This window comes from Pinus tabuliformis, chromosome Q, assembly GCF_031772625.1.
Source record: "Pinus tabuliformis cultivar Carrire ecotype Pingquan chromosome Q, CPIR1, whole genome shotgun sequence".
NCBI classification, from domain to species: Eukaryota; Viridiplantae; Streptophyta; class Pinopsida; order Pinales; family Pinaceae; genus Pinus; species Pinus tabuliformis.
In genome coordinates, this window is record NC_142296.1 from 443,916,710 (window position 1) to 443,988,798 (window position 72,089).

A 72,089-nucleotide genomic window follows, 5' to 3' on the forward strand; every position below is an offset into this window, starting at 1 on the left:
TAACTTTATCCATCAAAGAGTCACCGAAGTAGTGCATTGTTTTGTCAGAGCAGTCTCTAATTTCCAGGTCCAGATTACTAATGGGGGGACAATGAAATGTGACGACCGTTGTGAAAATGTCAAACTTCAGATGGGGGATTATCACCTAAAGGCCCACATGTTTGCCATCAACATGGGTGGGTGTGACATTGTCTTGGGTGTTGAATGGCTCGACACACTCAACCCAATCACAATGGATTTCTAGAAGTTATATATGAGATTTAAGCAGAATGACCACACGCATACCCTCTACGGACTCCAGGCAGGTGCTCCTTCTGTCATCAGCTCAAATAGGATGGAAAAATTGTTAAAAAGGGCCACCTTCGAGCCCACTTCTCTTCATATTGATCCTGAGATGCAATAGGTCTTAAACAACCATCTGCAGGCCTTTGACAAGCCTCATGAGCTTCCACCCTCGAGAGGGAAACGTGATCATAGCATTACTTTGGTCCCAGGGGCACAACCACCAAATGTGCGCCCATATAGATATCCTTTCGCTCAAAAGAATGAAATCAAAAAAATCATCAAGGAACTTCTGGAATTCGGTGTCATTCGTCCTAGCATTATTTCTTATTCATCACTTGTGGTCATGGTGCTCAAGAAAGATGGTGAATGGTGTATGTGTCTAGACTTCAGGGCCCTCAACAAGCTAATGGTCAAAGATAAATTTTCCATCCCAGTTATTGATGATTTTCTGGATGAACTAAATGGGGCTCAATTCTTTATTAAGCTCGACCTTCGCTCGCACTATCACCAAATTCGCATGAAAGAAGTAGACATTCAAAATACTGCTTTCCAAACTCATGAAGGCCATTATGAATTCCCGGTCATGCCATTTGGTATTGGTAATGCCCCATCCACTTTTTAGAGCCACATGAATCACCTGATCAAACCATATCTCAGAAAATTTGTCCTTGTTTTCTTTGATGACATCCTCATCTACAGTCTCACCTGGGAAAAACATCTTCAGCATGTAGACCTGCTCTTGCAACTGCTCGGGAAGCATAAATTATTTGTCAAATTGTCAAAGTGCTCTTTTGGCATGAAAGAAGTCGAGCATTTGGGCCACATTATGGGGCGTGAAGGTGTCAGGGTGGATCCCAAAAAGATCCAGGAAATGCGGGATTAACCTCAACCAAAGACCTTGAAGAGTGTGAGAGGATTTTTAGGTCTCACTGGCTACTATCACAAATTTGTCCACAATTATGGTCATATTGCTAGACCCCTCACTCACCTTCTCAAGAAAAATTCATTCCTCTAGAATGATGAAGCGTAACAAGCATTTATAGCTCTCAAACATGCCAAGTGTTCCACTCCCGTATTGTCACTACCCAACTTCACCAAATCTTTTGTGATTGAATGTGATGCTTCAAGTACAGGGATTGGAGCTGTCTTAATGTAGGAAAGTCGACCCTTGGCCTTCACTAGCCAACAACTAAGTGGAACGAATTTGAGACAATCTACCTATGAGATGGAGATGATGGTCGTCTTACATGCAGTGGACACCTAGTGACCATACTTATTGGGGCGGCATTTCCAAATCTGCACAGACCATCAAAGCCTTAAATATTTTTTGGAGCAATGCCTATCCTCGCCACAACAAAATAAATGGCTAGCCAAAATGTTTGGATATGATTATGAGATAATTTACAAGAAAGGGTGCGAAAATGTCGTAGCAGATGCTTTATCATGCCAATTTGAGGAGGAAAGCACCCTGCTAGCAATCTCTCTTCCCATTCCAGAGTGGATTGAAGAGGCTCGCAAGGAATGGTTTTCACATCCTTCGCTCTCCCAACTCATTAATAAATTGCAGGCAGATCCAAATTCCATAGTGGGCTACTCTTGGCGGGATGAGATTCTTCGCTACAAGGGTTGTCAGAAATTATCTCCAAAATTCTACGGACCGTATCAAATACTTCAGCGCATCGGAGAAGTAGCCTACAAACTAGCCTTGCCACCCACTGCAAAAATCCATCTCGTCTTCCATGTCTCATGCCTCACGACATTGTTGGGGAACAATTGTAGAATTCAAACCAGTCTACCAGAATTGGATGAAGAAGGTTCTTCATCCAACCTGAAAAGGTTCTTGACACGCGAGAATGGCACCTGCATGGCTGCATGATCAAGGAAGTCCTCATCAAGTGGAAATACACCTCTCCAGAAGATGCGACCTGGGAACCATCCACTATTCTTCAGTAGTTTCGGCAGATTCAGCCTTGAGGACAAGGCTATTTTAATGGGTGAGGGCATGTTAGGGTCCAACCCTAACCCCCTTATTTATGTAATAGGGTCGAGTCATAGTTGTAGTTAGTTAAAGAGTCAATAAAGCCCATATTAATAATTGTAAGTGGTTGACCCGCATTTAAAGAAGGGACCACAGCTAGTTACAAATGGGCCATGGTATTAGATAGATGGTATTAATAAGAACCATGGTACTGACCCATGGTATTGCATGTATGAATCCTATATATAGGATAGAGACTCCCCATTGAGGAGCATCGTGTCTTATTTTGTAATCGAGCACTGCTCTATTGGAGGTTGCCCCCTCGAAGAGGAAAGTGAACATTGCTTTCCTTTCTAAATAATAAAATACATGCTGTTATTTCTCATTGTTCTGTGTTCTGGGTTATATTTCTTCACATATTTGGTATTCTAGTATCTTCTTGCAGGTCAAGAGCATAACATAATCTATCATCATTGCTTCCAAATATACCTCGATAATTGTTAGGTTATCTTGATCCAATTTCACATAGAGATTATTGTCAGTGCTTCCTTTCTTAAATCCTTGTTGATGTAGATACCTATCAAGATGAGCATACCAAGCCCTAGAAGCTTGCTTGAGACCATATAGTGCCTTCTTTAATCTACAAGTGCAATTTTCTTTGTCAGTAAGAAAAAGCATTCGGGCTGTCCAATGTAAACTTCTCCTTCCAATTCACCATTTAGAAAGGCTGACTTAACATCCATTTGGTAGACCTTGATTTTTCTCGAGCATGCATATGCAAGAAAAATCCTAAGAGCTTCCATTCTGGAAACGAGAGCAAATGTTTCTTCAAAATAGATTCCTTCAACTTGTGCATATCCTTTGCAGACTAATCTTGCTTTATACCTGGTAACATATCCGTCCTCATTAAATTTGTTTCTGAAGACCCATTTAGTTCCAATAACATTTTTATCCTTTGGTCATGGAACCAATTCCCAAGTGTTTTTCTTCTCAATTTGATCCATTTCTTCATTCATAGCTGCTACCCAGTGTTCATTTTGACTAGCTTCCTCAAAATTGCTAGGCTCAAAAGTCACTAATAGAGAAATATGGGCTTGTTTTGATGAATGAAGTTGTCGACTTCTTCTGGTTCTAATTCCTTCATTTATGTTGCCGATGATTTGATTTAACGGATAATTCTTTTGACACCAATATTTTAAAACTTTTGGAGAAGTTCCTTGTACATCCTATTGATCATTTCTTATTTCCTCTTGGTTGATGGATGTTTCCTTATTTGATTAGTCTTGTTCTAGAGCTTCTTCTTCATCCTTCATAGATTCTACCTCAAGCCCCTCAGATTTTCTTGGAGAGATGATCTCATTGTTATCCTTTAGAACACCATTTTCATCAAAAGTAAAATTTATGCTTTCAACTATTTGTTTTCACCTCAGATTGTAGCATCTATAAGGCTTTATTTTACACGAATAACCAAAGAAAATACCTTTGTCAACAGGGGAATCAAACTTGCCCAGTTTTTGGTCTTCTCTTTTGATGTAGTATTTACTTCCAAATATTTTGAAGTATTTGACATTAGCTGGTCTTCCTTTCCATAGTTCGTACGGAGTCATGTTACAATTGTTCCTCAGCAGGCCTCTGTTTATAATGAATATGGCAGTATTAATTGCTTGAACCGAAAATTTATCATCTAAGTTTGATTCTTTGAACATGGTTCTATCCATTTCCTATACGGTTCTATTTTTTCTTTCAGCTACTCCATTATACTGTGATGTTCTGGTTGTTGATAATTGCCTTTTTATTCCATGTCCATCACAGTATCGTTGAAATGATTTGGACGCGAATTCTCTGCCATTATCAAATCTTAGACATTTGATCTTCAAATCGGTTTCATCTTGGACCAATTCCTTGTAGATTTTGAAACATTTGAATGCCTCAGACTTTTTCTTCAGGAAACTAACAGTTGTCATTCTGGTGTAATCATCTATCCTTAACGTAAAGTATAATTCACCGTCTAAACCTTTTGTTCTCATAGGACCACATAGATAAGTATGTATTAATTCCAATGGACGTGACGCAAAATTTCCCTTTGTCTTGAACTCAAATTTTGTCTGTTTTTCATGCCGACAAGATTCACATATCGTATCGGTAGGTTTGGAGATTTTCAGCATTTCTCTAACTGCTTCCTTTTTGCTAATCTTGACCAAATTGTCAAAATTTTATGTCCCATTCATTTGTGCCATAACCAGCTCTCATCTTCTTTTTCCAAGAAACATCCTTTAGGTGTTTTATCCAAAATATATATGTTGTTTGGAGCTCTACTTGTTGTAGCCACAATTTTACCAAACTTGCCTTTCATGATTTCACATTTCTTCGAGTTGAATAACATCATGTGTCCTTGATCGCACATTTGTCCAACACTGAGCAAATTGTGATTCATATTTTCAACGAGCAACACATCCTTTGCTAATGCATCCTTACTTCCAAGAGTGACCGTACTTTCTCCTATGATGTTTGAAGACTCGTCATTTCCAAAAGACATTATTCCACCCTTGTTTTCTTTCAAGGATATGAACTTATTTCTATTTCCAGTCATATGCATTGAGAAACCATTGTCAACATACCATACGTTTATGTTTCTTTGAGCCTTGAGAGTGAGAGCACACCTTTCAGTCTTCCTTTTCCATACTTTTTCATTCTAATTTTGTGAGAATTCCTTTGAAGATCTTCCAAGTCTACAATATTTGGCCAGGCGTACAAAATTGTTACATTTGTAACATTCAACATCATCTCTCAAATGACCATATCTGTTAATATTCTGTTGAGTTCTGGAATATCCATTTCTGAGAGATCTCCTGGAATTATATTCATTCCAAACATACATGCGACATTCTGCAGCTCTATGTCCAAACTTTCCACATGAATAACTGATCCAAAATGAAACTTGAACCTCTAAGTCTTCAAAAATCAGAAACAGAGTATCAAATAAAAAATACTAAAAGAATGGCGGAAAACAAAGATTGCAGAGAAAAACACTAAGGAATGGCGGAAACCCAAGTGAAGCGGAAAATGATGTATCATTGAATCAGAGCCGTTGGATCTGCCAGATCAACAATCAGGAATTGAATTGGTGATATCACATCGAAGGTAGCCAGCGAAGCATATCGGAGGCAACCTATTGAGAAGTGCGATCAACGATCCAGTGACAACGTGAGCCATCGGATCGAGCACGCAGATCCAACAATGGAGATCACATTATTGCATCTCAATATTTCTGAAGGAAGGACTTAACCACAGGCCCAAAAACTATGCGGTATGCCGAACTCGAAAGAAGTTATAGATTCAGGTGTAAATCATTTGAGTTCTGACTTAAAGATTTTTCATCGTGTTTTTCAATATATTTCTTTGTAAATGGTATTTCGAACGGGCTTCAGGCGGTAAGCAGTTTTGGAGGAGCTTCGCCCAAATCCATACACTGGCCGACATGTAGCACAGTGCAGGAGAGAGAAAACCGCTCATTTCGAGTGGGTTTTCCCCGTGCAAGTGGGCCGCCCAAAATGGTCGTCAACCGTTGGATTAACGAAGCATAGATCAATGGTGGAAAAAGCATGAGCTAGTTGGATGATCTGGTTGGATGCGAATCGTCAGATTGAAGGCAGATCAATGGTCAAAGGGGTTGTTGGCAGACAAGGTATGGTAGCCGTTCGATTCATCTGTTTCGAGATTAGTGCCAGAGAAAGGCCAGACGATCGGGACCACTCGCACCTGTTGATCCTTTTGTTCAAACTGTTTCTAATATAAACAAATCAGTTTCCATGCTTTAAGCATTTTTGTAACAAAAACGTGTTATAAAACACGATGAACATAGAAAAGTAAAATAGGCAAGGAAAATAGAGAGGTTGACAGAGCCCGAGAGCCAGAGAGCCAGAGGGAGTTGATAGTACAGAGGTGGAGAAAGTAGAGTAGAGCAAAACTAGAAGGGTTTGGAGAACCATCCAGGGGGTCTGGTGGTCGTGTAACTCTGTGTAATTTCCACTGACTATTGTGTTGAGACTCAGTGTTTGAGCTCACAATTGTAATCTCTATTTTGAAGACATAATATAGAGGTCGCACTGAAAGCTTGGACTAGGAGACGTAGCCAGGAAGTCTGGTGAACTCCTTTATCATTTGGCTGTGTTTATATGTGTTATATTGTGTCTTTTAACTGTTGATTGTTTATATTATTCGAAATCTTATCGATCCATTGCACTAAGTAATATGGGAATTCCTACACACGAGTCTGTAATACCTTAGTCTTGATTTAAGATCGCATTTTAGATCAAGTGGTATTAGAGCTTAAGTTATTTGTTAAGGTTAGACAAGCTTGTGTAGGAATTTGAATGCTAACTAGATTAAAGCTCTGAAGAGGAGAAGGAGTACTTGTTGAGGCTAATCCAGAGATTGGAAGAGTCTTTTCTCAGAGGAGAATGGCAGAAGAAACTCCATTGGGATCAGAATCTCAGTTTCTAGACAGTTTTATGACCATAAGAGCTATGGTGGAAGAGATGTATCTGGAGTTCAAAAAGGGTCGAGGTGAAGGCACTTCAACACCAACACCAGACAAAGGAGAAGAGGAACCTTTTCTATTTGCACCTCCAGAAGACAAAGGAAAAGGAGGAATGCCTCCTCCACCATCTCCTCCATCATCATCATCGTCCTCAGAGTCATCCTCTTCGCATAAAACTAGCTCTTGTAAGAAGAAGAAGAAAACTTCTTTAATCAAATTAGATGTAAAGTTTGATTTGCCAATTTATGATGGAGAAATTAATGCAGAGAAGCTAGATAATTGGATAAGGCAAATTGATGTATATTATAGGGTGCAGAACGTTGAATCAGAAAGGAAGAAGATCTAGCTGGCTAGCCTTCGACTAGGAGGAACTGCACTGGTATGGTGGGAAGGCAAGACACAAGCTGATCTTCAAAAACATGGTAAAATCATTTCTACCTGGAATGAATTTGTTTCTGCTATCAAAAAGCAATTCTATCCTTTGGCTTACATGCAGCAGGCAATGATGAGTTGGCAAACTCTTCGGCAATTGAAGGGACAAAGTGTACAGAGTTATACTCAGGAATTCAGGAAAAGAGCTTTAACTCTAGGTATTTCATTGGACTCACCTGAGACTTTATTGAAGTATATAGGTGGTCTTCATAGTTATTTAAAGCATACTATACTTATGTTTAATCCCACTAGCTTAGATGATGTATCAGTTCAAGCAACACATCTAGAGGCTAGAGGTAAGAATGTAAACCCAGAGGTTGGGAAATCATCTAAATATTCTGTAAACAAGAACAAGGAAAAGAAGAAACTGAAATGGAAGGAGAGGAAAGCAAACACTGTAAAGAAGGATAAACCTTCATGCACTCATTGTAAGAAAGAAGGACATGATGAGGCACACTGCTGGTCTTTGCATCCAGAACTAAAGCCTAAGAAGTTTGGGGGTAAGGAGAGAAAGAATGTTGCTGCTATTCAGAAGGACTTGGGGTCAGACTCAGGTGATGAAACAACAGTTATAGCCACAGGTATTAAAGGTAAAGATTCTGAAGCATCCACAAGTAATTCTTCACAATCTGTTGATAATGAAAGTAATGAGAGGAAAAGAAATGAGCTATTTCATATTAGAGTAATTTCCAAGCATAATAAGATTGATACTTTATTTGATAGTGGATCACAAGTAAACTTGATTTCTGAAACAATTGTAAAGAAGTTGGGATTAGAAACAAAGCCTCATAAGAAGCCATATCCATTAGGTTGGGTGTGTGATAAAACAAAACTACAAGTCATGAGATAATGTAAACTTAGGTTTGCTATTGGATCAACATTTGTAGATGAGGTTGAGTTAGATATAGTTCCATTGGATATATGTGGTATTGTTTTAGGAAGTCCATACTTGTACGATAGAAAAGATATTTTCTATAGAGCTGAGAATAAGCATCATCTCACTAAATATGGAATAGAATACACTGTAAGGGCTCATAAACTCAAAGATAACTACTCTCTCATAAACTCAGGGCAAATGAAAAGAATTGTGAATTTAAGTAAGCAATTTTTACTAATGGTTGTAAAGGCAAAGTATCCTAAAAAATCCAATGCATTTGAAGGCTGTGATCCTAGACAGAAAGCTGATTTAGTTAAATTTGTTTCGGAGTATGATATGCTATTTCAAGAACGTAAAGGTATACCACCCAAGCGGGAAATAGTACATGATATTCATTTACAACAAGATGCTCCACTACCTAACATTGGAATGTACAGGTTATCAACTTTAGAGAATGTAGAGATAAAGAAACAGGTACAAGAGTTGCTCGATAAGGGGTTTATACGACCAAGCACATCACCATATGGATCGCCAATCGTGCTGGTGAGAAAGAAAGATGGTTCGTGCAGAATGTGTATTTATTTTAGAGCACTAAATAAAATAACGATTAAGAATCTTTATCCTCTTCCTCGAATAGATGATTTGTTAGATCAATTGAAAGAAGCAGTTTACTTTTCTAAGTTGGATTAAAGAAGTGACTATCATCATATCAGAGTCACAGAACAAGATGCCTGGAAGACTTTTTTCAAGACAAAGAAAGGACTTTATGAATGGTTGGTTATGCCGTTTGGCTTAACTAATGCTCCTGCTACATTTATGCGAGTTATGAATGATGTATTTAGACCATTTATTGATGATTTTGTAATAGTTTATTCAGATGACATTCTTGTTTTTAGTAAGACATGGGATGAACATGTAAAGCATGTGAAGCAGACTTTAGATGTTTTAAAAAGAGAAAATCTCTATGTGAAACTGTCGAAATTTGAATTGGAAAAACAGCTTTAAGTTATTTGGGTTATATTGTAGGGGGTGGTGAATTGAATATAGATCCCTCTAAGGTTGAAATCATTGTGAATTGGCCTAAACCCAAATCTGCTTCAGAAGTTAGGAGTTTCCTAGGGGTAGCACAATACTGGAGAAAGTTTATTGCTAACTTTTCATTGATTGCAGCTCCTTTACATACTTTAAGAAGTTTGAAATAGGTGTTTCAGTGGGGAGGCAAACAACAGAAAGCCTTCGACACCTTGAAAGAGAAAATTAGTACAACACCAGTACTAGCACTACTAGATCTGCAGCATCCATTTGAGATTGAGACAGATGCCATTGACTATGCCATGGGAGTAGTGTTGATGCAACACAGGAAACCCATATGCTATCATTCTTAGACATTTACTTCTGCAGTAGTTAATTATCATACATATGATAAATAATTGTATGCATTAGTACAAAGTGTGAAAAAGTGGAAACATTACATAATGGGTAAAGAAACAATCATACATACAAATCATCAACCACTTCAATATTTGCACTCACAAACTAAATTGCAGCAATCAAGACATTATAGGTGGATGGGTTTTCTACAACAATTTCATCTTGTCATCAGATATAAGAAAGGCATACACAATAAGGTTGCAGATATGTTATCAAGACCAATCATAAATGCATCTACTATACTTAAGAATAACTCAGTAATTCATGAAAGGTACATTGAACAATATGCTCAAGATGTAGATTTTAAAGATGTATATGCAACTTTAAGTCATGGCAAATAGGTAGAAGAATTTGATTATTATGTAAAGGACCAACTCTTATATCATTTGGGAAAGCTATGTATTCCACAAACTGAAAGAGTTAACATCATTCGAGAAGCACATACTTCTCTCATATCAGGTCATTTTGGTGTAAGGAAAACAATTGCACAATTGCAAAGGTTCTGTTATTGGCCAAGAATGCATGAGACAGTTTCTAGATATATCAAAAGGTGTACAATGTGTGCTACAGGCAAGCCTAGTAATAGAAAATTAAGCTTGTACACTCCACTTCCAATTCCGTCTCGTCCTTGGGAAAGTGTTTCCATGGATTTTGTTGGGGGATTGCCAAAGTCTAGGAAAGGTCATGATTATTTGTATGTAATTGTGGACAGGTTCAGTAAAATGTGTATTTTGATACCATGTAATAAGCAGGTTACAGTTGAACAAACAACAAATTTGTTCTTTCAGAATGTATGGGTTCATTTTGGGTTACCCACTTCTATTGTATCTAATCGAGATTCTTGATTTGTTGGGAAGTTTTGGTCAAGTCTATGGGAGTTAATGGAAACCATATTGAAGAAAAGCACAACATTTCATCCACAAACAGATGGCCAGATAGAAGTGGTCAATAGGACAGTGATCCAATTGCTCAGAGGCTATTGAAGCAAGCATCCCAAGCTTTGGGATGAGCATTTGTTTTATGTGCAACATGCTTACAACTGTTCCAAACACTCTCTACTCAGAGATCTCCTTTTGAGACTTGTTTTGGTTTTATACCAAAGTCTCCCTTGGATTTTGTCTATGGTAAAGACATAGCAGTTGATGGACATAGTGATGTGGACAAAGCAACCAAGTTCATTGAACAAATCCAAGAAATTCACCAGGCAATATAGGAATAGCTGGAAAGAAGTCAAGCCAAGTACAAGGCAAGACATGAAAAGCATCGATTTGAGCATAGTTTTCAAGTTGGTGATAAAGTCTGGCTGTACATTAGCAACGACAAAATGCAAGGTGAAGGTAAGAAGCTAAAACCAATAAGGTATGGACCTTTCAAGATACTTGATAAAATTGGTGAAAATGCTTTTCACCTTGATTTAACAACTTATATGTAGATTTGAGATTTTATGAACCTTCATTGATTGAAGATCCTGAAGAGAAAAGTCAGTTGCCTTCTATTGAGGATCTGTTGCCAGAGTATCTCAATGAGTTATAGGAGGACATAGTTCTATATAGGAAGGTAAGAATTTCATGTCAAGGGGATGTTGAGTACCTGAGAATAGGGCTCAAAGGTTCAAATCCAAGCAAAGCAAAATGGATAGAAATTGGACAAGTGAAGGCATAATATCCTCACTTGATCGATGAACAAAAACCAACTTTTGGTGGTCCAAAAGTTTTTCAGTGGGGAGGTGTGATCCAAAATGGAACTTGAACCTCTAAGTCTTCAAAAATTGGAAACAATGTATCGAAGAAAAAACGCTAAAAGAATGGTGGAAAATAGATATCGAAGAGAAAAACACTAAGAAATGGTGGAAACCCAAGTGAAGTGGAAAATGATGTATCGTTGAATCAAGGCTGTTGGATCTGCTAGATCAATGGTCGGGAATTGAATCGGCGATATCGCATTAGAGGTAGCCAACGGAGCATATCGAAGGTAGCCTATTGGGAAGTGCGATCAGTGATCCAACGACATAACGTGAGCTGTCGGATCGAACACGCAGATCCAACGATGGAGATCACATTATCACATCGCAATATTTCCAAAGGGAGGACTTAACCATAGGCCCAAAAACTATGCAATATGCCAGACCCGAAAGGAGTTATAGATTTGGGTGTAAATCATTTGAGTTCTGACTTAAAGCTTTTTCGTCGGGTTTTTCAATATATTTCTTTGTAAATGGTATTTCGGATGGGCTTCAGGAGGTATGCAGTTTTGGAGGAGCTCCGCCTGAATCCATACACTAGCCAACACATAGCATAGCGTAAGAGAGAGAAAACTACTCATTTGGATGATCAGGTCGGATGCAAACCGTCGGATTGAAGGCAGATCAATGGTCAAAGGGGCTATTGGTGGACGAGGTATGGCAGCCGTCTGATTCATCTGTTTTAGGATTAGCGCCGGAGAAAGGTCGGATGGTTGAGACCACCTGTGCTCACTGGCCCTTTCGTTCAAACTATTTCTAATATAAACAAATCAGTTTCCATGCTTTAAGGATTTTTGTAACAAAAACATGTTATAAAACACGATGAACGTAGAAAAGTAAAACATACAAGGAAAATAGAGAGGTTGACAGAGCCCGAGAGCTAGATAGCCAAAGGGAGTTGATAATATAGAGGTGGAGAAAGCAGAGCAGAGCATAACCAAAAGGGTTTGAATAACCATCCAGGGGGTCTGGTGGTCGTGTAGCTCGGTGTAATTGCCACTGACTGTTGTGTTGAGACTCAATGTTTGAGCTCACAATTGTAATCTTTGTTTTGAAGACATAATATAGAGGTCACACTGAAATCTTGGACCAGGAGACGTATCCAGGAAGTCTGGTGAACTCCTTTATCATTTGGTTGTGTTGATATGTGTTTTATTGTGTCTTTTAACTGTTGATTGTCTATATTATTCGCAATATTATTGATCCATTTCACTAAGTAATATAGGCATTCCTGCACACGAGTCTGTAATACCTTAGTATTTATTTAAGATCGCATTTTAGATCAATAACAATGACCATAAAAGATAGGTTAATACCTGGAAGGAAATATTCTTCGAGGAATTGTCTTCCAAGGTTCTTCCTGTGAATCTTGATCTATTGATCTAGCTGGGAGATCTACCTACTTGGTAGATTTTGCATATCCATCTTCTTTAGTTGTCATAGAAGGAATTTACTCCTTTCTGAATTTTTCTTTGTAACCAAGACGAGTCTTGTCACTACATGATCATTGGTTGTTGATGAGTTCATCCAAAGTCTTTGAGCTGTTGGCATAGTTTTGAAGAGTTATTCCATTTTTTACTTCCTTTCATAAAGAAATGATTTCAGCTTCTAATGCTTCTCTTTCCTTGTTGCATTCCTTTAACTCTTTCCTGAGTGATTCTTTGATTCATTTGTATTCTTCAACCTTGATTTCAAGATTTAGGCCATGTTCCCTTTTTGTCTTTAATTCATCTTCAAAAGTGTTGACATGCTTCTTCTCGGCCTTGAGCTATTTGATAACCCCGATTACTTTGTTTTGAAATTCAACCTCGGTCATTTCTTCTTCTTCGTCTCCTTCTTTGTTAGGTGCCTCTTGCTTATTGTGCTTGGCCATAAACAATAATCTTTCGTTGAATTATTCTTAGTTATCACTATCTTATTTGAATGAGGAACTATCTTCTTTGGTGAAGAAACTTTTCTTAAACCATTTTTTCTTGCCTTGCTTGTTGAACTTCCTAGAAAATTTCTTTCCATTCGTAACAACCTCATTTTTGTGAGGACATTTGGCTGCAAAATACCCAACCTCACCACAGTCAAAACATATTAATGGAAGTTTACCTTTGAATTTCCTGTACCTATTCTCATTTTCCACGTGAAGTAAGAAAAATCTTTATTTGTGAGTTCTTCTTCCTCTTCTTCCTTTTCTTCATCCTTACAACTGTAATTTTGTTCTTTCTGAGTCTGCTTGTCCTTACCATTCTTCTTGGATGCGGAAAATGTTGTTTCTAAGTGATATGTTCCATCCTCTTCTTCTAACCTCATTTCATATGTCGTAATAATTCCATGCAATTCATCTATGCTGAGATTGGTTAGATCGATCTATCTTCCAAGAGACATACCTTAGGGTTAAATCTTGCTGGCAAGGTTCTGAGGATCTTTCGGACAACAATTTTCATTTCAACAGGTTCTGCCACACCTTCCAATGTATTTTTTGTTCATCAACATGCTGAAAGTATGCAACAATATCTTCATCTTCCCTCATTTTGAGTTGCTCAAATTTTGGCCTAAAAATTTGAAGCTTTCCTTCTTTCACCTTTGAGTCACCTGCATATATATTTTCAAGCTTGCCCCATACCTCTTTAGTGGTTTTGTAACTCAATACCTTAAGATAAACAGATTCGATAAGCCCACTGATAATAATAACTTTAGCCTTTGCATCATATACCATACTTTTCTTACCTTGTTCACCATGGGTCGATGTGAAGCCTTTATCAACGATTTCCCATACTTCGAATCCTTGCGCCAGCAAACGAACCTGCATTCTTCCACACCAAAGTGCATAGTTATTTCCATTTAACAAAGGAACTCTATTATTAGTATACTACATGATCTCCTTCTAGTTGTTAGACTGTTATTGAAGGAACCAAGCTTTGATATCAATTGTTGGAAATACTGAGAGGGGGGTGAATCAATATTCCTTAGAAATTATCACTTTTAAATCTTTTCACAGCATTAGTTAATATTCAATTATTATCAATGTTTATACAGTAATAACAATAAATAAAAGAACATAGTAGGTACAAGAATTTTAGGTGGAAAAACCCCTCCGGGTCAAAAACCACCGAACGTTTTCCTAATAAATTATTTAATCTTCAACCCCAACTAAAATGAAAGCAACAACCTCCTAGAATTCTAGAAAAGCATTCTTCTCTAGCTCCCACTGGAAGGATGCCCCAACACCCTGGTTTCTTCAGTAATCAACTGAATGGATGCCCCAACACCCTAGCACCACCCTACCACCCTATAAAGACAAAAATTAAATACAAAAGTGTGGACTCCCATACCAGGGACAATGATCCACGATACAATATGATTTACAATGATTTTGACCGAACAACAAATCACACTATGACCTACAACCCAACCATGAAATCATCCCAACAGAGACTCCTATACCTCCCAATAATATCTTTTCAACTCTAGGCATACTGACTCTTTTACAATAATGACTCTTCCAATGATGACACTTTTACAACTTTACAATGATGACGCTTGGCCTTGACACTTCTTCACAATATACGAATGGTTGTCATGTCTTCAAAGGATGTCCTACTGTAATGCTTCCTTTGATTTGATACTTCTGCTCTTGATTCTTGCTTGAAGTTGTACTTGAATCTTCTTCTACCTGCATGTAAAATTTTCCCAGTGAAACCAATCCCAAAACAAAACAAAATACCTTTCAACTTACCTCTCCCTGCAAAACACATGTAAGTGCATAATAATGAATAAATACAAATTAAAATTGCAATGCGTAACTAAATTGTGATTGTCGCTTTTTTTGTTGACTTGTTGAAGCAGTATACAAAGACTCCCACTCTTGATATAGGCCTAGACTCTATGCAAGACTATATCCAAAACTGACCTAAAGATTTATACAATAAAAATTGATGACATACTCTAGACTTGCGATGGACCAAGTTCTAAGAAAAACAATAGAGACTATTCTATCAACTATGAAAATACAAGTAACATGAACTTGCAACATCATATAGATTTAGCAGACTTGGTGTAGCATCAAATGTGTAATATCAAGAGTAGGACATCTGAAATGTGGTATCAAAACTAAGTGTGACATATAGAGACATAGAGATATAACTGAGACCCTGTATATACTTACGTTGTCCTACAAAAACATATGTCAGAGATGATACTCATATTTCAAATTTAAACACTAATCATACATACCGTTCTATAGGAGACTTACCCTTGACTGTTGATGTGTGGTCCTTACTGCAGTGATCCTTGAATGCATGCTTTTTCTTGCCTTCTAGGAGATCTATATTGAATTTGTTGTATCTATGTCGTGTCGAATCTCCAAGGTCTAAAATTTTGTCCTGTGGTAACCCTCTAAGTTGGCTTTCCAAACCCATAGGTCTGATCACGATCTGATTCTTCAAGAAAGAGTTATGTCCAATATCCTATGATGACCTGATTATAGACTCGTTCAGTAGAGTGAACTTGTACGAAGTGCCACGTTTCACTGTTGTGACCTTTGGCCCTGAAAATGTTACTTAACAAACTAAAGTTTGTCCTCTTTCTGTGACTATTTATGAAATTTGAACCCAATGCTCAGAGAGAAAGTTATGACAGTTGTCCCAACATCACATGTTTGACATGGAACTCAGGAACCTGCAAAAACTCTAACTTCCTCATATCATATCTCTGAAAATCTAGTTAACCAAGCTCTGAATTTTGGTCACGAGGTTCATCAATAGAGAAGATCAAATGTTTTTTACTTTCATATTTTGATGATTTTCATAACAAAAGTTATAGCGTAAATTCCACGATGACATGTTTGAAGCCACGAAATCCCTACTAGAGGAGGATATGAGGGTCATTATTTATATGAATATCTTGAGTTGAGAGGGTCCTCAACAAGTGAACGTTGGAGGTAATTTAGGAGAAAAAAATATTAATTATTGACTATTCAATGACCACAACCAATTATGAGTTCCATGCCACAACCCCATAGGGTTTTAGCCTGCTAACTAGGGTTACTAACTTCAAACGCAAATAACTCTCAAACCGTGAAGAATTGGAAGGCATGCCATATATCAATAGAAACATCTCAATGAGTAGAATCCATCGTGAAGATATTTGATGAAAAATAATATGATTTTCAAGTAAAAATTCCCTTTCAAGATTGGGGTAGCTCCTGGTGCTGCTTGGGTTGACATCAATGACAACCACTGATCAACAATCTCCCCCTTTGGCATTGATGGCAACACAAGTAATCCCCCTGCGATCATGACATCTCTTCCTATTGCCTTCTCTCCCCCTTTGTCATCAATGGAAAATGGTAACTCCCCCTAACAAATAGCCATCCTATGGACTTGTACACACCTCCACTCCCCTTTCTACTCTAGTAGATAAGAGAAAGAGTCTAATGAAAATTTGGGAGAATCTGAAGCTTTTGGCGAAGATACTCAAATGATTCATGAGGTAATGTTTGGTAAATATGTCAACAATTTGTTCCTTTATGCCAACATATTCAAGCTTGATATTCTTTTCGATGATTTGCTCTCTAACAAAATGATATTTGATAAGAATGTGCTTTGTTTTGGAATGCATCACAGGATTCTTGGAGATATTGATGGCATTGATGTTATCACAAAAGATGGGAATAGGATCATCAAAATTGACTTGAAGATCTTGCAAAGTTTGCTTCATCTAGAGAATTTGTGTGCAACAAGTTGCTGCTGCGATATATTCTGCCTCTGTTATGGATAATGAGATTGAAGACTACTTTTTACTTAACCATGAAATAAGACAACCACCTCGATAGAATGTTGTTCCACTAGTACTCTTACGATCATCAACACTTCCTGCCAAATCTGCATTTGTATAAGCTTGGATAACCTGATCATTTCCTTTGGGATAGCATAGACCATATTCCGTTGTGCCCTTAAGATATCTAAGAATTCTTTTGATGACAATAATATGAGATTCTTTTAGTTCTGCTTGGAATCTTGCTACTTTTACAACTGCCTGCATCACATCAGGCTGAGAGGCTGTCACATATAGGAGACTACCAATCATGGATCTATACAACCTTTGGTCCCCATCCTTTGACGAATCTTCTAAGCTTAACTTGCAACTTGTTTTCATGGGGGTAAGGACTGGCTTGCAATCTTCCATCCATAATTTTTGGAGCATTTCCTTGATGTACTTGGTTTGATATATGAATAGTCCTTTATCTTGCTGAGAAATCAGAAGCCCCAAAAGGTATGTCAATTCGCCAAGCATAAACATTTCAAAATTGCTTTGCATTTTTTGGCAAAGTCTTTACTTGATCTGTCATCATTGCTTCCAAAGATTATATCATCCACATATACATCGATAATCGTTAGGTTACCTTGATCGTTAGGTTATATCATCCACATATACCTTTCTTGAATCCTTGTTGATGTAGATACCTATCAAGATGAGCATACAAAGCCATAGGAGCTTGCTTGAGACCATATAGTGCCTTCTTTAATCTACAAATATAGTTTTCTTTGTAAGTGAGCAGAAAACCTTCGGGTTGTTCAATGTAAACTTATTCTTCCAATTCACCATTTAGAAAGGTTGACTTAACATCCATTTGGTAAAGCTTGATTTTTCTTGAGCATGCATATGCGAGAAACATCCTGATAGCTTCCATTCTGGAAATGACAGCAACTGCTTCTTCAAAATCGATTCCTTCAACTTTTGCATATCCTTTGCAGACTAATCTTGCTTTATTCTTGGTAACCTATCCATCCTCATTCAATTTTTTTATGAAGACCCATTTAGTTCCAATAACTTTTTTTATCCTTTGGTTGTGGAACCATTTCTCAAGTGTTTTTCTTCTCAATTTGATCCATTTCTTCATTCATAGTTGCTACCCAATGTTCATTTTGACTAGCTTCCTCAAAATTTCTAGGCTCAAAAGTCGCTAATAGAGAAAGATGGGCTTGCTGTGATGAACGAAGTTGTTGACTTCTTCTGGTTCTAATTCCTTCATTTATGTTGTTGATGATTTGATTTGATGGATGATTCTTTTGACACCATTCTTTTAAAACTTTTGGAGAAGTTTCTTGTACATCCTGCTAATCATTTCTTATTTCCTCTTGGTTGACTATTGTTTCCTTATTTGATTGGTCTTGTTCTGGAGCTTCTTCTTCATCCTTCACAGATTCTACCTCAAGCCCCTCAGATTTTCTTGGAGAGATGATCTCATTTTTATCCTTTAGAACACCATTTTCATTAAAAGTAACATTTATGATTTCAACTATTTATTTTCGCCTCATATTGTAACATCTATAAGCCTTTCTTTTTCATGAATAACCAACGAAAATACCTTCATCAACATGAGAATCAAACTTGCCCAATTTTTTGTCTTCTCTTTTGATGTATCATTTACTTCGAAATATTTTGAAGTATTTGACGTTAGCTAGTCTTCCTTTCCATAGTTTGTACAGAGTCATGTTACAATTGTTCTTGAGTAGGCCGCTATTTATAATGAATAATGTCGTATCAATTGCTTGAACCTAGAATTTATTGCCTATGTTTGAGTATTCTAACATGGTTCTAGCCATTTCCTGTACAGTTCTATTTTTTCTTTCAACTACTCCATTCTGCTTTGGTGTTTTGGCTGTTGAGAATTGCATTTTTATTCCATGTTCATCACTGTATTGCTGAAATGCTTTGGACATGAATTCTCCACCATTATCATATCTTCGACATTTGATCTTCAGATCGGTTTCATTTTTGACCAATTCCTTGTATATTTTGAAGCATTCAATTGCCTCAAACTTTTTCTTCAAGAAACTAACAACTATCATTTTGGTGTAATCATCTATCATTAACATAAAGTATAATTCACCATCTAAACCTTTTGTTCTCATAGGACCACATAGATCAGTATGTATTAATTCCATTGGACTTGACACAAAATGTTCCTTTGTCTTGAACTCGACTTTTGTCTATTTGTCATGTTGAGAAGATTCACATATCATATTGGTAGGTTTTGATATTTTCGACATTTCTCTAACTGTTTCCTTTTTGTTGATCTTGACCAAATTGTTGAAATTTATATGTCACATTCATTTGTGCCATCACTAGCTCTCGTCTTCTTTTGCCAAGAAACACCCTTTAGGTGTCTCATCCAAAATATATATGTCATTTGGAGCTCTTTTTGTTGTAGCCACAATTTTACCAAACTTGCCTTTCTTGATTTCACATTTCTTTGAGTTGAATAACAGCATGTGTCCTTGATCGCACATCTGTCCAACACTAACCAAATTTTGATTCATATTTTCAACCAACAACACATCCTTTTCTAATGCATCCGTGCTTCCAAGAGTGACCGTACTTGCTCCTATGACGTTTGAAAACCCGTCATTTCGAAAAGACATTGTTCCATCCTTCTTTTCTTTCAAGGATATGAACTTATTTCTATCTCCATTCATATGCATTAAGAAACCACTGTTAACATTCCACCCATTTCTATTGCTTTGAGCCTTGAGAGCGAGAGCACTCCTTTCAGTCTTCCTTTTCAATACTTGTTTATTCTGATTTTGCAAGAATTCCTTTGAAGATCTTCCAAGTCTGCAATCTTTGGCCAGGTGTCCAATTTTTTTACATTTGTAACATTCGACATCATCTCTCAAATGATCATATCTATTAATATTCTGTTGAGTTCTAGAATATGCATTTCTGAGAGATCTCTTGGAATTATATTCATTCCAAACATACATGCAACATTCTGCATCTCTATGTCCAAACTTTCCACATGAATAACAATGACCATAAAAGATAGGTTGATACCTGGGAGGAAATATTCTTTGAGGAATTGTCTTCCAAGGTTCTTCCTGCAAATCTTGATATCTTGTTCTAGCTGGGAGATCTACCTGCTTGGTAGATTTTACATATCCATCTTCTTTAGCTTTCATAGAAGGACTTGACTCCTTTTTGAATTTTTCTTTGTAACCAAGACCAGTGTTTTCATTACATGATCACTAGTTGCTGATGAGTTCATCCAAATTCTTTGAGCTATTGGCATTGCTTTTAAGAGTTTTTCCATTTCTTACTTCCTTTCGTAAAGAAACAATTTCAGCTTCCAATGCTTCTCTTTCCTTGTTTATTTCCTTTACTTCTTTCCTGAGCGATTCTTCGATTCATTTGTATTCTTCAACCTTGATTTTAAGATTTAGGACCTATTCCATTTTGTCTTTAATTCATCATCAAGAGTGTTGACATGCTTCTTCTCGGACTTGAGCTCTTTGATAACCCTAATTACTTCATTTTGAAATTCAACCTCAGCCATTTCTTCTTCTTCGTCAAGTGCCTCTTGCTTATTGTGCTTGGCCATAAACAATAATCTTCCGTTGAATTCTTCTTTGTTATCACTATCTTCTTCGAATGAGGAACTATCTTCTTTGGTGAAGAAACTTTTATTAAACCATTTCTTCTTGCCTTGATTGTTGAACTTCCTAGGACCTTTCTTTCCATTTGTAACAACCTAATTTTTGTGAGGACATATTAATGGAAGTTTACCTTTGAATTTTCCCGTACCTATTCTCATTTTCTATGTGAATTAGGAGAATTATTTATCTGAGAGTTCTTCTTCCTCTTCTTCCTTTTCTTCATCCTTACAACTGCAAGTTTTTTCTTTCTGAGTCTGCTTGTCCTTACCATTCTTCTTGGATGTGGAAAATGTTGTTTCTAAGTGAGATGTTCCATCCTCTTCTTCAATCCTCATTTAATATGCCGTAAGAATTCCATGCAATTCATCTATGCTGAGATTGTCCAGATTTGATCTATCTTCAAGACAGATACCTTAGGTTTAAATCTTGTTGGAAAGGTTTTAAGGATCTTTCGGACAACAATTTTCGCTTCAAAAGGTTCTCCTAAACCTTCCAATGTATTTGTTGTTCATCAACAAATTGAAAGTATGTAGAAATATCTTCATCTTCCCTCATTTTGAGTTGCTCAAATTTTTCCCTGAAAACTTGAAGTTTTGCTTCTTTCACCTTTGAGTCACCTACATATATATTTTCAAGCTTGCCCCATACCTCTTTAGAAGTTTTGCAACTCAATACCTTAAGATAAGAAGATTCGATAAGCCCACTAATAATTAGATCTTTAGCCTTTGCATCATATACCATATTTTTCTTACCTTGTTCATCCTAGGTCAGTGTGAATCCTTTATCAACTATTTCCCATACTTTGTATCCTTGCGCCAGCAAATAAACCTGTATTATTCCACTCCAAAGTGCATAGTTATTTCCATTGAACAAAGGAACTCTATTCTTAGTATAATCCATGATCTCCTTCTAGTTGTTAGATTGATATTGAAGGAACCAAGCTCTGATACCAATTTTTGGAAATATTGAGAGTGGGGGTGAATCAATATTCCTTAGCAATTAGCACTTTTAAATCTTTTCAGAGCATTAGTTAATCTTCAATTATTATCAATGTTTATGCAGTAATAACAGTAAATAAAAGAAAATAGTAGGCACAATAATTTTAGGTGGAAAAACCCCTCTGATTCAAAAACCACTGAAAGATTTTCTAATAAATTCATTAATATTCAGCCCCAACTGAAATGAAAGAAACAACTTCCTAGAATTCTAGAAATGCATTCTTCTCCAGCTCCCACTAGAAGGACGCCCCAACGCCCTAGTTTCTCCAGTAATCAACTAAATGGATGCCCCAACACCCTAGTGAGGCACAACTCACCCTAGCACCACCCTACCACCCTGAAGTGTTCACAGGCTCCAACCTATAGGCGACTTCATACTCCTACCTAGAACCACCCTACCACCCTATAAAGACAAAAATCAAATACAAAAGTGTGGACTCCCATACCAGGGACAATGATCCATGATACAATATGATTTACAATGATTTTGATCAAACCCCCAATCACACTGTGACCTGTAACCCAACCATGACATCATCCCAACAGAGACTCCTATACCTCCCAATAATGCCTTTTCGACTCTAGGCAGATTGACTCTTTTACAGTAATGACTCTTCCAATGATGACTCTTGGCCTTGACACTTCTTCACAATATATGGATGGCTGTCATGTCTTCAAAGGATGTCCTGTTGCAATGCTTCCTTTGGTTTGATACTTCTACTCTTGAATTTTTGCTTGAATTTGTACTTGAACCTTTTTCTACCTACATGCAAAATTTGCCTGATGAAACCAAACCCAAAACAAAACAAAATACCCTGCAACTTACCTCTCCCTACAAAACACATGTAAGTGCATAATAATGAATAAATACAAATTAAAATTACAATGCGTCCTTGAATTATGGTTTTCACCTTTTTTGTTGACTTGTTGGAGTAGTAGACTCCCACTCTTGATATAGGCTTGGACACTATGCAATACTATATCCAAAACTGACCTAAAGTTATATACAATAAAAACTTATGACCAACCCTAGACTTGTGATGGACCAAGTTCTAAGTACAACAACAGAGACCATTCTATCAACTATGAAAAGACAAGTGACATGAACTTACAACATCATATAGATTTAGTAGAATTGGTGTAGCATCAAGAATATGTAGCATCAAATGTGTAGTATCAAGAATAGGACATCCGAAATGTGGTATCAAAACTAACTATGAAATATGGAGACATAGACATATAATCGAGACCTTGTATATAATTACGTTGTCTTGCAAAAACATATGTCAGAGATGATACTCATATTTCAAATGTAAACACTAATCATACATACCTTGCTATAGGAGACTTACACTTGACTGTTGATGTGTGGTCCTTACTACAATGATCCTTGAATGCATGCTTTTTCTTGCCTTCTAGGAGCTCGATATTGAATCTGTTGTATCTATGTCATTTCGGATCTCCAGGGTATAAAATTTTGTCCTATGGTATCCCTATGAGTCATCTTTCCAACCCCATAGGGTCTGATCAAGATTTGATTCTTCAAGAAATATTTATTCCCAATCTCCTACAATGACCTGATTATAGACTCGTTCAGTACAACGAACTTTTACGAAGTGCCACGTGTTATTGTGGTGACCTTCGGCCCTTAAAATGCTACCAAAAAAACCACATTCTATCCTATTTATGAGACTATTTACGAAATTTTAATCCAATTCTCAAAGAGAAAGTTATGACGATTTTCCCAACATCACCTATTTGACATGGAATTCGGGAGCCTGCAAAAACCATAACTTCCACAGATCATATCTTTGAAAATATAGTGAACTAAGATTTGAAATTTAGTCAAGATATTCAACAAGGTTTAGGCTCAAATGGTTTAAATTTCAGCTTTTGAAGCTTCGCAGAAAAAAAGTTATAGGAAAAATTCCACGATGACCTGTTTGAAGCCACGAAATCCCTACTAGAGGAGGATATGAGGGTCATTATGTATATGAATGTCTTGAGTTGAGAGGTTCATCAACAAGTGAAGATTGGAGGTATTTTAGGAGCCGAAAAAAAAAAAAAAATATTAATTATTGACTATTCAATGACCACAACCAATTATGAATGCCATGCCACAACCCCATAGTTTTTTAGCCTGCTAACTGGGGTTACTAACTTGAAACACAAATAACTCTCAAACTATGAAGAAATGGGAGGCGTAGCATATATCAACGGAAACATCTCGACGAGTAGAATCCATCGAGAATATATTTGAGGAAAAATAATATGATTTTTCAAGTCAAGATTCCCTTGCAAGATCGGGGTAGCCCCTGGGGCAGCTTGGGTTGACATCAATGACAACCACTAATCAACAAGAACAACAATATTGGTAACAGTGTTAGTGGTCAATTGATATAATTAGAAGTTTTGTGAAGTTGGATTGATTCACATAAGTGGATTTAATGAAGCAGATATTATATCACAGTCCTTTGTTGTATTGATTTTGAGCACATGTGGATCTAGTTTGAAAATATATAAAATGTGGTATACTAGTGTGAGTTGAAGGTTAGAGCCTTCAAGACAAGTGGAAACTTGTTGATCAGGGTGTAAAGGTTGTGCAAGGTAGGAGAGTGGAGTCTCCTTCAGGTTAGAGCTTGAGAACATTTTAGGGTGGTAGGGCGGTGCTAGGGAAATTTGGATATTGCACAGGGCATTGGAGTGTTCTTTCAGTTGGAGATGGTAGAGCCAGGGCATTGGAGTGTCCTTCTAGTTGGAGATGGTAAACCAGGGCGTTGGAGCATCCTTCGGGTTGGAGCATGTAAAGCAAGGGGTTGGAGCTGAAAACCTTGGAAGTTGGAGCTTCCTAATTGATGTAAATTATTGAAGATAAATATTAAGAAGTGTTCGGTGGTTTTTCTCTTGGAAGGGTTTCCACCTAAAAATACTTGGTGTATTGTCTTTATCGTTATGCATTGTTGAATGGTGTTGATTACTATTTATATTTATTAGATGCTAATGATAATTAATGCTCTGTGAAATTAAAATTAAATAATTGAAGAGAAATATTGATTCACCCCCCTCTCGGTGTTTCCAACATATATAGTGTTCTACTACTTTTGTAAACCAATTCCTTTCCTAAGGAGGTAGGTCCCCCTAATTTCCTATAAATTATGTGTACTTATATTGTAGTTGTAGCATTATTTATAGTTTAGTGTATTTTTGTAAATACTTGGTTTCTTTCATACTACTGCAACTTTAAATTCTAATAGTTTCGACCTTGTATCATAGTTCTATTGTTATGACAAATTAATTAATGTTATTCTTAAACAATAATTAATAATTGTCGTGATATTTTTGTTGCAACTTCGCAGTAACACTAGAATACATTACTTTCCATAACTACTGTCTAGTCAATTTAATGTCTTAAATTGCTCTACAAAAATTATCAATTCGGGTATCGTAAACTGATTGAAGTGTGGTGCACGATATGTGCTTAGTTAACCTTTTTCTTACTTCGTTGTTTTATAGTTTTTATCTTCTTTTGGGGTTTTGTTCTTGTTGATCTCCTAAAGTGTCTAATGCAAATGGAAATCCTATTCTAAGGTCTTAAAAATACTTTTAAAGGTCAAGTATGGATGTATATTTCAAGACAATGTTTATGTCCCTTATGGTAACTTCCAAAACTTAGCACTTCAAAAGATCTCAAAACATGCTATTGAAAAAATTAATACTTGAACAGGAATGTAAATATGCAACTACTTAAATCAAACAAAAGATGAAATACTGATCCTGAAGTCACTGTCTCTGCTGCCCATCTAATTACAGAAATAAAATCTAAACTATTGCACTCAAACAAACCAAAAATTACAGACTAACGAAAGCAAGATCAATTTACTTCACTTATAATCCAATAGCTCGCCAAGTAGCTTTTCTGGGTTAAGCCATGGCTTCGAAGATAACGTCAATAACATGAAGAATTGATATCTAAATTACCTACTTGCAAATGAAAGTAAAATCAAGTCACTTCACTTATAATCTGATAGCTCGCCAAGTAGCTTTTCGGGGTTAAGCCATGGCTCTGGAGATAACGTCAATAACATGAAGAACTTGATATCTAAATTACTTACTTGCAAATGAAAGTAAAATCAAGTCACTTCACTTATAATCTGATAGCTTGCCAAGTAGCTTTTCGGGGTTAAGCCATGGCTCTGGAGATAACATCAATAACATGAAGAACCTGATATCTAATTGCAGATATGAAAGTAAAATCAAATCACATCACTTATAATCCGATAGCTCGCCAAGTAGCTTTTCGGGGTTAAGCCATGGCTCTGGAGATAACGTCAATAACATGAAGAACCTGATATCTAATTGCAGAGATGAAAGTAAAATCAAATCACTTCACTCATAATCCGATAGCTCGCCAAGTAGCTTTTCAGGGTTAAGCCATGGCTCTAGAGATAACATCAAATGACATGAAGAATTTGATATCTAAACTAACTAACAAAAGCAAATAAATAAGACTGAAATCAAAGCATAACTGAAATTGAAAAGCTTAAGAAAAAGTTTAGCAGAGAGGCAAATCTCATGTCACTATTTGATGCAAAAACATGTAAAGAAAAACTAATCTACAATCAACCGGTTGAACACAATTGCATGAATTAAAATTGCATGAATGGAAACTCTAATCTATCAAACTTGAAAGCAATCAAATGACATAATGAAATCAAAGCAGAATTACAAAATAAAATCTACTCTACCTTACATTCTAATGTGCTCCATGACATCTACTTCACATCTCCTTCCATGTTGAGAACATCAAAGCTTTATTCAAATTCTTCAAAATTACAAAGTACAACAAAGCTCTCTAAAGCTTTCCAAAGCCATCAAAGAAGAACTACGAATTCCAAGCTAAGCTAAGACTAACAAGCTAACAAATGAAGGAGAGAGATCTCCTATTTATACAAAAAGATGAGAAGCCATCTCATTAATGAGAGTCCATGAATCTCTCCCTCTACCTCTAGAGTCCTAATCAAAATAGGAACTGATAAGACACATGTCTTCTTAGAGTTTCAATACAATTAGGAGATGTGACACATATCCTCATGATCCCATGGTTCTTTCCACTCAAATTCGAATTTGGCCTTAGAGTGCCACATAAAGGTCTTCTAGAAGCCTCCTTTTGACCTACACATGTCAACCATCTCAACGCACTTGTTAGGTATAAGCATATGCACATTATTTCCTAATTTTTAACCACAAATTCACTTAAAAAGGCTAAGAATTAATAAAGTTTGGAAAAACATAAATGTGGCCCAATGATAATGAAAGTGGGATGATAGTGACGTAGTAGTGAAATGGAGGTGATATAATGGACATAATAGTGAAAGTGTAATGGAAATGAATGACATTTTCAAGACCCAAAAATTACAATTGCTTTATTTCTAATTTGGTTTAATTCATTATTTTGTTTATAATGTTTTATTGATTGTCCTATTTCCTTCTTGAACAAATTGTAGTTTGATGGTTTTTTATTTATTGCATTACATTGCACATACAACTATATTTATGTTACATCAAACAAAATCACCTTAGCATTGGAGCAAGTCACCTTTGATAAATGTGTGATTTAGTTTCGTAAAGTGTGAATTTACTTTCCTGCAAGCTACTCTTTACATTCCTGTAAAGTCTGGATTGGATTGCAAGTGTGGTGTGGATCTATCATTGTGATTTGTGAAAACATATCAATATATTTCCCTATGACATGCATTTAGAATACTACAACTATAGATTGTAATATCAAAGGCGATGTACAACAATTCACAAGTTACATATGAAACTTAGTTAGAAATTAAATGTACAATATTTTGGTTGTGTTTATGAACAATTAAAAATATAATTGGAAGGACCATCAAGTACATTGATAGTGGATGTTCGAAACATATGACAAGGGATCAAAACAAATTTCTCACGCTAAATGAAGAAAAAGGAGGTAGTATTACCTTTGGGGATAATATTTTTGTAAGGTTAGTTGGAAAAGGTATGGTTAGTATTGGTGATAGAAAGACTAAAACATAGAATGTGTTGTATATTCAAAGGTTGAATCACAATCTTCTAAGTGTCAATCAAAGGTGTGATCAATATTACAACCTCACATGTCATTCAAAAGGGTGTGAGAAAAGGAAAGCAGGTTTGAGAAGATTCGTGTCAAATGTAAATAGAACCCCAAACAATGTATATGTCATCGATGAAGTCAAGGGAGAAAAATGGTGTTTGGGACAAGTAGGAAAATTTTGGTTATGGAATAGAGGGATGGGTCATATAAACTTTGAAAATCTCGTAAAATTTGGCAAGACAAAAGAAATAATAGATATGTTGAGGATATCAAAACCTACATACACTATTTGCACGTCATGTCAACTTGGGAAGTATATGATAGTTAGTTTTAAAAAAGGGTTCTCAACATCAAATCCATTGGAACTTGTAAACACATTCTTATGCATTATAGCAAGAACACAAACTTTAAAAGGTGAGAGTCATTTTATGTTTCTTATTGATGATTACAAAAGAATGGCATGGGTTACATTAATTAGAGAAAAAAATGAGAAAATTAAGAAGTTTAAATATTTCAAATCTTTAGTTTAAAATGATCCTAATTTAAAAAAAAAATGTTCTTGATATCAAATAGGGGAGGTGAGTTTACCTATAATGAAATTGTTGAATTTTGTGAGAATCATTGAATCAAAAGACATTTTTTGATAGCATGTTCTCCACAAACAATTGGAGTTGTAGAAAGGAAGAATAATACTATACAAGAAATGGATAGAACAATGTTGAACATCACCAGTAAATTAACACAATAGTCTACATTTTTATTAGAGCACAGATTAGAGTGAAAAGCAACAAGACACCTTATGAATTTATATGGAAAGTTAGACCAGACACGGTCAAATGCTTCAAAGTGTTTCAGTGAGTGGTATATAAAGATAAATGACTATGTTTTAGGAAATTTTGATTCCATAAAAGATGAAGGTACTAAGATTGGTTTCAAGATTACAATATCCACCAAATGGGACACATGTGCAAGCAACAACATGAATATTCGGATATCTGAAGGGCACATTGGAATTTGGTTTTTGGTATTCAAGAAGGAATGACTTCACTCTAACAATATATACAAATGAAAATTGGGAAGGAAGTATTCATGAAAATAAAAGCACAAGTGGAGGATAATTATTGCTAGGAAAATGTCTAGTATCATGGTTGAGAAATAAGCAAACTTCAATCTATCTATCCACAACAAAAGATGAATATATTATAGAAAAAACATGTTGCACACAATTTCTTTGAATAAAAAAGGCATTAAAGGAAATCAAGGTAGAATATGATAAGTCAATATCAATCATTTGGGACAATGCAAGTGCGTGAAATTTCAAAGAATCTTGTTATGCACTCAAATATGAAGAATATTCCCATCAAGTACCACTTCCTAAGATAATAGGTAGCCGAACAAAGTGTCAAGCTAGAATACAATGGCACCAAGGAACAAGTTGAAAATATTTTAACCAAATCCCTTCCTACGAAGAAAAAAAAATATCTCATACATAAGTTGGGAGTGATATCCATATCATCTCATCATTAAAGGGAAGCATAAGCCTATGGGGAAGAAAGCCTTTTGCATAGATATTTAAGAGGGATAATTTGAAAACAAAGGAAGAATTGTAGACACAAGGAGAGTTGTACATAGAGGGAGTACTAAAATATTGTTTCAAAATTGACCACTAAGGTTTGTCATCAATTAGAAAGGGGGATATTGTTAGAAATATTGTTTCCTTTGATGTCAAAGACAGTGGAGACTTTATATTTCCAAGATAAGGATTGCAATATGATCATTGTTGGTAATATTGTTTGGATGCCTATTATTTTTTATGACCAGTTTGGATACCATGTACTTGAAGGTATTTTTAATGTAAATACCTAGCTCAAATGGGAACATAAGATACGTAATTGGAAATCTTATTCCGAGACCTTTCTAATGGTATACTCCATAGAAATGAAGAGATATGAAAGATTATATAGATCAGTCCAATCAAAAAGTACAGGTTGGCCCAACGAGTTTTACAAGTTGCCCCATAAGTGAACATCAAAACACTATTAATAAAGTATATATGGGTTAATTTGAAGATCATCCAAGCAAGAAGAGATCTAAGATGCACAATATTAGTGAGAGAATAGTCTTGGGGTTTTAAAGGTGGAGAAAAATGTGATTTGTGAAGTGAACGAGTCATCTTGACATTTTCACTATAAAAAAATTATATGTTTCAAATTGTGAAATTTTGAGTAGATACATGTGGTAAAAAATTTAGGCATTGGTTCACTATAATTTCAGAGATATGCCCTATGGAAGTTAGGTTTTCGAAATAGTCTTGAAATTAGTTTCAAATAGGTCGGTACAACATTTTTGCTATAAAAATTTTTTGGGATGTTTTAGACTGTGAAATTTTTATAGACTTGCGGAGACATGTAGTAGCAACCCAGGTAAAAGATTTAAACTTTGGTTCACTATAATTTCATATATATACGCTATGGAAGTTATGGTTTTTGAATAATATTGAAATTAGTTTCAAACATGCTAGTTCATCATTTTTTCTATAAATTATTTTCTAAAATGTTTTAGACTATAAAATTATTGAGACATGTGAAGAAATATAGCAACACCTTGGGAAAAAAAATTAGACTTTGGTTCGCTATAATTTCAAATATATTCCTTATGGAAGTTAGGCTTTATGACACGCTTGTGAATGATCCTAAAAATCGATTTCAAACATGTGAGCTTGGCATTATTTTTGTCACTTGTTTTTAGGTACCTTTTAGACTATGAAATTTTCAAAGATCCAAGGAGACATATAGAAGTGCCTTATGTAAAAAAATTAGAATCATATTAGAAAAATTGGATACATGGTATGTTGTACAAGTTTGTTCCTTGGAAGAAGAAAAAAACAACAAGTTTTGGGAGAAGCGGACCATATGAAGGAAGAAGCATCTAGTTGACATGGTGAAGGAAAAAGAATCAAGTAAACTCAGTGAAGTAGGTTGTTGCCTACAAATTTTTGTAGCAGTGGGGATTTATGTATTCAATAGGTTGGTGCCTATGTATATTTGCAATGATTGGGATTTGTGTCTCCAATAGGCTAGTGCCTATGAATGTTTATAGCGATGGAGATTGGTGTCTCTAGTAAGTGGGTACCTAAAATATTTATAATAGTAGGTTGGTGCATACAAAGAATTATAAAAGGAAGTTATGTGGTTTTTTCCCAAACTGATTTCCACATAAATATTGTGTTCCATGTTCTGCAACTAATAGATCCCATATTTGATTGTTTTCTTATGCTTAATGAATGTTTAAATAAATTAAAAGTGTCTTCTACCTTTTATTTTCTAGAATGTTTTAGACTACAAAATTAATGAGACATGTGAAGACATATAGCAGCAACTTAGGAAAAACATTTAGACTTTGTTTCGCTATACTTTCAAATATATGTCTTGTGGAAGTTAGGGTTTATGACACGTTTATGAATGATCCTAAAATCGGTTTCAAACATGTGGGCTTGGATTGTTTTTGTAACTTTTTTTTAGGTACCTTTTAGACTATGAAATTTTCAAAGATCCAAGGAGACATATAGAAGCTCCTTAGGTAAAAAATTTAGAATCATATTAGAAAAATTGGATACATGGTATGTTATACAAGTTTGTTCCTTGGAAGAAGCAAAAGACAACAAGTTTTGGGAGAAGCAAACCATATGAAGGAAGAAGCATCTAGTTTACATGGTGAAGGAAGAAGCATTAAGTAAACTCAGTGAAGTAGGTTGGTGCCTACAAATATTTGTAGCAGTGGGGATTTATGTATTCAATAGGTGGTGCCTACATATATTTGCAATGATTGGGATTTGTGCCGCTAATAGGCTAGTGCCTGTGAATTTTTATAGCAGTGGGGATTGGTGTCACTAGTAAGTTGGTTCCTAAAATATTTGTAATAGTAGGTTGGTGCCTACAAAGAATTATAAAAGGAAGTTCTGTGGTTTTTTCCCAAAATGGTTTCCACATAAATCTTCTGTTTTTGCAGTTGATAGATCCCATATTTGATTGTTTTCTTGTGCTTCATGAATGTTTAAATAAATAAAAAGTGTCTTCTATATTTTATTTTCTAGAATGTTTTAGACTAAAAAATTAATGAGACATGTGAAGACATATAGCGGCACCTTGGGAAAAAAAATTAGATTTTGGTTAACTATACTTTCAAATATATGCCTTGTGGAAGTTAGGGTTTATGACACGTTTATGAACGATTCTAAAATTGATTTCAAACATCTGAGCTTGGAATTTTTTTTTGTAGCTTGTTTTTAGGTACCTTTTTAGACTATGAAATTTTCAAAGATCCAAGGAGACATATAGAAGTGCCTTATGTAAAAAATTTAGAATCATATTAGCAAAATTGGATACATGGTATGTTGTACAAGTTTTTTCCTTGGAAGAAGAAAAAAACAAAAAGTTGTGGGAGAAGCAGACCATATGAAGGAAGAAGCATCTAGTTGACATGGTGAAGGAAGAAGCATCAAGTAAACTCAGTGAAGTAGGTTGCTGCCTACAAATATTTGTAGTAGTGGGGATTTATGTATTCAATAGGTTGGTGCCTATGTATATTTGCAACGATTGGGATTTGTGTCTCCAAAAGGCTAATGCCTACGAATGTTTATAGCGATGGAGATTGGTGTCTCTAGTAAGTTGGTGCCTAAAATATTTATAATAGTAGGTTGGTGCCTACAAAGAATTATAAAAGGAAGTTATGTGGTTTTTTCCCAAACTGACTTCCACATAAATCTTGTGTTCCATGTTACGCAATTGATAGATCCCATATTTCATTGTTTTCTTGTGCTTCATGAATGTCTAAATAAATTAAAAGTGTCTTCTACTTTTTATTTTCTAGAATGTTTTAGACTACAAAATTAATGAGACATGTGAAGACATATAGAAGCAATTTAGGAAAAACATTTAGACTCTATTTCGCTATACTTTCAAATATATGCCTTGTGGAAGTTAGGGTTTATAACACGTTTATGAATGATCCTAAAATCAATTTCAAACACGTGAGCTTGGAATTTTTTTTGTAACTTGTTTTCAGGTACCTTTTAGACTATGAAATTTTCAAAGATCCAAGGAGACATATAGAAGCTCCTTAGGTAAAAAATTTAGAACCATATTAAAAAAATTGGATACATGGTATGTTGTACAAGTTTGTTCCTGGAAAGAAGAAAAAGACAACAAGTTTTGGGAGAAGCAAACCATATGAAGGCAGAAGCATCTAGTTGACATGGTGAATGAAGAAGCATTAAGTAAACTCAGTGAAGTAGGTTGGTGCCTACAAATATTTGTAGCAGTGGGGATTTATGTATTCAATAGGTTGGTGCCTATGTATGTTTGCAACGATTGGAATTTGTGCCACTAATAGGCTAGTGCCTATGAATTTTTATAGCAGTGAAGACATATAGCATCACCTTGGGCAAAAAATTTATACTTTGGTTCACTATACTTTCAAATATATGCCTTGTGGAAATTAGGGCTTATGACATGTTTATGAATGATCCTAAAATTGATTTCAAACATCTGAGCTTGGACTTTTTTTTGTAACTTGTTTTTAGGTACCTTTTAGATTATGAAATTTTCAAAGATCCAAGGAGACATATAGAAGTTCCTTAGGTAAAAAATTTAGAATCATATTAGCAAAATTGGATACATGGCATGTTGTACAAGTTTCTTCCTGGGAAGAAGAAAAAACAAGAAGTTTTGGGGGAATTAGACCATATGAAGGAAAAAGCATCTAGTTGACATGGTGAAGGAAGAGGCATCAAGTAAACTCAGTGAAGTAGGTTGGTGCCTACAAATATTTGTAGTAGTGGGGATTTATGTATTCAATAGGTTGGTGCCTATGTATATTTGCAACAATTGGGATTTTTGTCTCCAATAGGCTAGTTCCTATGAATGTTTATAGCAGTGGGGACTGATGTCTCTAGTAAGTTGGTGCCTAAAATATTTGTAATAGTAGGTCAGTGCCTACAAAGAATTGTAAAAGGAAGTTCTCTATTTTTTTCCCAAAATGGTTTCCACATAAATCTTGTGTTGCATGTTCTGTAGTTGATAGATCCCATTTGATTGTTTTCTTGTGCTTCATGAATGTTTAAATAAATAAAAAGTTGTCTTCTATCTTTTATTTTCTAGAATGTTTTAGACTACAAAATTAACGAGACATGTGAAGACATATAACAACACTTTGGGAAAAATATTTAGACTTTGGTTCGCTATAATTTCAGCTATGTGACTTGTAGAAGTTATGGTTTATGACACATTTATGAATGATCCTAAAATCTATTTCAAACATGTGAGATTAGAATTTTTTTTGTAACTTGTTTTTTGGTACCTTTTAGATTATGAAAGTTTCAAATATCCAAGGAGACATATAGAAGTTCCTTAGGTAAAAAATTTAGAATCATATTAGCAAAATTGGATACATGGTATGCTGTATAAGTTTGTTCCTGGGAAGAAGAGAAAAGCAACTTGTTTTGGGAGAAGTAGACCATATGAAGGAAGAAGCATCTAGTTGACATGGTGAAGGAAGAGGCATCAAGTAAGCTCAGTGAAGTCGGTTGGTGCCTACAAAAATTTGTAGCCGTGGGGATTTATGTATTCAATAGGTTGGTGCCTATGTATATTTGCAACGATTGGGATTTTTGTCTCCAATAGGTTAGTTCTTATGGATATTTATAACAGTGGGGATTGATGTCTCTAGTAGGTTGGTGCCTAAATTTTTTGTAATAGTAGGTCGGCGCCTACAAAGAATTATAAAAGGAAGTTCTCTGGTTTTTTCCCAAAATGGTTTCCACATAAATCTTGTGTTCCATTTTCTGTAGTTGATAGATCCCATATTTGATTTTTTTCTTGTGCTTTCTGAATGTTTAAATAAATAAAAAAATTGTCTTCTATCTTTTATTTTCTAGAATGTTTTAGAATGCCAAATTAATGAGATATGTGAAGACATATAGCAGCACCTTGGGAAAAACATTTAGAATTTGGTTCGCTATACTTTCAAATATTTGCCATGTGGAAGTTATGGCTTATGACACGTTTATGAATGATCCTAAAATCGATTTCAAACATGTGAGCTTGGAATTTTTTTGTAACTTGTTTTTAGGTACCTTTTAGACTATGAAATTTTCAAATATCCAAAGAGACATATAGAAGTTCCTTCGGTAATAAATTTAGAATCATATTAGAAAAATTGGATACATGGTATGTTGCACAAGTTTTTTCCTGGGAAGAAGCAAAAAACAACAAGTTTTGGGAGAAGTAGACCATATGAAGGAAGAAGCATCTAGTTGACATGGTGAAGGAAGAGGCATCAAGTAAACTTAGTGAAGAAGGTTGGTGCCTACAAATATTTGTAGCAGTGGGGATTTATGTATTCAATAGGTTGGCGCCTATGTATATTTGTAACGATTGGGATTTTTGTCTCCAATAGGCTAGTTTCTATGAATGTTTATAGCAGTGGGGAATGATGTCTCTAGTAAGTTGGTGCCTAAAATATTTGTAATAGTAGGTCGGTGCATACAAAGAATTATAAAAGGAAGTTCTGTGGTTTTTTCCGAAAATGGTTTCCACATAAATCTTGTGTTCCATGTTCTATAGTTGATAGATCCCATATTTTATTGTTTTCTTGTGCTTCATGAATGTTTAAATAAATAAATAATTGTCTTATATCTTTTCTCTTCTAGAATGTTTTAGACTACAAAATTAATGAGACATGTGAAGACATATAGCAGCACCTTGGGAAAAACATTTAGACTTTGTTTCGATATACTTTCAAATATATTCCTTGTGGAAGTTATTGTTTATGACACATTTATGAATGATCCTAAAATCGATTTCAAACATGTGAGCTTAGACAAGTTTTTGTAACTTGTTTTTAGGTACCTTTTAGACTATGAAATTTTCAAATATACAAGGAGACATATAGAAGTTCTGTAGGTTTTAACCTCATAAAAAAATTACCTGCATATGAATTCTAAGAACAAAAAATATACAATGCGAGAGCATAACACATAAAACAAATATACACAAAGATTTTCCCCTGGATCCCAAAACCCGGATTACCAGCTTGATTTTTCATTATATTCCTTTCAATGTTACAATGTATATATATCTATATCTATATATATATATATATATTAAATAATATTCAGTCAAACATGGGTATCATCTCCAAGTCTTTGGAACATCTTACAAATGCACTCCCCACTCCTGCTTCTCCACCTCATTATAGAGAAGTAGATGTCTTAAGTTCAAAGCTGAAATTCTCCTCCAATTCTGATGAATCAAAGCAAATCTTTTTTAAAGGGATAAAGAATATAGATAGAGCTAGACTTGAGAAGATCAAGAAAGGAATCAATCTAGCTAGAGAAAAGACAGAGATGATGATGACTTCATCGAGAAAGATTTCGATTCAATGTTCAGACCTTTGCAGATTTCAGTATCTCCAGGTATGAATCAAATTGATGCTCTTAAAAAAGAGATCACCGATTTGGAATCTTCAATTCATCATACAAGGTCAGAAATGATACAGTTGTCTTCCAAACTTCAAATACTTATTTCTGATTATGATGATTGTAATTCCAAATTAACCAGCCTATTGATGAAAAATGTGCCAGTTATTGAAGAGATATCTAGGTTTTTGTAACTTTGTATAGTTTTGATACTGGTGCTGATGTTCTGTTAGGACAAGATTTTCTGAAGAAATATTTGCCGGTCACTTTTGGACAAGATTATGTTATATTCTCCACCAATGCTGGTCCTATCACAGTCCCTGCTTCCAGTGATTACAAAATTAATGTGCAGCCTGAAGATCAGGATCCTCTCCAGTATAGTCTGCAAGATCTGACCAAGATTAATAAGATCGTAAAAAATGCAGAGTTACATGGTCCCAAAACTTTGCAACAAATTTCTTATAAACTTCGTGCAGATTGTACTTCCAGTAGGCCAGATGCCTTTTGGGCAAGAGAAAAGTATTTTGTTGCACTACCTTACCGAGAAGGATATATTCCTAGGCCACAAAAAGCAAGTGCAAATAATATGAGTCCAAAAGAGCAAGAATTATGCAAAGAAGAAATTGAACAATTGTTAGAACAAAAGCTTATTGAATCCTGCAAGAGCCCTTGGGCCTGCCCGGCTTTTTATGTCAATAAGCATAGTGAGCAGAAAAGAGGCAAGAAAAGGCTTGTGATTAATTATAAGGCTTTGAATGATGCTCTTCTTCCTATTCGATATCCTCTGCCTAACAAAGAATTGTTACTTGCTAAGATTGCTAATGCTAATGTGTTTAGCAAGTTTGATCTTAAAAGTGGATTTTGGCAGATTGGTATTATTCCTGCTGACAGGTATAAAACAGCCTTCACTGTTCCTCATGGCCAATATCAATGGACTGTGATGCCCTTTGGTTTGAAAAATGCTCCATCTGAATTCCAAAAAAGGATGGAAGACATTTTTGGTGGGGTAGAGTACATTATTGTATATATTGATGATTTGCTTGTATTTAGCAGAGATGTAAATATGCACAAGATCCATTTAGAACAATTCTACCAACTTGTGTATAAGCATGGATTAGTACTTTCAAATTCAGAAGAGAAGTTTCAGATTGGAAAAGTCAAGATTGATTACTTGGGTTTACACATAGAAAAAGGACATGTAGAACTTCAGCCACATGTGCTAACCCATCTATTAAAGTTTCCTAATATAATTACCGATGTAAAGACCCTGCAGAGATTTCTTGGATGTCTGAATTATATAAGAAAATTTTATGCTAAACAATTAGAGGATACAAATATACTGCAGAACAAACTAAAGAAGAAAGGTGTCAGTTGGACAGATGAAATGACAGCAGCAGTAATTAGTATTAAGAGTAAGCTTAATGATTTGCCAAAACTCAAGCTTCTTGATACTAATCTTCCTTTTATACTTGAAACAGATGCTTCTTATCACACTTGGGCTGCAGTTTTGTTACAAAAGCATGGAAGAAAAGAATTGGTTTGTGCCTATTCCTCAGGATCTTTTGATGATACAGAGAAAAAGTATCCTTCTTCTCATAAAGAAATACTTGCAGTAAAGAGAGGAATAAAGAGATTTCACTTGTTCTTGAAAAGTGTTAAATTTATTGTCAGAACAGATCTAAAGCATATGAAACAGATGTTGGAAAACAAAAGATTGTTAGAACAAGGTAGTACCAGAGTACTAAGATGGGCACTATGGCTAGAAGGTTTTGATTTTGATATTGTTTACAAATCTGGTGCAGAAAATTATCTTGCTGACATGCTTACCAGAGAAGGTGCTCAAGAAACCAAGGAGATCAAGATGTTCAGACCACTTAATCAGCACGAAGCTTCTACAAGTCAGTCCAGTCATGTCGAGTCTAAAAGTGTTAAGTATGTTACAGTTTGTAGTAACTGTCATTATGAGTTTTGTCTAGAATGTCTATCAAAACAGGTTCGAGTCTTGCCATTATGCTTAAGACAAATCATTTTGCAAAAATGGTTTGATTCTGAGGAGTCTAGATGGTCATATTCAAAAGAGTTACCATATAGGATTAGGCCATGGCGTGTTTATTATGCATTGTCTAGGGAACCAGATCCTGTTTATTTTGGGTGTATTCAAAATACTGACTGGACATGGTCAGACTACTTTTCTATTCACCAAAGAGCTAGGATACATGGTTCGGTTAAGGTCATATTTTATGCTCATGCTATAGATCCCTCTAACAATTGGTGGAGTCCATGGTTTAAGCTATTCATGTTTAGATATTTGCCTAGAGCTAAAAGCATTTTTGATAGGACTTTTGCTGAGTTTGTCAGAATCTTCCATTGGGAAATGCATGTAGCTGTCCAGAATGATTACGTCTTAGAGTTCGAATTCATCCACAAACACACAATTGTCATTCCTAATGAAGAAGATGAGTCCTTTAAGCTTTCTGTCAGATTCAGAGGATTGATATCAGTGGACCCACATGACAAGCCAACATTCATGTTCACATTCCCATTCTTTTGTTGTACCAGAGATGCAACACCATATTGGCTAGATGAATCTGTCCCATACGAAGTGCTGGCTCCAAACAATGAAGAACTAATTGAGGAATTGATAGAACAAGACCAAATCAGACTTGGCCATAATGATCCAGCTGTTCCAGATACACATGCACATGATTATGACGACAGGGCTAATAGCAACTGATTGAAAGGATCAATCAAATGAAATCCTTTCATATCCTGCTTTATTTGTACATATACTGCTCTTTGGTTTTCGTGGGATTTAGTCTGAATAAAATCTCCACTGTGTAATTAATTTTGTCCAAGAGCTGTTTTAAAAATTTCTGGTTCTTCCACTGTGTAATTACTTTATCCTGCTGTTCTTTGGTTTCCGTGGGATTTAGTCCGGATAAAATCTCCACTGTGTAATTACTTTTGTATAAGAGCCGATGTCCTAGATTCCGACCATATTTTCACTTCAGAGATGTCATGATTCGGTCCCCATATGACTTAGCCTCCAAGGGACGAGATAACAAGTGGTTGTCCCCACATGCCCAAATCTTTAGAACTATTCATTACTTTTGTACAAAGTTCTTTCGTGATAGACATCTTGCATGATGTTCTAGCGAAAGTTTGATTCTTTTGGTTTCAAGTTCTCGGTAAAACTTTTCACCGGATGACCTGCTAGGATATTATAAATACTAGCATTGTAAGCTCATTAGGGGCATTGGAGTCTTGAGAGTTTTGAGAGAGTCTGAGTAGTGTTGTAGTCTGAGTGAAGTCTCCCTGCTCTGCATCTACGAGAAGTTTTCTCGATCTGCTTGCACCACGGAGTTTAACTCTATAGTCTATATTGTGAGTTTGAGTTCTTTGAGTTTTAGACAAGACGAGATCTCCCTGCTCTGCATCTGCGAGAAGTTTTCTCGATCTACTTGCATCACGGAGCGCTAGTCTCATATCTGGATTCTGTAATTATCTGAGAAGCAAATATGTCTTCGCACATCTTTGCTGCACCTCTGGTTATATTCTGTAATTATCTGAGAAGCAAATATATCTTTGCACATCTTTGCTGCACCTCTGGTTACTACTTTTCTATTCACCAAAGAGCTAGGATACATGGTTATGGTATCAGAGCCCTCTGGTTCTTTGTCCAAGAGCTGTTTTAAATTATCTGGTTCTTCCATTAAGTAGTATTTGTCTGAGCTACTGTCCACGAGTCTAAGTTTGCGATAAGGCGCTGGTAGAGAGCTGTGAAGGCGAAGGACTGTCGTGTTTGCTTTCCTGGTGCACAAAAGCTTTGATTCTCCTCTGTTCAGGTGCTTACTCATACTTTCTTTCAATGGCTGGTTATATGAATGAGTTTTCTCTTCAGAAGCCCGAAGACAGAAAGATAGCTCATAAGAATCGATGGTCTTTTATGAATAAGTATTTAAATAAAACCAGAAATGAAGATGTTCTCTATGATGAAAAAGTATTTGTACAAGAATTTGAACCACAGCCTAACTGGACATTGCTAGAGATTGATATTGATAAGCTTTATAAAATGCCTGTTTTCCAGTTTCGAGCTGCTCAGTTATTTAGATTTACATCTGTGAATATTCCTATTTCCACTGGCCAGTCTGTATATCAAATCCCACTAATACAGCCAGAAAATATCAAATGGGGTTTGGAAAATGGTTATAGATATATCCATATCGGTATCATACAATTTGGAATTAATCCTCTAGTCCATCCTGGTCTAAATACTTCATGCTTGACATGTGTCCTTGATACAAGAACGAATTCGAACTCTAAGACGTAATCATTCTGGACAGCTACATGCATTTCCCAATGGAAGATTCTGACAAACTCAGCAAAAGTCTTATCAAAAATGGTTTTAGCTCTAGGAAAATATCTAAACATGAATAGCTTAAACCATGGACTCCACCAATTGTTAGAAGGATCTATAGCGTGAGCATAAAATATGACCTTAACCGAACCATGTATCCTAGCTCTTTGGTGAATACAAAAGTAGTCTGACCATGTCCAGTCAGTATTTTGAATACACCCAAAATAAACAGGATCTGGTTCCCTAGACAATGCATAATAAACACGCCATGGCCTAATCCTATATGGTAACTCTTTTGTATATGACCATCTAGACTCCTCAGAATCAAACCATTTTTGCAAAATGATTTGTCTTAAGCATAATGGCAAGACTCGGACCTGTTTTGATAGACATTCTAGACAAAACTCATAATGACAATTACTACAAACTGTAACATACTTAACTCTTTTAGACTCGACATGACTGGACTGACTTGTAGAAGCTTCGTGCTGATTAAGTGGTCTGAACATCTTGATCTCCTTGGTTTCTTGAGCACCTTCTCTGGTAAGCATGTCAGCAAGATAATTTTCTGCACCAGATTTGTAAACAATATCAAAATCAAAACCTTCTAGCCATAGTGCCCATCTTAGTACTCTGGTACTACCTTGTTCTAACAATCTTTTGTTTGCCAACATCTGTTTCATATGCTTTAGATCTGTTCTGACAATAAATTTAACACTTTTCAAGAACAAGTGAAATCTCTTTATTCCTCTCTTTACTGCAAGTATTTCTTTATGAGAAGAAGGATACTTTTTCTCTGTATCATCAAAAGATCCTGAGGAATAGGCACAAACCAATTCTTTTCTTCCATGCTTTTGTAACAAAACTGCAGCCCAAGTGTGATAAGAAGCATCTGTTTCAAGTATAAAAGGAAGATTAGTATCAGGAAGCTTGAGTTTTGGCAAATCATTAAGCTTACTCTTAATACTAATTACTGCTGCTGTCATTTCATCTGTCCAACTGACACCTTTCTTCTTTAGTCTGTTCTGCAGTATATTTGTATCCTCTGATTGTTTAGCATAAAATTTTCTTATATAATTCAGACATCCAAGAAATCTCTGCAGGGTCTTTACATCGGTAATTATATCAGGAAACTTTAATAGATGGGTTAGCACATGTGGTTGAAGTTCTACATGTCCTTTTTCTATGTGTAAACCCAAGTAATCAATCTTGACTTTTCCAATCTGAAACTTCTCTTCTGAATCTGAAAGTACTAATCCATGCTTATATACAAGTTGGTAGAATTGTTCTAAATGGATCTTGTGCATATTTACATCTCTGCTAAATACAAGCAAATCATCAATATATACAATAATGTACTCTACCCCACCAAAAATGTCTTCCCTCCTTTTTTGGAATTCAGATGGAGCATTTTTCAAACCAAAGGGCATCACAGTCCATTGATATTGGCCATGAGGAACAGTGAAGGCTGTTTTATACCTATCAGCAGGAATAATACCAATCTGCCAAAATCCACTTTTAAGATCAAACTTGCTAAACACATTAGCATTAGCAATCTTAGCAAGTAACAATTCTTTGTTAGGCAGAGGATATCGAATAGGAAGAAGAGCATCATTCAAAGCCTTATAATTAATCACAAGCCTTTTCTTGCCTCTTTTCTGCTCACTATGCTTATTGACATAAAAAGCCGGGCAGGCCTAAGGGCTCTTGCAAGATTCAATAAGCTTTTGTTCTAACAATTGTTCAATTTTTGCTTTGCATAATTCTTGCTCTTTTGGACTCATATGATTTTCACTGGCTTTTTGTGGCCTAGGAATATATCCTTCTCGGTAAGGTAGTGCAACAAAATACTTTTCTCTTGCCCAAAAGGCATCTGGCCTACTGGAAGTACAATCTGCACGAAGTTTATAAGAAATTTGTTGCAAAGTTTTGGGACCATGTAACTCTGCATTTTTTACGATATTATTAATCTTGGTCAGATCTTGCAAACTATACTGGAGAGGATCCTGATCTTCAGGCTGCACATTAATTTTGTAATCACTGGAAGCAGGGACTGTGATAGGACCAGCAGTGGTGGAGAATATAATATAATCTTGTCCAAAAGTGACTGGCAAATATTTCTTCAGAAAATCTTGTCCTGACAGAACATCAGCACCAGTATCAAAACTATATAAAGTGACAAAAACCTGGATATCATTCAAGAAAATAGGAAATTCAGGAGCTATGTGACTTATTTCCATTAAATCACCAGTGATAGCCCTGAATTGGAGTTTAGTAGGCTGCCAATAATAATGAGGAATGGCTTTATATTTACAGCAGCTACTCATAGCACCAGAATCTATTTGAGCATCCAAAGTATACGGTTTAATGCTAGAGACTTTAATTCTTATTGGAATAACTACTCTATCTCCGATGCCCATAACATTAAAAAGCTCAACATTTTTCTTTGGGGATATCTCTTCAATAACTGGCACATTTTTCATCAATAGGTTGGTTAATTTGGAATTACAATCATCATAATCAGAAATAAGTATTTGAAGTTTGGAAGACAACTGTATCATTTCTGACCTTGTATGATGAATTGAAGATTCCAAATATGTGATCTTCTTTTTAAGAGCATCAATTTGATTCATACCTGGAGATACTGAAATCGGCAAATGTCTGAACATTGAATCGAACTCTTTCTTGATGAAGTCATCATCATCTCTTTCTTCCTCTGAAAATCTTTCTTTCCTTTTGGATGGCAGTTGTTTCTCAAGATTCTCAAGTTTTTCAGTCAATCTTCTTCTGCCGTAAACTGAACTGGATCTAACTGTGCTAGATCAGCTTTGACTGCTGCAATCTTTGCTTGTATCTCTCCTGAGGAATTCAAACTGAACATTTTAATATCAGGAATGAATGTTTCATCAGAATCAGATGATTCTGAATCAATTGTTAATTTCCTGATTTCAGGAATTTCACTATCTGAAGATTCTGAAGAAGAACTTGAAACTTCAAAATATTCTCCATCAGAGTGGGATATGAGATCCCAATCTTGTGGATCATGTATTTTAGAAAAGATATTCATTATCTTCATCTGCTTTTTATCTTTTCTTTCTCTGCAAGCGTTAGCATAATGACCTTCTTTACCACAAATAAAACACACACCTTTTTTAGAAGGTTTTGATCTTTTCCTAAATACTACCCTTCGTCCTTTAAATGATCTTTTGGAAGGAAAGTATTTTTTCTTTTTAGGAAAGTATTTATCAGCCTTGCAGGAGCAAGAGTTATCAAACTTTGCCTTTTTAGAAACCTTTCTTTCACTTTTCTTGTGACAACCAAAATTATAGGTTTCTTTGAAATTATTGCAAAGCTTTGTGCTAAAGTGCATCTGTTTTGAAAAATTCTTCTTGGCTTTGCTCTCTGCACATTCTTTCTGCAATATTGTGACAATCAATTGGTGAATAGCTGCAAATGATTGTCCTTCCAAATTTACTTTATGATCTGCTATGTACTGGTTAATTAGATCAGGAATTTTACCAGGCATAAACTGGATGTAATATCTCAAAATGAAAATGAAAAGCTGGATAATTATACAAACTACCAAATAGTTTGTATGCTTCATAATATTGATGATATAGTCCGACATGTTTTAGAAATTAAAGAGCACATCAAGAAGATGCATACTGGTTATATTGAGACATTGGGAATCCAAGATGCACACACACAAAAGTTAAATAATATTCAGTCAAACATGGGTATCATCTCCAAGTCTTTGGAACATCTTACAAATGCACTCCCCACTCCTGCTTCTCCACCTCATTATAGAGAAGTAGATGTCTTAAGTTCAAAGCTGAAATTCTCCTCCAATTCTGATGAATCAAAGCAAATCTTTTTTAAAGGGATAGAGAATATAGATAGAGCCAGACTTGAGAAGATCAAGAAAGGAATCAATCTAGCTAGAGAAAAGACAGAGTTGATGAAGAATAGACTAGCTGATCTTCCTTCTGTTGAAAGTCTAAGACTACCAAAGAACTATGTCAGCCTTAGTTCTTTGATGAAACAAAATGGCCAACCATCTGCTCCTTCAATAATGGCCATGTCAGGAGTAACTGGTGAGCAAACACAAGGTGAATCAAGTTCTAAAAGAGACAGAAGTGATTCTTTTTTCCATTCCAACAAAGGAAAAAGAGGTGCTGGTGATACCAATGCACATGAAGCATCAGCATCCAGCCCGTTCAGCAGATATACTGAAAATCTGCAATATATACCTATAAGGCTAGACAATCCTGCTTCCAGAGGATATGGAAATTCATTGTTAGTAAATATTGATTGCCTTGATTATAATGAAGTAATTGTTGTTTTGCATAATGTCCATGCTTGGGCATTACAGAGGAAAGCTGAAGCCAAAGTATCATGGTCTGATGTAGTTACTTAGATTGTATGGTCTTTTACTGGCATACTAAAGCAATGGTGGGAAAGGCTTGCAGAGGAAGAGAAAGATCAAATAGTTGAACATAGTACTGATCCATTAAGAGCACTGTTTGAAGCTTTAAAACATGAATTTGTTGGATTAGTCCCTGAAGATTTAGCCCATCATTCACAGCTATTTCTCTCCCAGAAGTTATGCGACATTGATTACTTGCAAGAGTATTTTTGTGTTATGCAAAAACTTCTGTATCAGGCTAGTGATCCACATAATGTTGCCTATCTGAGATATTACATCCAGTCTATGCCTGGTAAAATTCCTGATCTAATTAACCAGTACATAGCAGATCATAAAGTAAATTTGGAAGGACAATCATTTGCAGCTATTCACCAATTGATTGTCACAATATTGCAGAAAGAATGTGCAGAGAGCAAAGCCAAGAAGAATTTTTCAAAACAGATGCACTTTAGCACAAAGCTTTGCAATAATTTCAAAGAAACCTATAATTTTGGTTGTCACAAGAAAAGTGAAAGAAAGGTTTCTAAAAAGGCAAAGTTTGATAACTCTTGCTCCTGCAAGGCTAATAAATACTTTCCTAAAAAGAAAAAATACTTTCCTTCCAAAAGATCATTTAAAGGATGAAGGGTAGTATTTAGGAAAAGATCAAAACCTTCTAAAAAAGGTGTGTGTTTTATTTGTGGTAAAGAAGGTCATTATGCTAACGCTTGTAGAGAAAGAAAAGATAAAAAGCAGATGAAGATAATGAATATCTTTTCTACAATACATGATCCACAAGATTGGGATCTCATATCCCACTCTGATGGAGAATATTTTGAAGTTTCAAGTCCTTCTTCAGAATCTTCAGATAGTGAAATTCCTGAAATCAGGAAATTAACAATTGATTCAGAATCATCTGATTCTGATGAAACATTCATTCCTGATATTAAAATGTTCAGTTTGAATTCCTCAGGAGAGATACAAGCAAAGACTGCAGCAGTCAAAGCTGATCTAGCACAGTTAGATCCAGTTCAGTTTACGGCAAGAAGAAGATTGACTGAAAAACTTGAGAATCTTGAGAAACAACTGCCATCCAAAAGGAAAGAAAGATTTTCAGAGGAAGAAAGAGATGATGATGACTTCATCGAGAAAGAGTTCGATTCAATGTTTAGACCTTTCTAGATTTCAGTATCTCCAGGTATGAATCAAATTGGTGCTCTTAAAAAGAAGATCACAGATTTGGAATCTTCAATTCATCATACGAGGTCAGAAATGATACAGTTGTCTTCCAAACTTCAAATACTTATTTTTGATTATGATGATTGTAATTCCAAATTAACCAGCCTATTGATGAAAAATGTGCCAGTTATTGAAGAGATATCCCCAAAGAAAAATGTTGAGCTTTTTAATGTTATGGGCATCGGAGATAGAGTAGTTATTCCAATAAGAATTAAAGTCCCTAGCATTAAACCGTATACTTTGGATGCTCAAATAGATTCTGGTGCTATGAGTAGCTGTTGTAAATATAAAGCCATTCCTCATTATTATTGGCAGCCTACTAAAGTCCAATTCAGGGCTATCACTGGTGATTTAATGGAAATAAGTCACATAGCTCCTGAATTTCCTATTTTCTTGAATGATATCCAGGTTTTTGTCACTTTGTATAGTTTTGATACTGGTGCTGATGTTCTGTTAGGACAAGATTTTCTGAAGAAATATTTGCCGGTCACTTTTGGACAAGATTATGTTATATTCTCCACCACTGTTGGTCCTATCACAGTCCCTGCTTCCAGTGATTACAAAATTAATGTGCAGCCTGAAGATCAGGATCCTCTCCAGTATAGTCTGCAAGATCTGACCAAGATTAATAAGATCGTAAAAAATGCAGAGTTACATGGTCCAAAAACTTTGCAACAAATTTCTTATAAACTTCGTGCAGATTGTACTTCCAGTAGGCCAGATGCCTTTTGGGCAAGAGAAAAGTATTTTGTTGCACTACCTTACCGAGAAGGGTATATTCCTAGGCCACAAAAAGTGAGTGCAAATCATATGAGTCCAAAAGAGCAAGAATTATGCAAAGAAGAAATTGAACAATTGTTAGAACAAAAGCTTATTGAATCCTGCAAGAGCCCTTGGGCCTGCCCGGCTTTTTATGTCAATAAGCATAGTGAGCAGAAAAGAGGCAAGAAAAGGCTTGTGATTAATTATAAGGCTTTGAATGATGCTCTTCTTCCTATTCGATATCCTCTGCCTAACAAAGAATTGTTACTTGCTAAGATTGCTAATGCTAATGTGCTTAGCAAGTTTGATCTTAAAAGTGGATTTTGGCAGATTGGTATTATTCCTGCTGACAGGTATAAAACAGCCTTCACTGTTCCTCATGGCCAATATCAATGGACTGTGATGCCCTTTGGTTTGAAAAATGCTCCATCTGAATTCCAAAAAAGGATGGAAGACATTTTTGGTGGGGTAGAGTACATTATTGTATATATTGATGATTTGCTTGTATTTAACAGATATGTAAATATGCACAAGATCCATTTAGAACAATTCTACCAACTTGTATATAAGCATGGATTAGTACTTTCAGATTCAGAAGAGAAGTTTCAGATTGGAAAAGTCAAGATTGATTACTTGGGTTTACACATAGAAAAAGGACATGTAGAACTTCAGCCACATGTGCTAACCCATCTATTAAAGTTTCCTGATATAATTACCGATGTAAATACCCTGCAGAGATTTCTTGGATATCTGAATTATATAAGAAAATTTTATGCTAAACAATCAGAGGATACAAATATACTGCAGAACAGACTAAAGAATAAATGTGTCATTTGGACAGATGAAATGACAGTAGCAGTAATTAGTATTAAGAGTAAGCTTAATGATTTGCCAAAACTCAAGCTTCCTGATACTAATCTTCCTTTTATACTTGAAACAGATGCTTCTTATCACACTTGGGCTGCAGTTTTGTTACAAAAGCATGGAAGAAAAGAATTGGTTTGTGCCTATTCCTCAGGATCTTTTGATGATACAGAGAAAAAGTATCCTTCTTCTCATAAAGAAATACTTGCAGTAAAGAGAGGAATAAAGAGATTTCACTTGTTCTTGAAAAGTGTTAAATTTATTGTCAGAACAGATCTAAAGCATATGAAACAGATGTTGGCAAACAAAAGATTGTTAGAACAAGGTAGTACCAGAGTACTAAGATGGGCACTATGGCTAGAAGGTTTTGATTTTGATATTGTTTACAAATCTGGTGCAGAAAATTATCTTGCTGACATGCTTACCAGAGAAGGTGCTCAAGAAACCAAGGAGATCAAGATGTTCAGACCACTTAATCAGCACGAAGCTTCTACAAGTCAGTCCAGTCATGTCGAGTCTAAAAGAGTTAAGTATGTTACAGTTTGTAGTAACTGTCATTATGAGTTTTGTCTAGAATGTCTATCAAAACAGGTCCGAGTCTTGCCATTATGCTTAAGACAAATCATTTTGCAAAAATGGTTTGATTCTGAGGAGTCTAGATGGTCATATACAAAAGAGTTACCATATAGGATTAGGCCATGGCGTGTTTATTATGCATTGTCTAGGGAACCAGATCCTGTTTATTTTGGGTGTATTCAAAATACTGACTGGACATGGTCAGACTACTTTTGTATTCACCAAAGAGCTAGGATACATGGTTCGGTTAAGGTCATATTTTATGCTCACGCTATAGATCCCTCTAACAATTGGTGGTGTCCATGGTTTAAGCTATTCATGTTTAGATATTTGCCTAGAGCTAAAAGCATTTTTGATAGGACTTTTGCTGAGTTTGTCAGAATCTTCCATTGGGAAATGCATGTAGCTGTCCAGAATGATTACGTCTTAGAGTTCGAATTCATCCACAAACACACAATTGTCATTCCTAATGAAGAAGATGGGTCCTTTAAGCTTTCTGTCAGATTCAGAGGATTGATATCAGTGGACCCACATGACAGGCCAACATTCATGTTCACATTCCCATTATTTTGTTGTACCAGAGATGCAGCACCATATTGGCTAGATGAATCTGTCCCATACGAAGTGCTGGCTCCAAACAATGAAGAACTAATTGAGGAATTGATAGAACAAGACCAAATCAGACTTGGCCATAATGATCCAGCTGTTCCAGATACTCATGCACATGATTATGACGACAGGGCTAACAGCGACTGATTGAAAGGATCAATCAAATGAAATCCTTTCATATCCTACTTTATTTGTACATATACTGCTCTTTGGTTTCCGTGGGATTTAGTCCGAATAAAATCTCCACTGTGTAATTACTTTATCTTGCTGTTCTTTGGTTTCCGTGGGATTTAGTCCGGATAAAATCTCCACTGTGTAATTACTTTTGTATAAGAGCCGATGTCCTAGATTCCGGCCATCTTTTCACTTCAGAGATGTCATGATTCGGTCCCCATATGGCTTAGCCTCCAATGGACGAGATAACAAGTGGTTGTCCCCACTTGCCCGAATCTTTAGAACTATTCATTACTTTTGTACAAAGTTCTTTCGTGATAGACATCTTGCATGATGTTCTAGCGAAAGTTTGATTCTTTTGGTTTCAAGTTCCTGGTAAAACTTTTCACTGGATGACCTGCTAGGATATTATAAATACTAGCATTGTAAGCTCATTAGGGGCATTGGAGTCTTGAGAGTTTTGAGATAGTCTGAGTAGTGTTGTAGTCTGAGTGAAGTCTCCCTGCTCTGCATCTGCGAGAAGTTTTCTCGATCTGCTTGCACCACGGAGTTTAACTCTATAGTCTATATTGTGAGTTTGAGTTCTTTGAGTTTTAGACAAGACGAGATCTCCCTGCTCTGCATCTGCGAGAAGTTTTCTCGATCTGCTTGCATCACGGAGCGCTAGTCTCATATCTGGATTATGTAATTATCTGAGAAGAAAATATATCTTTGCACATCTTTGCTGCACCTCTGGTTATATTCTGTAATTATCTGAGAAGCAAATATATCTTTGCACATCTTTGCTGCACTTCTGGTTACTACTTTTCTATTCACCAAAGAGCTAGGATACATGGTTATGGTATCAGAGCCATCTGGTTCTTTGTCCAAGAGCTGTTTTAAATTGTCTGGTTCTTCCATTAAGTAGTATTTGTCTGAGCTACTGTCCACGAGTCTAAGTTTGCGATAAGGCACTGGTAGAGAGCTGTGAAGGCGAAGGACTGTCGTGTTTGCTTTCCTGGTGCACAAAATCTTTGATTCTCCTCTGTTCAGGTGCTTACTCATACTTTCTTTCAATGGCTGGTTATATGAATGAGTTTTCTCTTCAGAAGCTCATAAGAATCGATGGTCTTTTATGAATAAGTTTTTAAATAAAACCAGAAATGAAGATGTTCTCTATGATGAAAAAGTATTAGTACAAGAATTTGAACCACAGCCTAACTGGACATTGCCAGATATTGATATTGATAAGCTTTATAAAATGCCTGTTTTCCAGTTTCGAGCTGCTCAGTTATTTATATTTACATCTGTGAATATTCCTATTTCCACTGGCCAGTCTGTATATCAAATCCAACTAATACAGCCAGAAAATATCAAATGGGGTTTAGAAAATGGTTATAGATATATCTATATCGGTATCATACAATTTGGAATTAATCCTCTAGTCCATCCTGGTCTAAATACTTCATGCTTGACATGTGTCCTTGATACAAGAATGAATAACTTCGACGACGCTTTATTGGGAGGATTCCAAAGTCCCCTCAATAATGGCCCTGTTTGGTCATCAGTTATCCCTAGGTATCAAGTTTCATTGACAGACCCTTATATCAATGAATTCTTGAATGCTTATATTCAGTTTTATGGTTTTGACGTTGCCCCACAGTCACAGATTGCTCAGCTCCATGCTTCTATATGCCTGAGATTTGTCTCCACCTCCATGCCTCCTCTGAATCCAAAGTTAGCTGGTAGAGCTTTAAAAGAAGGTGTTATTGTTGGCCCTGGTACTCCCCTACAGATTGGTTTTGCAGAATGTACTCTTCCAGATGAATGGAATAGTACTTATATTCCACTTTCACAGAAATATCCTCAACTGCAAACATCTAAAGTTCCTCCGAAATTGTCTCTCATCCATATTCCTGACGGATCCTCTGGTCTTAAATTTACCACTCCTTCACTTACTAGATCTATGTCATCCTTCCCTAGATCTACAATTTTGGGTGGTAGGAATCCACATATACCCCCTGTTCCCAAAAGTTTATCATCAAGACATTCTGCTCCAAAAGAGGATCATAGAAAATCCACCTCTCATAAACCTGATGATTGTCAGTTCTGTGTTCCATCTTCATCTTCTACATTCCAGACTGATGAATCCCCTAGCTCTGATACCATAACCAGAGGTGCAACAAAGATGTGCAAAGATATATTTGCTTCTCAGATAATTACAGAATCCAGATATGAGACTAGCGCTCCGTGATGCAAGCAGATCGAGAAAACTTCTTGCAGATGCAGAGCAGGGAGATCTCGTCTTGTCTAAAACTCAAAGAACTCAAACTCACAATACAGACTATAGAGTTAAACTCCGTGGTGCAAGCAGATCGAGAAAACTTCTCGCAGATGCAGAGCAGGGAGACTTCACTCAGACTGCAACACTACTCAGACTCTCTCAAAACTCTCAAGACTCAAATGCCCCTAATGAGCTTACAATGCTAGTATTTATAATATCCTAGCAGGTCATCCGGTGAAAATTTTTACCGGGAACTTGAAACCAAAAGAATCAAACTTTCGCTAGAACATCATGCAAGATGTCTATCACGAAAGAACATTGTACAAAAGTAATGAATAGTTCTAAAGATTCGGGCAAGTGGGGACAACCACTTGTTATCTCGTCCCTTGGAGGCTAAGCCATATGGGGACCGAATCATGACATCTCTGAAGTGAAAAGATGGCCGGAATCTAGGACATCGGCTCTTATACAAAAGTAATTACACAGTGGATATTTTATCCGGACTAAATCCCACGGAAACCAAAGAACAGCAGGATAAAGTAATTACACAGTGGAGATTTTATTTGGACTAAATCCCATGGAAACCAAAGAGCAGTATATGTACAAATAAAGCAGGATATGAAAGGATTTCATTTGATTGATCCTTTCAATCAATTGTTGTTAGCCCTGTCGTCATAATCATGTGCATGAGTATCTGGAACAGCTGGATCATTATGGCCAAGTCTGATTTGGTCTTGTTCTATCAATTCCTCAATTAGTTCTTCATTGTTTGGAGCCAGCACTTCGTATGGGACAGATTCATCTAGCCAATATGGTGCTGCATCTCTGGTACAACAAAATAATGGGAATGTGAACATGAATGTTGGCCTGTCATGTGGGTCCACTGATATCAATCCTCTGAATCTGACAGAAAGCTTAAAGGACTCATCTTCTTCATTAGGAATGACAATTGTGTGTTTGTGGATGAATTCGAACTCTAAGACGTAATCATTATGGACAGCTATATGCATTTCCCAATGGAAGATTCTGACAAACTCAGCAAAAGTCCTATCAAAAATGCTTTTAGCTCTAGGCAAATATCTAAACATGAATAGCTTAAACCATGGACTCCACCAATTGTTAGAGGGATCTATAGCGTGAGCATAAAATATGACCTTAACCGAACCATGTATCCTAGCTCTTTGGTGAATACAAAAGTAGTCTGACCATGTCCAGTCAGTATTTTGAATACACCCAAAATAAACAGGATCTGGTTCCCTAGACAATGCATAATAAACACGCCATGGCCTAATCCTATATGGTAACTCTTTTGTATATGAACATCTAGACTCCTCAGAATCAAACCATTTTTGCAAAATGATTTGTCTTAAGCATAATGGCAAGACTCGGACCTGTTTTGATAGACATTCTAGACAAAACTCATAATGACAGTTACTACAAACTGTAACATACTTAACTCTTTTAGACTCGACATGACTGGACTGACTTGTAGAAGATTCGTGTTGATTAAGTGGTCTGAACATCTTGATCTCCTTGGTTTCTTGAGCACCTTCTATGGTAAGCATGTCAGCAAGATAATTTTCTGCACCAGATTTGTAAACAATATCAAAATCAAAACCTTCTAGCCATAGTGCCCATCTTAGTACTCTGGTACTACCTTGTTCTAACAATCTTTTGTTTGCCAACATCTGTTTCATATGCTTTAGATCTGTTCTGACAATAAATTTAACACTTTTCAAGAACAAGTGAAATCTCTTTATTCCTCTCTTTACTGCAAGTATTTCTTTATGAGAAGAAGGATACTTTTTCTCTGTATCATCCAAAGATCCTGAGGAATAGGCACAAACCAATTCTTTTCTTCCATGCTTTTGTAACAAGACTGCAGCCCAAGTGTGATAAGAAGCATCTGTTTCAAGTATAAAAGGAAGATTAGTATCAGGAAGCTTGAGTTTTGGCAAATCATTAAGCTTACTCTTAATACTAATTACTGCTGCTGTCATTTCATCTGTCCAACTGACACCTTTCTTCTTTAGTCTGTTCTGCAGTATATTTGTATCCTCTGATTGTTTAGCATAAAATTTTCTTATATAATTCAGACATCCAAGAAATCTCTGCAGGGTCTTTACATCGGTAATTATATCAGGAAACTTTAATAGATGGGTTAGCACATGTGGCTGAAGTTCTACATGTCCTTTTTCTATGTGTAAACCCAAGTAATCAATCTTGACTTTTCCAATCTGAAACTTCTCTTCTGAATCTGAAAGTACTAATCCATGCTTATATACAAGTTGGTAGAATTGTTCTAAATGGATCTTGTGCATATTTACATCTCTGCTAAATACAAGCAAATCATCAATTTATACAATAATGTACTCTACCCCACCAAAAATGTCTCCCATCCTTTTTTGGAATTCAGATGGAGCATTTTTCAAACCAAAGGGCATCACAGTCCATTGATATTGGCCATGAGGAACAGTGAAGGCTGTTTTATACCTGTCAGCAGGAATAATACCAATCTGCCAAAATCCACTTTTAAGATCAAACTTGCTAAACACATTAGCATTAGCAATCTTAGCAAGTAACAATTCTTTGTTAGGAAAAGGATATCAAATAGGAAGAAGAGCATCATTCAAAGCCTTATAATTAATCACAAGCCTTTTCTTGCCTCTTTTCTGCTCACTATGCTTATTGACATAAAAAGCCGGGCAGGCCCAAGGGCTCTTGCAGGATTCAATAAGCTTTTGTTCTAACAATTGTTCAATTTCTGCTTTGCATAATTCTTGCTCTTTTGGACTCATATGATTTGCACTGGCTTTTTGTGGCCTACGAATATATCCTTCTTGGTAAGGTAGTGCAACAAAATACTTTTCTCTTGCCCAAAAGGCATCTGGCCTACTGGAAGTACAATCTGCACGAAGTTTATCAGAAATTTGTTGCAAAGTTTTGGGACCATGTAACTCTGCATTTTTTATGATCTTATTAATCTTGGTCAGATCTTGCAGACTATACTGGAGAGGATCTTGATCTTCAGGCTGCACATTAATTTTGTAATCACTGGAAGCAGGGACTGTGATAGGACCAGCAGTGGTGGAGAATATAACATAATCTTGTCCAAAAGTGACTGGAAAATATTTCTTCAGAAAATCTTGTCCTAATAGAACATCAGCACCAGTATCAAAACTATACAAAGTGAAAAAAACCTGGATATCATTCAAGAAAATAGGAAATTCAGGAGCTATGTGACTTATTTCCATTAAATCACCAGTGATAGCCCTGAATTGGAGTTTAGTAGGCTGCCAATAATAATGAGGAATGGCTTTATATTTACAGCAGCTACTCATAGCACTAGAATCTATTTGAGCATCCAAAGTATACGGTTTAATGCTAGGGACTTTAATTCTTATTGGAATAACTACTCTATCTTCGATGCCCATAACATTAAAAAGCTCAACATTTTTCTTTGGGGATATCTCTTCAATAACTAGCACATTTTTCATCAATAGGCTGGTTAATTTGGAATTACAATCATCATTATCAGAAATAAGTATTTGAAGTTTGGAAGACAACTGTATCATTTCTGACCTTGTATGATGAATTGAAGATTCCAAATCTGTGATCTTCTTTTTAAGAGCATCAATTTGATTCATACCTGGAGATACTGAAATCTGCAAAGGTTTGAACATTCTATCGAACTCTTTCTCGATGAAGTCATAATCATCTCTTTCTTCCTCTGAAAATCTTTCTTTCCTTTTGGATGGCAGTTGTTTCTCAAGATTCTCAAGTTTTTCAGTCAATCTTCTTCTTGCCGTAAACTGAACTGGATCTAACTGTGCTAGATCAGCTTTGACTGCTGCAATCTTTGCTTGTATCTCTCCTGAGGAATTCAAACTGAACATTTTAATATCAGGAATGAATGTTTCATCAGAATCAGATGATTCTGAATCAATTGTTAATTTCCTGATTTCAGGAATTTCACTATCTGAAGATTCTGAAGAAGAACTTGAAACTTCAAAATATTCTCCATCAGAGTGGGATATGAGATCCCAATCTTGTGGATCATGTATTGTAGAAAAGATATTCATTATCTTCATCTGCTTTTTATCTTTTCTTTCTCTGCAAGCGTTAGCATAATGACCTTCTTTACCACAAATAAAACACACACCTTTTTTAGAAGGTTTTGATCTTTTCCTAAATACTACCCTTCGTCCTTTAAATGATCTTTTGGAAGGAAAGTATTTTTTCGTTTTAGGAAAGTATTTATTAGCCTTGCAGGAGCAAGAGTTATCAAACTTTGCCTTTTTAGAAACCTTTCTTTCAATTTTCTTGTGACAACCAAAATTATAGGTTTCTTTGAAATTATTGCAAAGCTTTGTGCTAAAGTGCATATGTTTTGAAAAATTCTTCTTGGCTTTGCTCTCTGCACATTCTTTCTGCAATATTGTGACAATCAATTGGTGAATAGCTGCAAATTATTCACTTAATCTGTTAGGGTCCAACCCTAACCCCCTTATTTATGTAATAGGGTCGAGTGATAGTTATAGTTACTTAAAGAGTCAATAAAGCCCATATTAATAATTGTAAGTGGTTGACCCGCATTTAAAGAAGGGACCACATTTAGTTGCAAATGGGCCATGGTATTAGATAGATGGTATTAATAAGAACCATGGTTCTAACCCATGGTATTGCATGTATGAATCCTATATAAAGGATAGAGACTTCCCATTGAGGAGCGTCGTGTCTTATTTTTTAATCGAGCACTGCTCTATTGGAGGTTGCCCCCTCGAAGAGGCAAGTGAACATTGCTTTCCTTTCTAAATAATAAAATACATGCTATTATTTCTCATTGTTCTGTGTTCTGGGTTATATTTATTCACATATTTGGTATTCTAGTATCTTCTCGCAGGTCAAGAGCATAACAAGTGGCATCAGAGCACTTTCCAAGGCCAGTGGGATCTCAATTTTTAGTAGAATTTTTTTTTGGCTAGAGATGTGTTCTGACGTCTTTAAACCACGGGATCTATTGTTAAGCGCATCAACCTGCGGATTTGGGGAGGCATGCACGCAGGTAATGCAAGAGGTGGTCACACTTGTTGGACTCCCTTGTAACCCCTGTGGGTACCCCTTAGAGTAGTAGCACATTAGACAGAACCGCGTGTTAGTGTTAATCTTTTAAGCCTTCCTCCAGTGATCAAATATTCTCTTACAAAGTGGTCTCAAAGTGTCAAGGTCAAATTTTGTCATTTCAGTAAGTCTTCAAGCAAAATTTGGTCACTAGGCATTAGATCTAGGGTTTGCTTTTATTCCTGTCAAAGTTTTCCAAATGTCGGTCAAGTGGCATCAGAGCACTTTCCAAGGCCAGTGGGATTTCAATTTTTAGCAAACACTGCGCACAGACTGTCTTCCACGTACCCTTTGGGTATATCAAAAGCCCGGGTATATCGAAAGCCCCGTAGGCTCACCTGAAACCTCACCGTAGAAAAACCGTTAGCTGTCTTGCTGCTACAATACACCGAGAACAACACTCAGGGAGTTTACTCATGCATACGATAGGGTAGTTGGGTAGTACGGCTAAGGGTACAGTTGATCCTCCTTAGTTAGTGCCCTGAAAGATTGGGCTGAGTACTATTGTTGGACCCTTATGTATATTGTGATATGTAGCACCTGACACTCCTTGAGACCATAGTTCCCTTGTCTCTCTACAAATCGTCCATCATCTTCTTTGCCAAATCAGATCTAGCAGGTTGGGTTCTGTCGCAGCAGCAACAATCAAATCCACCATTCATATCTAGCAGTGGGGGTTCAGTCACTGCTACATTCCTACTCACACTCAGTAGTTGAGGGTTTCATAGATAGATCTGACTATTTGTGCGGGGAGGCTTGGGGTTCCTATACATTGGGGTGATTCTCGCAGGACATTGGTCAGGATTAACTTTTCTGAGAATTGGCTACTACAGTATTCCTAAGCGAGGAGTAAAACTCTGTTTAGAGTTAAAAAAAAAAATGTCTGCGGCCCTCCCGGGATGCTTATAGGAGACTTAGCCCATAAGAATTAGGACGACAGACTGAGCAAGGTGGTACCATTCACTTGTCAGCTTCAAATTTTCAGGTGGTCCCAATTTTTTTTTTCCAGTAATGACATGTGCACCGGATCTGTGCATGGTACAAACCAGAGCTCAAGCTATGACCAATGAGAAGATAGAAACCCTTGAAAAAAAGTTGGATGAATTAGCAAAGCAGATCCAGTCCTTAAGTGACGCAATCACAAAGGGCAAGTCGGGGTTAAAATCTGAGGCATATACTTTTAATGAAAACCATGAGGGCGAATCTAGCCATTCTCTTCACTTCTATGGACACCACCAACAGTCCCACCCTCGACCACCCAAGCCGGACATGTATAAATTTGATGGCTCTCATCTGGTCATATGGCTATCACAAATGGAACAATATTTCACATTGAATCACATCAAAGATGATGAGACTAAGCTAAGTGTGGGAAGCCTTTACTTGGACCAAGAAAGATGGCAATGGTGGCAATGGCATCAATGATGCTATGCAAGGCCAATGACTTGGTAGATATTCTCAAAATACCTTTCTGATCGCTTTGATCATGAATCTAACTTTTTGGGCCGTCTTACTAAGCTCAAACAGATAGGCATAGTACAAGAATATATTAAAGCCTTTGAAGCATTAGCCTTCTGCACTGGAGGTCTAGTAGATGAATTCTACTTGGAATGTTTTATCAGTGGTCTCAAAGATGCCATACAAGCCCACGTCTAGATGCACCACCTAGTCACATCACTGGCAGCTTGCACGACAGCTCGTGAAGTAGAACATACGTTATCGGCCCAGTCAACTCGTCCAAATTTCCTAGCCAAGGGACGCCCCACCCAGGCTCTGAGCACTACCCAAACACTTAAGGTCCAAAAGGTGTCACCAGCGGAAACAAGGATTGTGTTACTACTATGATGAGAAATACTCCCCTGGGCATAAATGCAAGGAACCCAAATTCCTTCAAATTGATGCTACTGATCACAGTTCATCTGAGGAAGCCCCACCATTTGAGGGACCAGAGGAGGAAGATGAGGACAAATAGCTGGACAATGAGCTCAAAGCTACACCAGAAGAACTAGTTATCTTGCTCCATGCTTTGGCAGGAATTTCTTCTCCCCAAACTCTCAAAATTAGAGGTTTTATTAAACATCGCCCTGTAGTAATCTTGATTGATAGTGGCAATACGCATAACTTTATCCATCAAAGAGTCACCGAAGTAGTGCATTGTTTTGTCAGAGTAGTCTCTAATTTCCAGGTCCAGATTACTAATGGGGGGACAATGAAATGTGACGACCGTTGTGAAAATGTCAAACTTCAGATGGGGGATTATCACCTAAAGGCCCACATGTTTGCCATCAACATGGGTGGGTGTGACATTGTCTTGGGTGTTGAATGGCTCCACACACTCAACCCAATCACAATGGATTTCTAGAAGTTATATATGAGATTTAAGTAGAATGACCACACGCATACCCTCTACGGACTCCAAGTAGGTGCTCCTTCTGTCATCAGCTCACATAGGATGGAAAAATTGTTAAAAAGGGCCACCTTCGAGCCCACTTCTCTTCATATTGATCCTGAGATGCAATAGGTCTTAAACAACCATCTGCAGGCCTTTGACAAGCCTCATGAGCTTCCACCCTCGAGAGGGAAATGTGATCATAGCATTACTTTGGTCCCAGGGACACAACCACCAAATGTGCGCCCATATAGATATCCTTTCGCTCAAAAGAATGAAATCAAAAAAATCATCAAGGAACTTCTGGAATTCGGTGTCATTCGTCCTAGCATTATTTCTTATTCATCACTTGTGGTCATGGTGCTCAAGAAAGATGGGGAATGGTGTATGTGTCTAGACTTCAGGCCCCTCAACAAGCTAATGGTCAAAGATAAATTTCCCATCCCAGTTATTGATGATTTTCTGGATGAACTAAATGGGGCTCAATTCTTTACTAAGCTCGACCTTCGCTCGCGCTATCACCAAATTCGCATGAAAGAAGTAGACATTCCAAATACTGCTTTCCAAACTCATGAAGGCCATTATGAATTCCCGGTCATGCCATTTGGTATTGGTAATGCCCCATCCACTTTTCAGAGCCTCGTGAATCACTTGATCAAACCATATCTCAGAAAATTTGTCCTTGTTTTCTTTGATGACATCCTCATCTACAGTCTCACCTGGGAAAAACATCTTCAGCATGTAGACCTACTCTTGCAATTGCTCGGGAAGCATAAATTATTTGTCAAATTGTCAAAGTGCTCTTTTGGCATGAAAGAAGTCGAGCATTTGGGCCACATTATGGGGCGTGAAGGTGTCAGGGTGGATCCCAAAAAGATCCAGGCAATGCGGGATTAACCTCAACCAAAGACCTTGAAGAGTGTGAGAGGATTTTTAGGTCTCACTGGCTACTATCACAAATTTTTCCACAATTATGGTCATATTGCTAGACCCCTCACTCACCTTCTCAAGAAAAATTCATTCCTCTAGAATCATGAAGCGTAACAGGCATTTATAGCTCTCAAACATGCCAAGTGTTCCACTCCCGTATTGTCACTACCCGACTTCACCAAATCTTTTGTGATTGAATGTGATGCTTCAAGTACAGGGATTGGAGTTGTCTTAATGTAGGAAAGTCGACCCTTGGCCTTCACTAGCCAACAACTAAGTGGAACAAATTTGAGACAATCTACCTATGAGATGGAGATGATGGTCGTCTTACATGCAGTGGACACCTAGTGACCATACTTATTGGGGCGGCATTTCCAAATCTGCACAGACCATCGAAGCCTTAAATATTTTTTGGAGCAATGCCTATCCTCGCCACAACAAAATAAATGGCTAGCCAAAATGTTTGGATATGATTATGAGATAATTTACAAGAAAGGGTGCGAAAATGTCGTAGCAGATCCTTTATCATGCCAATTTGAGGAGGAAAGCACCCTACTAGCAATCTCTCTTCCCATTCCAGAGTGGATTGAAGAGGCTCGCAAGGAATGGTTTTCACATCCTTCGTTCTCCCAACTCATTAATAAATTGCAGGCAGATCCAAATTCCATAGTGGGCTACTCTTGGCGGGATGAGATTCTTCGCTACAAGGGTTGTCAGAAATTATCTCCAAAATTCTACGGACCATATCAAATACTTCAGCGCATCGGAGAAGTAGCCTACAAGCTAGCCTTGCCACCCACTGCAAAAGTCCATCTCGTCTTCCATGTCTCATGCCTCACGACATTGTTGGGGAACAATCGTAGAATTCAAACCAGTCTACCAGAATTGGATGAAGAAGGTTCTTCATCCAACCTGAAAAGGTTCTTGACACGCGAGAATGGCACCTGCATGGTTGCATGATCAAGGAAGTCCTCATCAAGTGGAAATACACCTCTCCAGAAGATGCGACCTGGGAACCAGCCACTATTCTTCAGTAGTTTCCGCAGCTTCAGCCTTGAGGACAAGGCTATTTTAATGGGTGAGGGCATGTTAGGGTCCAACCCTAACCCCCTTATTTATGTAATAGGGTCGAGTCATAGTTGTAGTTAGTTAAAGAGTCAATAAAGCCCATATTAATAATTGTAAGTGGTTGACCCACATTTAAAGAAGGGACCATAGTTAGTTACAAATGGGCCATGGTATTAGATAGATGGTATTAATAAGAACCATGGTACTGACCCATGGTATTGCATGTATGAATCCTATATAAAGGATAGAGACTCCCCATTGAGGAGCATCGTGTCTTATTTTGTAATCGAGCACTGCTCTATTGGAGGTTGCCCCCTCGAAGAGGAAAGTGAACATTGCTTTCCTTTCTAAATAATAAAATACATGCTGTTATTTCTCATTGTTCTGTGTTCTGGGTTATATTTCTTCACATATTTGGTATTCTAGTATCTTCTTGCAGGTCAAGAGCATAACATAATCTGTCATCATTGCTTCCAAATATACCTCGATAATTGTTAGGTTATCTTGATCCAATTTCACATAGAGATTATTGTCAGTGCTTCCTTTCTTAAATCCTTGTTGATGTAGATACCTATCAAGATGAGCATACCAAGCCCTAGAAGCTTGCTTGAGACCATATAGTTCCTTCTTTAATCTACAAGTGCAATTTTCTTTGTCAGTGAGAAAAAACATTCAGGTTGTCCAATGTAAACTTCTCCTTCCAATTCACCATTTAGAAAGGCTGACTTAACATCCATGGTAGACCTTGATTTTTCTCGAGCATGCATATGCAAGAAAAATCCTAAGAGCTTCCATTCTGGAAACGAGAGCAAATGTTTCTTCAAAATAGATTCCTTCAACTTGTGCATATCCTTTGCAGACTAATCTTGCTTTATACCTGGTAACATATCCGTCCTCATTAAATTTGTTTCTGAAGACCCATTTAGTTCCAATAACATGTTTATCCTTTGGTCATGGAACCAATTCCCAAGTGTTTTTCTTCTCAATTTGATCCATTTCTTCATTCATAGCTCCTACCCAGTGTTCATTTTGACTAGCTTCCTCAAAATTTCTAGGCTCAAAAGTCACTAATAGAGAAATATGGGCTTGTTTTGATGAATGAAGTTGTCGACTTCTTCTGGTTCTAATTCCTTCATTTATGTTACCGATGATTTGATTTAACGGATAATTCTTTTGACACCATTATTTTAAAACTTTTGGAGAAGTTCCTTGTACATCCTATTGATCATTTCTTATTTCCTCTTGGTTGATTGTTGTTTCCTTATTTGATTGGTCTTGTTCTAGAGCTTCTTCTTCATCCTTCATAGATTCTACCTCAAGCCCCTCAGATTTTCTTGGAGAGATGATCTCATTGTTATCCTTTAGAACACCATTTTCATCAAAAGTAACATTTATGCTTTCAACTATTTGTTTTCACCTCAGATTGTAGCATCTATAAGCCTTTATTTTACACGAATAACCAAAGAAAATACCTTTGTCAACAGGGGAATCAAACTTGCCCAGTTTTTGGTCTTCTCTTTTGATGTAGTATTTACTTCCAAATATTTTGAAGTATTTGACATTAGCTGGTCTTCCTTTCCATAGTTCGTACGGAGTCATGTTACAATTGTTCCTCAGCAGGCCTTTGTTTATAATGAATATGGCAGTATCAATTGCTTGAACCGAAAATTTATCATCTAAGTTTGATTCTTTGAACATGGTTCTATCCATTTCCTATACGGTTCTATTTTTTCTTTCAGCTACTCCATTATACTGTGATGTTCTGGTTGTTGATAATTGCCTTTTTATTCCATGTCCATCACAGTATCGTTGAAATGATTTGGACGTGAATTCTCTGCCATTATCAAATCTTAGACATTTGATCTTCAAATCGGTTTCATCTTGGACCAATTCCTTGTAGATTTTGAAACATTTGAATGCCTCAGACTTTTTCTTTAGGAAACTAACAGTTGTCATTCTGGTGTAATCATCTATCCTTAACATAAAGTATAATTCACCGTCTAAACCTTTTGTTCTCATAGGACCACATAGATAAGTATGTATTAATTCCAATGGATGTGACGCAAAATTTCCCTTTGTCTTGAACTCAAATTTTGTCTGTTTTTCATGCCGACAAGATTCACATATCGTATTGGTAGGTTTTGAGATTTTCAGCATTTCTCTAACTGCTTCCTTTTTGCTAATCTTGACCAAATTGTCAAAATTTTATGTCCCATTCATTTGTGCCATAACCAGCTCTCATCTTCTTTTTCCAAGAAACATCCTTTAGGTGTTTTATCCAAAATATATATGTTGTTTGGAGCTCTACTTGTTGTAGCCACAATTTTACCAAACTTGCCTTTCATGATTTCACATTTCTTCGAGTTGAATAACATCATGTGTCCTTGATCGCACATTTGTCCAACACTGAGCAAATTGTGATTCATATTTTCAACGAGCAACACATCCTTTGCTAATGCATCCTTGCTTCCAAGAGTGACCGTACTTTCTCCTATGATGTTTGAAGACTCGTCATTTCCAAAAGATATTATTCCACCCTTGTTTTCTTTCAAGGATATGAACTTATTTCTATTTCCAGTCATATGCATTGAGAAACCATTGTCAACATACCATACGTTTATGTTTCTTTGAGCCTTGAGAGTGAGAGCACACCTTTCAGTCTTCCTTTTCCATACTTTTTCATTCTAATTTTGTGAGGATTCCTTTGAAGATCTTCCAAGTCTACAATATTTGGCCAGGCGTACAAAATTGTTACATTTGTAACATTCAACATCATCTCTCAAATGACCATATCTGTTAATATTCTGTTGAGTTCTGGAATATCCATTTCTGAGAGATCTCCTGGAATTATATTCATTCCAAACATACATGCGACATTCTACAGCTCTATGTCCAAACTTTCCACATGAATAACTGATCCAAAATGGAACTTGAACCTCTAAGTCTTCAAAAATTAGAAACAGAGTATCGAAGCAAAAATGCTAAAAGAATGGCGGAAAACAAAGATTGCAGAGAAAAACACTAAGGAATGGCGGAAACCCAAGTGAAGCGAAAAATGATGTATCATTGAATCAGAGCCGTTGGATCTACTAGATCAACAATCAGGAATTGAATTGGTGATATCACATCGAAGGTAGCCAGCGAAGCATATCGGAGGCAACCTATTGAGAAGTGCGATCAACGATCCAGCGACAACGTGAGCCATCGGATCGAGCACGCAGATCCAACAATGGAGATCACATTATTGCATCTCAATATTTCTGAAGGAAGGACTTAACCGCAGGCCCAAAAACTATGCGGTATGCCGAACTTGAAAGGAGTTATAGATTCAGGTGTAAATCATTTGAGTTCCGACTTAAAGATTTTTCATCATGTTTTTCAATATATTTCTTTGTAAATGGTATTTCGAACAGGCTTCAGGCGGTAAGCAGTTTTGGAGGAGCTTCGCCCAAATCCATACACTGGCCGACATGTAGCACAGTGCAGGAGAGAGAAAACCACTCATTTCGAGTGGGTTTTCCCCGTGCAGGTGGGCCGCCCAAAATGGTCGTCAATCATTGGATTAACGAAGCATAGATCAATGGTGGAAAAAACATGAGCTAGTTGGATGATCGGGTTGGATGCGAATCGTCAGATTGAAGGCAGATCAATGGTAAAAGGGGTTGTTGGCGGACAAGGTATGGTAGCCGTTCAATTCATCTGTTTCGAGATTAGTGCCAGAGAAAGGCCAAACGATCGAGACCACTCGCACCTGTTGATCCTTTTGTTCAAACTGTTTCTAATATAAACAAATCAGTTTCCATGTTTTAAGCGTTTTTGTAACAAAAACGTGTTATAAAACACGATGAACATAGAAAAGTAAAACAGGCAAGGAAAATAGAGAGGTTGACAGAGCCCGAGAGCCAGAGAGCCAGAGGGGGTTGACAGTACAGAGGTGGAGAAAGTAGAGTAAAGAAAAACTAGAAGGGTTTGGAGAACCATCCAGGGGGTCTGGTGGTCGTGTAACTTTGTGTAATTTCCACTAACTATTGTGTTGAGACTCAGTGTTGGAGCACACAATTGTAATCTATATTTTGAAGACATAATATAGAGGTCGCACTGAAAGCTTGGACAAGGAGACGTAGCCAGGAATTCTGGTGAACTCCTTTATCATTTGGCTGTGTTTATATGTGTTATATTGTGTCTTTTAACTGTTGATTGTTTATATTATTAGAAATCTTATCGATCCATTGCACTAAGTAATATCGGAATTCCTACACACGAGTCTGTAATACCTTAGTCTTTATTTAAGATCGCATTTTAGATCAAGTGGTATTAGAGCTTAAGGTATTTGTTAAGGTTAGACAAGCTTGTGTAGGAATTTGAATGCTAACTAGATTAAAGCTCTGAAGAGGAGAAGGAGTACTTGTTGAGGCTAATCCAGAGATTGGAAGAGTCTTTTCTCAGAGGAGAATGGCAGAAGAAACTCCATTGGGATCAGAATCTCAATTTCTAGACAGTTTTATGACCATAAGAGCTATGGTGGAAGAGATGTATCTGGAGTTCAAAAAGGGTCGAGGTGAAGGCACTTCAACACCAACACCAGACAAAGGAGCAGAGGAACCTTTTCTATTTGCACCTCCAGAAGACAAAGGAAAAGGAGGAATGCCTCCTCCACCATCTCCTCCATCATCATCATCGTCCTCAGAGTCATCCTCTTCGCATAAAACTAGCTCTTCTAAGAAGAAGAAGAAAACTTCTTTAATCAAATTAGATGTAAAGTTTGATTTGCCAATTTATGATGGAGAAATTAATGCAGAGAATCTAGATAATTGGATAAGGCAAATTGATGTATATTATAGGGTGCAGAACGTTCAATCAAAAAGGAAGAAGATCTAGCTGGCTAGCCTTCGACTAGGAGGAACTGCACTGGTATGGTGGGAAGGCAAGACGCAAGATGATCTTCAAAAACATGGTAAAATCATTTCTACCTTTAATGAATTTGTTTATGCTATCAAAAAGCAATTCTATCCTTTGGCTTACATGCAGCAGGCAATGATGAGTTGGCAAACTCTTCGGCAATTGAAGGGACAAAGTGTACAGAGTTATACTCAGGAATTCAGGAAAAGAGCTTTAACTCTAGGTATTTCATTGGACTCACCTGAGACTTTATTGAAGTATATAGGTGGTATTCATAGTTATTTAAAGCATACTATACTTATGTTTAATCCCACTAGCTTAGATGATGTATCAGTTCAAGCAACACATCTAGAGGCTAGAGGTAAGAGTGTAAACCCAGAGGTTGGGAAATCATCTAAATATTCTGTAAACAAGAACAAGGAAAAGAAGAAACTGAAATGGAAGGAGAGGAAAGCAAACACTGTAAAGAAGGATAAACCTTCATGCACTCATTGTAAGAAAGAAGGACATGATGAGGCACACTGCTGGTATTTGCATCCAGAACTAAAGCCTAAGAAGTTTGGGGGTAAGGAGAGAAAGAATGTTGCTGCTATTCAGAAGGACTTGGGGTCAGACTCAGGTGATGAAACAACAGTTACAGCCACAGGTATTAAAGGTAAAGATTCTGAAGCATCCACAAGTAATTCTTCACAATCTGTTGATAATGAAAGTAATGAGAGGAAAAGAAATGAGCTATTTCATATTAGAGTAATTTCCAAGAATAATAAGATTGATACTTTATTTGATAGTGGATCAAAAGTAAACTTGATTTCTGAAACAATTGTAAAGAAGTTGGGATTAGAAACAAATCCTCATAAGAAGCCATATCCATTAGGTTGGGTGTGTGATAAAACAAAACTACAAGTCATGAGATAGTGTAAACTTAGGTTTGCTATTGGATCAACATTTGTAGATGAGGTTGAGTTAGATATAGTTCCATTGGATATATGTGGTATTGTTTTAGGAAGTCCATACTTGTACGATAGAAAAGATATTTTCTATAGAGCTGAGAATAAGCATCATCTCACTAAATATGGAATAGAATACACTGTAAGGGCTCATAAACTCAAAGATAACTACTCTCTCATAAACTCAGGGCAAATGAAAAGAATTGTGAATTTAAGTAAGCAATTTTTACTAATGGTTGTAAAGGCAAAGTATCCTAAAAAATCCAATGCATTTGAAGGCTGTGATCCTAGACAGAAAGCTGATTTAGTTAAATTTGTTTCGGAGTATGATATGATATTTCAAGAACGTAAAGGTATACCACCCAAGTGGGAAATAGTACATGATATTCATTTACAACAAGATGCTCCACTACCTAACATTGGAATGTACAGGTTATCAACTTTAGAGAATGTAGAGATAAAGAAGCAGGTACAAGAGTTGCTCGATAAGGGGTTTATACGACCAAGCACATCACCATATGGATCGCCAATCGTGCTGGTGAGAAAGAAAGATGGTTCGTGCAGAATGTGTATTTATTTTAGAGCACTAAATAAAATAACGATTAAGAATCTTTATCCTCTTCCTCGAATAGATGATTTGTTAGATCAATTGAAAGAAGCAGTTTACTTTTCTAAGTTGGATTAAAGAAGTGACTATCATCATATCAGAGTCACAAAACAAGATGCTTGGAAGACTTCTTTCAAGACAAAGAAAGGACTTTATGAATGGTTGGTTATGCCGTTTGGCTTAACTAATGCTCCTGCTACATTTATGCGAGTTATGAATGATGTATTTAGACCATTTATTGATGATTTTGTAATAGTTTATTTAGATGACATTCTTGTTTTTAGTAAGACATGGGATGAACATGTAAAGCATGTGAAGCAGACTTTAGATGTTTTAAAAAGAGAAAATCTCTATGTGAAACTGTCGAAATGTGAATTGGAAAAACATCTTTAAGTTATTTGGGTTATATTGTAGGGGGTGGTGAATTGAAGATAGATCCCTCTAAGGTTGAAGTCATTGTGAATTGGCCTAAACCCAAATCTGCTTCAGAAGTTAGGAGTTTCCTAGGGGTAGCACAATACTGGAGAAAGTTTATTGCTAACTTTTCATTGATTGCAGCTCCTTTACATGCTTTAACAAGTTTGAAATAGGTGTTTCAGTGGGGAGGCAAACAACAGAAAGCCTTCGACACCTTGAAAGAGAAAATTAGTACAACACCAGTACTAGCACTACTAGATCTGTAACATCCATTTGAGATTGAGACAGATGCCAGTGACTATGCCATGGGAGTAGTGTTGATGCAACACAGGAAACCCATATGCTATCATTCTGAGACATTTACTTCTGCAGTAGTTAATTATCCTACATATGATAAAGAATTGTATGCATTAGTACAAAGTGTGAAAAAGTGGAAACATTACATAATGGGTAAAGAAACAATCATACATACAAATCATCAACCACTTCAATATTTGCATTCACAAACTAAATTGCAGCAATCAAGACATTATAGGTGGATGGGTTTTCTACAACAATTTCATCTTGTCATCAGATATAAGAAAGGCATACACAATAAGGTTGCAGATATGTTATCAAGACCAATCATAAATGCATCTACTATACTTAAGAATAACTCAGTAATTCATGAAAGGTACATTGAACAATATGCTCAAGATGTAGATTTTAAAGATGTATATGCAACTTTAAGTCATGGCAAATAGGTAGAAGAATTTGATTATTATGTAAAGGACCAACTCTTATATCATTTGGGAAAGCTATGTATTCCACAAATTGAAAGAGTTAACATAATTCGAGAAGCACATACTTCTCTCATATCAGGTCATTTTGGTGTAAGGAAAACAATTGCACAATTGCAAAGGTTCTGTTATTGGCCAAGAATGCATGAGACAGTTTCTAGATATATCAAAAGGTGTACAATGTGTGCTACAAGCAAGCCTAGTAATAGAAAATTAAGCTTGTACACTCCACTTCCAATTCCGTCTCTTCCTTGGGAAAGTGTTTCCATGGATTTTGTTGGGGGATTGCCAAAGTCTAGGATAGGTCATGATTATTTGTATGTAATTGTGGACAGGTTCAGTAAAATGTGTATTTTGATACCATGTAATAAGCAGGTTACAGTTGAACAAACAACAAATTTGTTCTTTCAGAATGTATGGGTTCATTTTGGGTTACCCACTTCTATTGTATCTAATCGAGATTCTTGATTTGTTGGGAAGTTTTGGTCAAGTATATGGGAGTTAATGGAAACCATATTGAAGAAAAGCACAACATTTCATCCACAAACAGATGGTCAGATAGAAGTGGTCAATAGGACAGTGATCCAATTGCTCAGAGGCTATTGAAGCAAGCATCCCAAGCTTTGGGATGAGCATTTGTGTTATGTGCAACATGCTTACAACTGTTCCAAACACTCTCTACTCAGAGATCTCCTTTTGAGACTTGTTTTGGTTTTATACCAAAGTCTCCCTTGGATTTGTCTATGGTAAAGACATAGCAGTTGATGGGACATAGTGATGTGGACAAAGCAACCAATTTCATTGAACAAATCCAAGAAATTCACCAGGCAATATAGGAATAGCTGGAAAGAAGTCAAGCCAAGTACAAGGCAAGACATGAAAAGCATCGATTTGAGCATAGTTTTCAAGTTGGGATCAAGTCTGGCTATACATTAGCAACGACAAAATGCAAGGTGAAGGTAAGAAGCTAAAACCAATAAGGTATGGACCTTTCAAGATACTTGATAAAATTGGTGAAAATTCTTTTCACCTTGATTTACCAACTTATATGTAGATTTGAGATTTTATGAACCTTCATTGATTGAAGATCCTGAAGAGAAAATTCAGTTGCCTTCTATTGAGGATCTGTTGCCAGAGTATCTCAATGAGTTATAGGAGGACATAGTTCTATATAGGAAGGTAAGAATTTCGTGTCAAGGGGATGTTGAGTACCTGAGAATAGGGCTCAAAGGTTCAAATCCAAGCAAAGCAAGATGGATAGAAATTGGACAAGTGAAGGCATAATATCCTCACTTGATCGATGAACAAAAACCAACTTTTGGTGGTCCAAAAGTTTTTCAGTGGGGAGGTGTGATCCAAAATGGAACTTGAACCTCTAAGTCTTCAAAAACTGGAAACAGTGTATCGAAGAAAAAACGCTAAAAGAATGGTGGAAAATAGATATCGAAGAGAAAAACACTAAGAAATGGTGGAAACCCAAGTTAAGTGGAAAATGATATATCGTTGAATCAAGGTTGTTGGATCTGCTAGATCAATGGTCGGGAATTGAATCGGCGATATCGCATTAGAGGTAGCCAGCGGAGCATATCGGAGGCAGCCTATTGGGAAGTGCGATCAGTGATCCAACGACATAACATGAGCTGTCGGATCGAATTCGCAGATCCAACGGTGGAGATCACATTATCACATCGCAATATTTCCAAAGGGAGGACTTAACCATAGGCCCAAAGACTATGCAATATGCCAGACCCGAAAGGAGTTATAGATTCGGGTGTAAATCATTTGAGTTCTGACTTAAAGCTTTTTCGTCGGGTTTTTCAATATATTTCTTTGTAAATGGTATTTCGGATGGGCTTCAGGTGGTAAGCAGTTTTGGAGGAGCTCTGCCTGAATCCATACACTAGCCAACACGTAGCATAGCGTAAGAGAGAGAAAACTACTCATTTCAGGTGGGTTTTCCCCGTGCAAGTGGGCCGCCCGAAATGGCCATCAGTCGTTGGATTAACGAAGTGTAGATCAACAGTGGAAAAAGCACGAGCTAGTTGGATGATCAGGTCGGATGCGAACCGTCGGATTGAAGGTAGATCAATGGTCAAAGGGGCTATTGGTAAACGAGGTATGACAGCCGTCTGATTCATCTGTTTTAGGATTAGCGCCGGAGAAAGGTCGGACAGTTGAGACCACCTGTGCTCACTGGCCCTTTCGTTCAAACTGTTTCTAATATAAACAAATCAGTTTCCACGCTTTAAGGATTTTTGTAACAAAAACATGTTATAAAACACGATGAACGTAGAAAAGTAAAACAGACAAGGAAAACAGAGAGGTTGACAGAGCCCGAGAGCTAGATAGCCAAAGGGATTTGATAATATAGAGGTGGAGAAAGCAGAGCAGAGCATAACCAAAAGGGTTTGAATAACCATCCAGGGGGTCTGGTGGTCGTGTAGCTCGGTGTAATTGCCACTGACTGTTGTGTTGAGACTCAGTGTTTGAGCTCACAATTGTAATCTTTGTTTTGAAGACATAATATAGAGGTCACACTGAAATCTTGGACCAGGAGACGTAGCCAGGAAGTCTGGTGAACTCCTTTATCATTTGGTTGTGTTGATATGTGTTTTATTGTGTCTTTTAACTGTTGATTGTCTATATTATTCGCAATATTATTGATCCATTGCACTAAGTAATATAGGCATTCCTGCACACAAGTCTGTAATACCTTAGTATTTATTTAAGATCGCATTTTAGATCAATAACAATGACCATAAAAGATAGGTTAATACCTGGAAGGAAATATTCTTCGAGGAATTGTCTTCCAAGGTTCTTCCTGTGAATCTCGATCTATTGATCTAGCTGGGAGATCTACCTACTTGGTAGATTTTGCATATCCATCTTCTTTAGTTGTCATAGAAGGAATTTACTCCTTTCTTAATTTTTCTTTGTAACCAAGACGAGTCTTGTCACTACATGATCATTGGTTGTTGATGAGTTCATCCAAAGTCTTTGAGCTGTTGGCATAGTTTTGAAGAGTTATTCCATTTTTTACTTCCTTTCATAAAGAAATGATTTCAGCTTCTAATGCTTCTCTTTCCTTGTTGCATTCCTTTAACTCTTTCCTGAGTGATTCTTTGATTCATTTGTATTCTTCAACCTTGATTTCAAGATTTAGGCCATGTTCCCTTTTTGTCTTTAATTCATCTTCAAAAGTGTTGACATGCTTCTTCTCGGCCTTGAGCTCTTTGATAACCCCGATTACTTTGTTTTGAAATTCAACCTCGGTCATTTCTTCTTCTTCGTCTCCTTCTTTGTTAGGTGCCTCTTGCTTATTGTGCTTGGCCATAAACAATAATCTTTCGTTGAATTATTCTTAGTTATCACTATCTTATTTGAATGAGGAACTATC